This window comes from Delphinus delphis, chromosome 2 (genome assembly GCF_949987515.2).
Source record: "Delphinus delphis chromosome 2, mDelDel1.2, whole genome shotgun sequence".
NCBI classification, from domain to species: Eukaryota; Metazoa; Chordata; class Mammalia; order Artiodactyla; family Delphinidae; genus Delphinus; species Delphinus delphis.
In genome coordinates, this window is record NC_082684.1 from 56,381,934 (window position 1) to 56,454,022 (window position 72,089).

The following is a 72,089-nucleotide window of genomic DNA, read 5'->3' on the forward strand; positions in this document are numbered from 1 at the left end:
CATAGTTTATGTTCTTGTTGGTGAAAACATGAATGCTTTTCCCATAAGGCTGAGAGTAAGGTAAGGATTTGTACTTTCAACCTTTTTTCTTGAGATCCTAGAAAGTTCTGCAATGGAAAAAATGAAATAAAATGTATACGGTTTACAGAAGAAGGGATAAAACATTTTTATCCACAGTAAAGATAATGTTCTACATATAAAAGCCTAAAAACTATAAAAATTACTAGAATTAATTTGATAAGTTCACTTTTTATAATAACATTATCTAAAATTCAATTGTGTTTCTGTATCAACAAACAGCTATAAAATGAAACTAAAATGAAAATATCATTTACAAAAGAGCTGAAGAATATAAAACATGCATGGATGAATGTAACAAAACATATATAAGACCTCTACAATAATACCTAAAGAACTTTGGTGACAGAAGTCAAAGAAGACTTAAACAAATTGAGATTTATACAATGCTTATGGATTCAAAGACTCAATACTTTTATATCAATTATCCCAGAAATTATTATTAGAATTAACAAATTCTAACAAATTTCTGAAAAAAATTGTTTTTGGAAGTTGATAAAATTATTCTAAAATTCATGTAGAAATTCAGATGATCTAAAATAGCCAAAATAATTTTGAAGAAATAGTTTAAACATTTTGAGAAATCATACTTTATTTCATAATCAAGACATATTGTGGTACTGACATAGAAATAGATTATTAGATCAATTGAACCAAATTAAGTGTCCAGAAACAAATATGTATTTATAAGGCCTATGGATTTTTAAAAATGTACCAAATCCACTTAATGGCAAAAGAAAGCCTTCAAGAAATTGTTCTGGTACAATGAGCTATTCATATGTGAAGAAAATGAACCACTATCTCATACCATACACAATTTGAGATTGATACTTGACCTTAGTAAGAAAGCTAAAAGTACACATCTTCTACAAGAACACACAATATCTCTTTACAATCTTGGCATAGTCAAGATTTCTTAGAGAGGACCCAGTAAGCCTTGACAATAAAGATCTTTATTTAGAAAAAAAATGTTGGGCTTCCCTAGTGGCGCAGTGGTTGAGAATCGGCCTGCCAACGCAGGGGATGCAGGTTTGAGCCCTGGTCTGGGAAGATCCCACATGCCGCGGAGCAACTAGGCCCGTGAGCCACAACTACTGAGCCTGCGCGTCTGGAGCCTGTGCTCCGCAACAAGAGAGGCCGCGATAGTGAGAGGCCTGCACACCACGATGAAGAGAGGCCCCCGCTCGCCGCAACTAGAGAAAGCCCTTGCACAGAAATGAAGACCCAACACAGGCAAAAATAAATAAATAAAATACTGAATACATAACTACTTAAAAAAAAAAGATGTTAAGCAACAGACATAGGTATGAAAATTAACAGGAAGCCACAGAGTGGGAGAAAATAAATGTTATACATATGTGTTTGGCCAAAGACTTGTTTCCAGAATACATGAAGACTTCCCACAAATCAATAATGAGCAAATAAAATCAGCAAAATAATAAAGACTTCAAAAAGGAAGTTATACACTTACCCATAAGTTAATAAAGAAGCAATCAGCATCATCAGTTATGAAGGGAGTAGAAATTCAAATACAGCACTGTGGGTGAGGAGTTCAGCTCCTGTTCAAAAACCTATGTATGATTTTTCAGGCCTGACCATGGGCAACTATAGAGGCTTTACCTGGCAGGCCTCTTGCCTGAATTGGTGCACAGCCAGTGCATTGCAGTCTCTGAATAGAGTTTCAGTCAAGGACTCAGGCTCTCTCTGGCTGGCCATGCTCTTACTAAGATCTGCATTTCTAACCCAGGCACTTACTCCAAAGACTGTATGAATAGGATCATCAAAAGGATTGTGTCCTGTTTCAGACGATGTATTAGGCTTAATTCACTTAAAGACAATTGATTTTACTGCTATTTTCAGTAAAACCTTCATTTAGTCAACAGGTAATTATTAGATTCATCCTGTTGCCCTGCACTCTATAATGCTTATGACATCCTGAAAAAGACAATCATTAAAAAGGTTTATCAAATGTGCTGAGTTTCATGACAAAAAAAAAGCAAGTGGATTCATTTGCAAGAATATTTTCTTAAGCAAAATATAAATACATCCTGAACAATTCTCTGGTTTTGGATGAATAACTGAAATATCACAGAATAATTTCTAAAAATTGTACACTCTTTAGTGTTGTGTCATACTATAATAGTTTGTATTCCTTTTTAAAATAATAGATATCAAATGCAATATAATTATTAACTATTATTATAATTGTTACAACAATTATAGAAAATATTTAAAGAGCACTTATTATGTACCTGACATTGTTTAAGTACTTTATATGGATAAACTCTTTTATTTTTCAAAAATCATTCTGAGACAGGTGCTAATGCTGTCACCATTGTAGCAATTTTAGTGTCTATCTATAAGTTACCAGAGTATTCAAGCTTGCAAAATAAAGTTGACTCTTAATAAGTTGATAATAATTAAATTTGTACATTTTTAATAAATTCATGATTTTAGGAAGATATGAATAGATTTTGAAAAATGCTTATTTGACCAATTTTTCTAGGAATTTTGGTAATATTACATGTAATTAGACTGTGAAGTAACAAAGGCAAAAACTTCACTATGGTTGAAGTTGTAATTCTTTATTGAGATTTTTATTTTGTTAAAGAGAAAAATATGACTTAGGACCAAAATTTTTAGAGGAATTGTGCTTTTTTTTCAGCATATATCAGGAAAAGATGGAAACTCTAATTTGAAAAGATACATGCACCCCTATGTTCACAGCAGCACTATTTACAATAGCTAAGACATGGAAGCAACGTAAATGTCCATCAACAAAGGAATGGGCTCAGCCATAAAAAGATGTCATTTGCAGCAACATGGTTAGATCTAGAGATCATCATACTAGGTGAAGTAATTAGCCAGACAGAGAAAGACAAATACCATATGATATCACTTATATGTGGAATCTTAAAAAATGATGCAAATTAACATATTTATAAAACAGAAATAGACTCACAGACATAGAAAACAAACTTATGGTTACCAAAGGGGAAGGGAGGGGGAATAAATTAGGAGTTTGGGATTAACAGCTACACACTACTATGTATAAAATAGATAAACAACAAGGTCCTACTGTATAGGACAGGGAAATATATTCAATATCTTGTAATAACCTATAATGGAAGAGAATCTGAAAAAGAATAGATATATGCATGTATAACTGAATCACTTTGCTGTACACCTGAAACATTGTAAATCAACTATACTTCAATTAAAAAAAAAAGTAATTGTGCTTTTTATACCCTTGTTTACCTAGATGAGTCACTTTCTCTAAGCACAAATTATGACATCTTTTATCTTCTTTGTTCGCTCCACAATAGACTGACATACTTAGTTGTTAAATCTGGAAAAAAATCACTGAACTTAATCTACAGAGCTGTTTCTTCATCTTTGCAATTTCTTGTTCAGTACTGGGAGGCCTGCCCTAATTACAGCTGCCTGTAACTGGGTGGGTAAATCAGCTTATTTCTGGAGTTCCGTATTAGAACTGCTACTTCATCTAACCTAAGATTTAGTGTGAATAACATTGACTGTGTTGATCTCCTTCTACCATTCCTTTGTATTTAAAAAAATTTTTTCAGACCCTTATGTAAAAGAGATGTTATGCATTAGATACAATTGAAGAACCTAAGGTACACATTAGTTTTACACCATTATCTTCTTTGAAATCCATTTACCAAATAACTATTAAATTATTTATACTGTTGTATCTCTGATGCAGTTGAAGTTAATAAATTATTAAGATTATGTTAGTGTAGACCAATGTGCATTCCGATCATGTTACTTTACATCTAAGAATGATGTCATTTGATTTTATGATATGAAAAATTGAGGGGTAAATTAAGTACAAAATCTTAACTTTTATCTGAGGCCTTCACGTTTGAATGGATAATAAATTTACAGCCAAGTTCTGAAATTTAAGCATTTGAATTCAGGCATGAACACAAAAATGATGGGCAAGTCCCAATACCTTACAAATTACAATAACGATTTGAAGTTTCCATGAGTAGGCTGGGGAAATAAATTATGCACTGACTGACTTTCACAGGAAACCCTTATAAATTGGACACTGATTGAAGATACTTCTTCTCCTAAAATGGTTAAAAAGCTGCTTTTATAAAAATTCAATTAGCACTCTTACTTTATGATGCTAGTATATATGTCATTTATGAAATCTTCTTCGGGAATATTCTCATCTTAAGGTAGATCAAATTCACTCTTAATAAGATCTCAATTAAGATTTATTAGAAATTTCTTGTGATGAAGCAAATTAAGGATTTGTTGATATAAGCAAATGATTTGTATGTTGATTTACTTTGCACAGCACATAGTTGCTTTCAGCAGTATGGTTATTTAAAGAGCTAAATTGCTCTGCAGGGTGTAGATGGAGCCAGGCAATGAATGGCTCCAATCAAGCCACCCACATTCTGGCGGGATGTCTGTGACTGTGGCATCATAGATGCCATTACCCAAAATGTGCTGCTAATTGTAATTTCCATTCTGAATCCAGGAGAATTTAAATTGTTTTTGTCTGGTAAAGTCTTAGAGCAGTGTTAAATCTCTATAATTTAACTACATCAAGGAATCTCTTTATTCACATTAAAAGAGTATCACAAGACAGCTGACTATACTATATACATATGCACACACACAAACACAGACATCAAACATTGGGATTCAGACATATTTCTTGCTACAACTGGGAGACCTGAGACTTAGGTCCTTTTGTATGAAAACTGAGTATATACATCATTCTGCGGGAAGAATCCAGGAACAATAGGCTTAACCCAATGTGAACCTTTACTCATTATCGGAAGTAATAATTTGTCATAGATCATATTGTCTGTCACACCAGTTGTTTCCAGGGTCAGGGCCTAGGACAAGAGAGTGCTATAGGTAACTCATGAAGAACTGGGACACGTTGCCCTACTTTGGGAATCCTGTAATAAAACTGAAGCCAAAGGTAAAGAGGTACTGATTCCATCCCCTCACACTGCTCTTTAATGGTCTGTGAGCAGCAGTCTGAGTGGGAACTGTGCTACACAGAAGAGTGGGAAAGTGATCATGCAGAACGGAGAAAAGATTAGAGGACACAACGTGGCCTTGTCAAGTACAGCAGAGTCTGGCTACACTGAGGTACCCAGTGAAGAAGTGTCACTGGCTTTCTTTGCTGATATAGAATTACAACCACACATAGTAGGAAAAGTTGTCATGATAGCAATTATCAAGGCCTACTCATAGAGGACACATACACAAACGCTTGTAAAGCACCCTCTACTAAGTCCTGGAAATACTTTGAGAGGACTTCTACAGCAGCCAAGATCCTCACTCTGCAGGTGGAGGTTCAAGCTGATGGAAATTTCCCATTTCTTTCTATGTGAGATAAGGTCAAAGAGACTTTTTAATGTATATAAACACTATGTAGTTTATTAATAATTAATGGAAATGGAGACAAACCAGAAAATACGCAAACCTTATTTTTATTTCTTGTAACTAGGACTATGTCTATATATGACTTTATATATGTAAATTAATTATTTTTGAGGGGGTTAATAAAATTATGTTCCTGTTTATCCCTATTTATCTTCTCTTTTATTTCTTATTTTTTGGATGCATGCTCATTTCCAGTTACCTGAGGCTACCTGAAGTGAGATTAGCACACATGCAACACAACATGTGACAGTGCAAGCTTTGAAACGAGACAAACCTCTATTTGAATTCAAATTTCATCAATTTGAACTATTATCACCATATATAGAGTAATTATTACCAGTAATCATCATTCATGATTTCCCTATCTTAATTATATTATATATATATATTAAAATAAGTAACTCACATGTTGTTTGTGAGAATTAAATGAAATAATGTACATAGAGTACTTTTAACAATGACTGACATATATCAACTTCTTGATGAATATTAGTCTTACCCCTTATGCACCTTAGAATTTGCTGTGAACTAGTTTTCTGGCTTGTTGCAATTAGAGTCAACCAAAATCCACATATATATATTTCAAACCTATTTCACATTCTGGAGCTCATCTTGCCAGTTAAATGTTTAATAAAAGGAACTTTATGCTCAAATCTCAATGACTCAGCATTAAAATTTCCCTCATTCAATTCCCAATTTTAACTTCCATCTTATTGTCAATAAGTGAGTATTTGTTTCTTTTGATTCCTGTGTCTCATCCCACAATTGAGTTTTGGGGGTTTCTGCTTTGCCTCAGATGTTTTTGATTATTGTGATGATTGGTATCACCCATTCATTAACAATGCCCCTATATAAACTTTCACAAAATCCTGCAGCAATCCAAGTAAATTTAATATTATTTTCAACTCCATTTCACAGAAGAGAGAATTGATACACAGAAATGCTAAGTAACTTCTTTGAGGTCACCAGGCTGTATGTGGCAATATGGGATTGTTAACCTTGGCTCTCTGGCTTCAGCGCTTTTACTTTTAATCACTATGCTATGTCATTTCTCATAAAATACTTAGCATAGTCCCTATCACTTAAGGTACTCTAAATGAATGTAGCCACTCTTTTCCCCATTTCATGTTTACTAGTCAAGTTTCTTTGATGCTCTCCATAGTCTTTCTAGGGTTGCTAATCTACATTTGACCCGATGATTACCTTACCTGATTTGACTTCCAGTCTTCACTAGATGACAGACCCCTCACTACTGCTTTGGACTTTGGATTATCATCTCTTCCCAAATTATTATTTCTGGGTTATTTGGCTAGCTATTGGAGATTTGATTCTAGTTTGTTTCTTTTCCACGTAAACCAAGAACTAGTTGTGTCTTTTCAAGTCATCCGTAAGGCTGGTTTTACTCTTGGTGTAAAAGTGTTCTCTTAACCTATACAAAGCAGTTATTTCTTCTGTACTTAGGATCACAACCATTCTTTCTTTTCTAGGACCCAGCTACTGGGATTATTGTTGGAAGGCAGCCTTCAGCTGCTCCTACCTATAACGACTGCCTCAGTTCTAGACATCCTTGCCTCAAGATACACTGATTTCCAGGCCAGCACACATCTAATAACTGATCTGTGCAAGAATATGATGACCTAGCCATCTTAGCCTAATTTGGGACGATTATGAAAGGCTATTATACCTATAGAATTCCTAGTGAAATTGCTTGAGGCTATTATTGGGTCTGTATCTCAGCTGATGTCTCCTTCTGCACAATTCATCTTCCTTCCACAGGTGCCTATCCCATGGGTAGTCCTTAATAAACATCCTGCCTTCTAAGTTTCATCTTAGAGGCTGCTTAATGGGGCAACCCATTGTACAACATAATCAATTCATTATCTTATGTCTTTCCTGAGACTTTGAGCTCTCTATCTTTATAGGTTTCTTCTAGTAGTATTTACATACATTCAAGTCAATTTTATATTCCAACAACAACAATGATAAAAATCCCTCTCAACTTCATAACATAATAATCTCTCTTAATTTTGGCGAGACATAATATAATGCTTGAGTGGTTGTCCACATTAACTATCTGCATTATTTATTTTAATCTCACTGCCTTCTTAATGCATTGCCATATGTTTGCAAACATGTCATTTCACAAAAACTGCTTTTGTCAAGATTCACAATTCTTCTAAATCCTATATACACTTTTCCATTTACTATGTTTGAATTAGACTCTTAAGTAAAAATTTTCTCCCTCAAAAACCATGTATTTTTTAGCTTCAGGAATACCCCTCATTCAATTTCTACTCTAATTCTCTAGCTATCAATTTTCTGTCCTTTTTGGGGTTCCCCTTTAATGATTCTGATCACTATTTACAATGTGGAGTGTCCCCACACACCAAGCAATTCTCAGACACCAGCTGCTTACCCCACAATTCAAATCAATTCTGACACTATCTATCTGGAAATATCATCAGATCCCACAAGTTAAGGTCTCAGTCCTACAAGATTGCCCACCCCTTCTACTTCAGATGACAAACACAAGTCCAGATTGTCACTGTCACCTGTGCTACCTGACTGGATACAGACCAGAAGTTCCCATGATCTCCTCCTCAGTTTCCATTAATTTGCTACAGCAGCTCACAGAACTCAAAGAAACATTTTACTTACTAGATTGTTGGTTATAATAAAAGGAACAGTCAGATGCCAGAGATGCATAGGGAAAAGCATGTGGAAAAGGCATGAAACTGTCATGATCTCTTTAGGTATACTCCTCACCTTAAACCTCCCTCTACATGTTTACTAACCTGAAAGTTTTCCAAACCCTATCCTTTAGGGTCTTTGTGGAAGCATCATCACATAGGCATGATTGATTGATTATATCATTGGCTATTGATGACTGAACTCAATCTCCACTCCCTCTTTCCTCCCAAGAGGTCAGAGGTGGGACTGAAAGTTTCAACCCTCTAATCACGAGGTTGGCTCCCCTGGCAAATAGTCCACATCTTTAGGTTTCCTGGGGGCTTTCCAAAGGTTGCCTCATTAACATAACAAAAGACATTTTAAAGCTCTCATCACCTAGGAGATTCCAAAGGTTATCTATGCTTTTTACCAGAAACAGGGATGAAAAACAAATATATGTTTCTTACTATAAATCACAGTATCACACTCTTCTTCCCAACATTTATTGTTGTTACTCTTTCTTGTCCCATGCTGTGCTTGCCTTAATTCTCATTCTTTATATTATTTTTGAATCATCTATTTATCTAACTTCAAAAGACTATGTGGATACTATTGTTGACCTTAAACAAACAGACTGCCAGGTATTTCTCCAGCAAAGATGGGTTTGATGAAATAAAATTCGGGTTGGATTGGGAGTTTGGGACTAGCAGATGAAAACTATTATATATAGAATGGATTACCAAGGTCCTATTGTATAGCACAGGGAACTATATTCAATATCCTATAATAAACCATAGTGGAAAAAATATGAAAAAAATAATAAAAAATAAAATTCATATTTTATAGTAAGACAAGAAGAATTTAAGCATAAAATTTTTCTTTGCCCATTTGGGCTTCCTCCCTCCCCTTTAATGTGTATTGTGCATCTGCAGTAACCAGACTTCCTTAGGAGATAACCTTCCTTCTTAATCTTGTAAGAGACCAGGATAGCCCATGACCCATTACTTGCTCTGTATGTATAGGTATGGATCATGTAAATTGTCGGCAATATGTCATTGGACCTATAACCTTTTGTCTCAAAAACTTATATAACTGTGCTTTGACCTCTAATGGACGAAACAATCCTCAGAGCTTTCTGAAAGACTCTCTCAGTGTTATAATCCTCAGGTTGGCCTGAATAAAATTTTCCATTTCTTCCATAGACTGTTGATTAATTTTTTTCATTGGCAGATTTATTTGGGATCAGCAGAGAACTGCAGTTCAGGGTCTGCAACCATGGTTAGTCATGTACAAGTGCCCACACTGCAAGGGAAGGAGAACATTTTTATGGGGGGGAAGAGAAATTTGGGAGGGGTATAGTAAACAAAGAGTCCATGGCTTCATTGGCTGAATCCTTGCCAGGAAAGAAAAGGCATCTTGCTTCTTCCTGTTGAACTCTGCTATCTTTGCAGAGCATGAAAGCTTCCCCTTCTGACCTCCTGACTCTATGTAATTGAGGTTTTTGTTTTTTAAGTTTTTACATTATATTTCACAGGAAAAAATACTTGCTGAATTAAAACATAATAAACAAGCTTAAATCTTATGGGGAATTTTAAAAAAACAGAATTTGGGGAAATTATTTTCCAAAGATATAATGGCATAAAATTTTCTAGGAATGACAGAAGACAAGTCTTCCATATAATACTCACAGGTCAATATAGTATTTTGAAAATCCTAAATTACAAAAAAGAGAAAATAAATCTTAAAATCATAGAAGATAAAAAAGGAAATTGCAAAGCACTTCCAAAAGCTAAGATTTACACTGACAGTCTATTTCACATCATCCACATACATGCAAGAAGTCAGTGGTATAACATATTCAAATTGCCATGGGGTGGGGAGCAAACAACTGCCAATCTAAGCTATGCCTGAAGAATGGGGATGAAGAATCTCAGACAAGTAAAGTATTATTAGAATATGTCTTCTTTCTTGTGCCTGAAATATTCTGAACTATTGGATGTGTTGGTATATAATTTATATCAAATTTATAAAGTTATTAGCCATAATTTTTCAAATATTATTTTCAGTTTCTCCACCATGTCTTCTCTGGGGATTCCTATTACACATATATTAGACTGCTTCAAGTTTTCTGGCAGTCAATTGAAGCTCTATTAATCTTTTTAGTTTTTTTTTTTTTCCTTTTTGTGTTTCATTTTGAATAGCTTCTAGCTGTGTCTTATCTGCCATTAACATCATCTGGTGTATTTTTCATCACATTCATTATAGTTTTTATCTCCACAACTCAATTTGGTTCATATTTTATCTTCTATGTCTCTAATTATCTTTTTGAGTATATGAATTATAATAGTTATGTGAAATATTTCAAATCCTTGTCTGCTAATTGTAACATCTGTGTTAATTCTTGGACTGTTTTAATTGATTTTTCTGAGTTTTCTACTCATTATGGGTTATATTTTCCTACTTCTTTGGTAGTCTGGTAATTTTATATTGTATTGGAGACAGTTTTGGTTTTTTTACTTTGTTGCATGCTGGATATATTTATAATCCTATAAAATATTCTTGAGTTTGGGCTTCCCTGGTGGCGCAGTGGTTGAGAGTCCGCCTGCCGATGCAGGGGACACAGGTTCGTGCCCCGGTCCGGGAAAATCCCACATGCTGTGGAGCGGCTGGGCCCGTAAGCCATGGCCGCTGAGCCTGTGCGTCCGGAGCCTGTGCTCCACAACGGGAGAGGCCACAACAGTGAGAGGCCCGCGTACCACAAAAAAAAAAAAAAAAAAAAAAAAAAAAAAGTTAAAATTAAAATATTCTTGAGTTTGTTCTAGGGTGCATTTAATATATTGGGTTGGCCAAAAAGTTCATTTGTTAAGGAATACGTTGTTCAATAAATGTCTTGTTGAAAATGAAATATGTGCCTTTTATTTTTACTTAAAACTGAATGAACTTTTTGGCCAACTCAATACTTAGAAAAGAGGTAGATCCTTTCAAGCCTTGCTTTTAAGATTTGCTAGGCAGGACAAAATCAGTGTTTAGCTTAGAGTTTATTATTCTTTACACCTAAGGCAAGACTCTTCTGAGTACTATAACAAGTGCTCAGTAATTTATGAAATTTTCCAGTACAATCCTTTGGAAACAGGTATTATTCTCAGCCCTGTGTGAGTGCCAGATATTGTTACTTTTAATTCTTTCAGGTAGTTCTTTCCTCAATATTAAAACATTTTCTTGAGGCCATGTGCTGATCAATACCCTGTTGAATATTTGAGGGGGACGCTCTGCAGATCTCCACAGTTCTCTGTCTGTGAAGCTCTTTCCTCTTTGATACATCATCCACAAATTCTAGCTGTCTTTATCTCCTGGAATCTCAACTCCATTTTCTTAATTAGGAAGTAGGTTTTCTCTGCCCTCCCTCACTATTGCCACCTGGAAACTTAATGCAGTAAGCTTAGGCAATTATAAGATTCACCTTGTTTGTGTCTTGTCTCACAGGGATCACTGTTCTTCATTGCCTGATGTTCAGTATCTTAAAAACTGTTGTTTCAGATATTTTGTCTGATATTCAGTTATTTCAGGAAAGAGGTTACATTTGTCCCATATTATTTCAAATTGGCTGGCAGTGGAAGTCCTGGATAACATATAAGAGTTATATGTTGCTGGTTCTTCCTACATTGATTTACTAGGTGGTATTGTTTGAATAATTTCCATTAAGATCATATGCTATTTGTCCTACTGGGAAAGTCTGTCTAGAGTCAGAAAATGTCAGTAAACCAATACTTTATATAAATTGTTTGTATATGATATAATTATATTTGTGGTTAGAGGAATGGGATGTAAAAATCATCAGTAAGAAAAAAGTTATGCATAAAGCTTGATAATTTATCTTGTAAAATATTAAACTGAACTTCAAAATATTTGTTTATTGAGAAAAAAACTCACTATGTTTTCACATGTTTAGCTAGGGTCTTTGGCTGTGAAAATACATATCTATTTCTATGTATAGATATCATTGTATACATATTTCATTACATTTGTAATTCATTATATACATATACGTTTTCTTGTAGACAGAATGGACTGATTAAATTTTAATTAATATCGAAGAGTATCTGAGCTATTTAAACAAATTACTTTTCAGACTATTGTCCAAGATTCAGAAGGATTTAAACAATTTCTACTGTAAACAATTTTCCCTGTGGCTTTTTTAAAATTTAATGATAAATCAGATTTACTATAATAAATAAGATCACTGTATGCTTCATACTGAGAAATCTAAAATCTAAAAATTGAAAGGTGAATATTTCAGGGCTCTAAAATAAGTAAAAATCAGTAAAAACTATACTCCAGATTTATTATTTCTGAATCTCTTTCATGAGTATCTGTGTCTCCTGATGTTCCTGTGATATTGTTCTTGATGTCCAGGCCTAGACTCTTTCATTGAAAAGTATAATATCTGTTATAAAACCTATGTTGATTTTTATACATACTTTTAACACAGTATTGTTTAGGTTCTTATGTTTTCAATTAAAGATATTACCTTGCTAACTTTATCAAATTTATTTCTTGCATTCTTTATCAGAACAAGTACTAATAAATTATACATCTACTAATCTGTCACAGAAGATTTTATTCTCCTCATATTTTGATATGTACCAGATTTTAAATGCTACTTGATATCACATTCTATTATTATAAACAGATGTCTTATATTACATATTATATTATATTGAGTATGAAGGACACTCCTAGAAGTCATTCAAATGAAATTTTCTCTCTCTCTCTGGGCCATAGATGGTGATTTTCATTATTTAGAAGTCTCACTGTGTATCATTCTCTCCAATCCCTGACTTTCTTATTCCAGTTACATATGATTATACATCAGGAAAAACTATATTAAAAAGAGATAATCACTTACAGTAGTAAGTATGGCATTTATGTCACAAATTTTTTTTTTTTTTTTTTTTTTTTTTTTTGGTACGCGGGCCTCTCACTGTTGTGGCCTCTCTCGTTGCGGAGCACAGGCTCCGGACGCGCAGGCTCAGCGGCCATGGCTCACGGGCCCAGCCGCTCCGCAGCACGTGGGATCCTCCCGGACCAGGGCACGAACCTGTGTCCCCTGCATCGGCAGGCGGACTCTCAACCACTGCGCCACCAGGAAAGCCCCACAAATGTTTTTATGTAGGGGAAAAACTGATGATAAAATACTCTCTTGAAGAAATATTAACAAAGTTAAAATTGATAACGTTTATCTCTTTACTGTTTCCTTTCATATTTATCCTTAGACTTCCATGAAACAGTATTATATTGAGATTATAGGAAGTGGTGACATGCCAATGACAGGTGAGATAGGTATCTCATAGAAAACTAGTCTTTTGAACCATTGTAGTGTGTAAAAGGGCCTTTTGTGGAAATATTTGATGTCTTTACTATTGCTTTTGTTTTGGGAAAGTAAATCTGTTAAAAACTTAATCAGCCAAAATGAGATACCACTACAGACCATCAGATGGCCACTATAAAACAACAAAAAATAACAAGTGTTGGCAAGGATGTGGAGAAACTTTAATCCATGTGCATTGTTGTTGAGAATATAAGAAAGTATAGCCACTGTAGAAAATAGTGTGGTGCTTCTGAAAATAATTAGAATTACCATATGATTCAGCAGTTCCACTTCTTGTTATATGCCCCAAAGAATTGAAAGCAGAGACTCAAATAGATATTTATATACCATTGTTCATAGCAGCATTGTTCACCAAAGCCAAAAGATGGGAACAATTCACGAATCTATCAATAGACGAATGCATAAACAAACTGTGGTACATACACACAATGGAATAATGTTTAACTTTAAAAAATGAGTAAAATTCTGCTCCATTCTACAATATGAATGATTTTGAAGAAATTATGCTAAATGAAATAAGCTAGTCACAAAAGGACAAATATTGTACAATTGCACTCATATACGGTACCTAAAATAATCAAATTCATAGAGACAGAGGTAGAGTGGTGGTTACCAGGGGCTGGGGAGAGGGAAGAATGGGGAAGTATTTAATGGGTACAGAGCTTCAGTTTGGGTTAATGAAAGGGTTTTGGAGGCAGTGGTGATGATTGCACAACATTGTGAGGTACTTAGTGCAACTGGACTGTATAATTAAAAGTAGTCATATGGTAAATTTTGTATTATGTATATTCTACAACATTAAAAAAAAACTTTACAGGACTATCCACATTGTGTCACAGTTGTAATAATTAGGTATTATCATCTACAAATTCCAGGGATTATATAATATTTCCTTTAGAGTGTAAATTTCAAAACCTTATTAACAGGAACTATTTAAGGAGAGCACATGAGCCTTTAGCTGAGCAACATATGCATTGAAATGAGGTCTGTGTTACTGAATAGCCAGAGAAGAGTGACATAATAAATTACTTTTCACACCAAATAAAAAAGAAATCATTGACTGGCCTTTACCAAGATTCCTGTAACTAGGCTTCCATTACCAAAATGCTTATGGCAACTGGACATATAAGAATTTTTATATATATATATATATGTATATATATAATAAATATATAATATAAAAGTATATAAACATATAATTTTCTTCTAAAAATAGTGCGAATAATGATATACAAGTTTATTATATTAGGCTATTTCCATTTTTTAACTTGTTAAAAATGACTTGTTAGTCATATTGGAGTATACAGGGCCAGATAAAATGTCACAACTTTTCTTTGGAAACGTTTTGAGGTTGTGTGTTTCTAGAGCTGTTGATTTACAAACATTGCCAGGGTTGAACAGTTCTAGTATATCTTTGCTGAGGCACAGCAGAGCCAACTACTCTCTTTTAGTAGGAAAATATATGGACCTTTAATCCCTCTTTATCTAAGTAATAAAGAGGATCAGTTCAGCCAAGTGTAGAATTTTACACAAAGAAGAGTTAACACTGGGATATGTAGAAACATGGTACAAAATGGTTGCAAGGGGAGACGATGTTATCAAATGATGGGAATGTCATTTGGATATACTTTACAGATGAAATAACTTTCCTAGGACACTTAAGCATTTTAATTATATTTAGGCATATAGAGATGGTAAACAATTATTTACAGACTCTAGCAAACTCAAATAGGTTTAAGGACATTACAGGGAATCTAGATAGAAAATTATATTATGTAGCCATTTCCTGAAGAAAAAAATAGGTGAAAGCAGCACAGACAGTAATCAGCTGTCTTCTAGTACACAATATTCCTTTGTGAAGAACTGACTTCCATTCTTTACAACTCCATGAATTCTCTTTCAAAAATCGAAATCCGCTCAATTTGTTTCTCTGGCAGAAATCTTATATAGGTCCCTACTGCCTATAGAAGATTTCTACATTTCTTAGAATGGCAGATCAGGAAGTTCTTTAATGATTTGTGCTTAGGAAAATCTAGCCTCCTTCCCTCTCTTCTTGATCCTCTCTCCCCACCTCCTTTGCTTTTGTCTATATGATATCAAACTTGTTACCCTAAATATCATACTTTCTTCCAAAACTCTACATCATTTCACATATTTCTCCTCTACTAGGATGTGGTAGACATCTCTGCTTAGTAAGATATGAGAGGGTACTATTTCTGATCAATTACTACTATCTTAGGCATCTCGCAGACAAATTAGCTATTTCTAGTGTGTCTGGCTTGGGTGAGACCGTTAAAAAAGCATACATTTCATAAATAAATACACTTGGAAATTTTGATCAATTTAAGGACAAATTTGGGGAAGGTAACTGTAACTCCACCCCTTTTGTGTCACTTTTACGATGAAAGACTTAGTACATATAAACATTTATAATATTTATATCTGTTTAATGAATATTTATAATATTTAAGTGGCATTTAACTTTATTTTACAAGCATAAATTAGTCAAATAATTTATTCTGTTTTCAATTAAAAGCAATGAGCTATTCAGTGTTAAAAATATAGTTCTGTTGGTTTAACATTTCAACAGTACTCCTTTAAATAAAATATCCATCTTGGTCTATAATGAGTACTAAAAAGAACAAATTTGTTGAAGAAAAGAAAAAAAAAACCTAGCCAAATGGGGAAAATTAAAATATACAGTTGACCCTTGAACAATGTGGGAGCTAGGGTCACCGACCTTCCCTGAAGTCAAAGATTCAGGTATAACTTATAGTCAGTCCTCCATATCTGTGGTTCCACACCTGAATATTTAACCAACAGGGGAACATGTAGTACTATAGAAATGAAAAAAATCTGCATCTAAGTGGACCAGTGCAGTTCAAATCCATGCTGTTCAAGGGTAAACTGTAGTAATTTGATACATTTGAAAGTTGGAAATTTGTCACAAATTGTCTCAACCACACGAAAAATAAGATCGTTTTTGCTGACAAGATTTTCTGAATCTGCTTCAAAACAAACCTTGACACAAACATCAACTTAATCTTGTTAATGGTGTAAGAAAGTACTTAATAATGTATTCTCCTTAATTCAACATATAATTTTTGGTAACTGAGAAGTCAGTAGTAGCATGAAGGAACATCAAGGACCCTTAAGGTGGAGAAATTCCCAGGTTTTCTACAAACATATACATTAAAAAAGTATTCAGGGAGTGACTAGCTATGGTGATCTAGGATACTTCCTTGAAACTACAAATTTCAGATGTATTAGCATTTCAAATAAGTAATATATATGCCTTTTGTATTTATTTTTATCATCCTTTGCTTATTTTGACAAATCAAAGTTACTTTCTCTACATTCAGCATTTAATGACCATTTAATCAATGCATGTTCTCAAACAGTTGTGATATAATACAATTTTTCATTTTCAAAATATGCTAGACAATTCTATTGTAAGTAATCATACTTTAAGTCGCTATGGGATCGGAAAAGGAAGACTATTTTTTAATTATTTTTATTGTTAAGAAAAATATAATTTTTTTCTGAACTGCTGTGAACATTGTCACATATCAAGACTAAGTATGTGGTTATAACTTTTTCTGGAATACCTATTGTGTTCCACTTGTCTATTTTTCTACTCTTGTATAAAATCCATACTTTTTGTCATTATAATCTTCTAATACCTAGAAGTGTTTAAGTTTCATTGCCTTGACTAGTCTCAGACGTTTGCATTTCTCCACAACTGTTAAAATAGGCCTGCCACTTTCAATAGAAAAATCTGCTAAGGTTTTTACTTAGTGCAATGTCAATTTGAGGAGAACTGATGTCTTTCTATTATTGTCTTCCAATCCATGACCATTGTATAACCCTCCATTTACTTTGACATTCTTTAATTTCTCTCAGTAATGATGTGTTGCTTTTGGTGTTGAGGTCTTTCAAGTCATTTAGTAAACTTACTCTTGGTTACTTGAATTTTTAAATTTCATCAATATACATGCATATAAGAGTGTGCATCATAAATGTAACACTCTCTGAATTCTGACACTTCAGGCATACCCCTTGAATCTTTGTAACTATAACTAACCTTCATGAAACAAATCAGAATGGTACTAACAACTGGAAGGAAAGCCAGTGGGAAAATGTGTTGGCAGTAGATGGAGGAATTAGAGGACCTCATGGGATATACAGGACAGGTAGTGTAGCTCAGGACAGGTAGGGTAGCTCCATGGGGAGAAGACAGCTTCGAAAACACGTTAATGTGAAGTTAGTGCTGAGAAGAGCCAAGGTGCTTCCTACCTGGACCCTCACTCTGCTGTGTTCTGTACGACTCCACCACTATAACTGCAGTATTGACCAGAGGTTCCTAGGGCTTCAAAGACTGCAGAGCTCATAGGTGTGTCCTTAGCAGACTTCACAAGACTACAAGATAAATACTACTGTAACATTTAAGAGTATTTACAGATTTTTTTCTATAGAGATGAAATCATATATATTATTTAATCTGGCAGGTTTTGCTTAAAGCTATGGATGTAAGAGCTATTGACTTTTTTTAGTAATTATAAATGTTTTATTCACACTCATATTAAATTGTATCAATTTTGTTATTTAAAGTAATTTTATTATTTAAAGTATTAAAGTAATTATAAAAATGTTTCTTTCATTATAGAAACCTTTATTTACAACTATTTCTTCAAATAAGAAAACAGGATCTCAAAATACTATAACAAAATATTTGTGATTACTATATACACATGGAGTATAATTATAGATGAAAATCATCATATAGGCAACTGTGTAGAAGGATCAGTGGAAAAGTTAGAGGGAGCCAAGATCTATACACCATACATCTCTCAAAATACAGTGAAGCTACAGAAACTTGAGACAGCTGTATGTCTACTGACAGATGGCTGGTCAGATTTTAGTATAGTTTCTTAGAGTAGCTTAAAGAATTCTATTGAATTTATTAAGTAATAGCTTCCTTTAGAAGGCACAAATAAGTAATGCATAAATATCTAATTTATACACTTTAATTATAATGATACGTTATTAAATGTGCCAACATTTAAATTTTAGATTATACTGCAGTAACTCAAAATTACAAGATGATCAAAACCCAAAACTTTTTTTTTGGTCCCATTTGAGAGCTTTTAGTTCTCTAAAGCTCTCTTTTTTAGTTCTCTATAATCTTTACAATGGAGATGAGTTAGAGCAAGATAGTTATTTTGTTTTGTGGAACTTTAGAATGCTGCTGAACTTACAAGTGTTCCATGACATTGACAATGTGAACAATGTGTCATCCATACCATGAATAGTGTGCTTATGTATTTCCAGATAAAATTTAGGGATAGAAGATGTTGCAAAAAGAAAAAGTTGGGACTCTATGTCTAGATTATTTTACCATCACTAGAGTATTTTTGTACTATTGAAAATTATTAAGTTGGAGTCAAATTGTGACTTATTGAAAATCTTGCTTACACACACACACACCCCTTTTCATTGGCATTAAATTTATATGCCACTCTAATATAAATATTAAAGACAGAGGGAGACAGATTCATCTAGAAATTCTGATTGTTTCAGTCCCATTTTCCATAAGGAAGGATCATATGAAAGAAACAAAAATAATCAGGAATGTTCCTGACTCTACCCTTATTTATAACACTTTATTAGAGGGGTCCATATATCTAAGAACACAATGCATGATTTTACACCCTAAACAAGAGACTGGATCTTCAGATAGAATTTAACTGTTCCAAATGTCTATGCTTTATATGTTAATTATAGGATTTCCAACATCAAGTGATTATTTGGTTCAGTAGAACTGGCCCATTTAAATCTGCATTTGTAATGATTTAAATAACACTAACCTGCTTATATTTTGTAGCTGTTTTTATTTTCACATTCACTGGTAACTAGACATTTATCCTGGAGCTGGCTTTATTTCAAACCACTTTCCCTATGGTTTATTTGTCTCTCTCCCTTGAGACATTTCCTTAATGGAGATTTGAGAAGTTGATAAGAAAACTGCAGAGGCTATTGAATTTAATAGTCAGTCACCTGATGGGGTTTGATCATTATGACCTTCTCACCCCAATATTCCTCTCTCAAAAGGAGACAATCTGTGGTGCTTATCTTCGCTCCAGAGACACTCAGGAATTTATCTGATTCACTTTTTCTCACCTACACTGTATTGCTCTGATCTAAGTTCAAAGTTGTGTAAAATGATTTTTCCCTTCAGAAATACTAAGCTGTTCAACCACTTGTCCTTTACTTACTAAATAAATCAAATGACTTGGATTCTTCTGGTCTTGATATTGCCATGTTCTGTTACTTTACTTTAAAAATTACATATTAGGATATTTGCAGAATATTTGAAAATGACATTGGTGATTTCACTAGTATGTTGTCAAATAAATGGTACAATTATACATTTATATACAGTTTAGTTTGGTTAGGTATTAAAGAATCACATTTAATTCATCATTTACTGACTATTACCTAAGAATAGTTTTCAGAGGTATTTGAGTCAGCAAATTGTTAGATATGGAACAAATTTTAGTGAGAGAAAATGGAGGAATTTTTTATTTCTGAAACTCAGAAGCTATTGAACAATTATTAGTAATTCCAGAGGGTGACATATCAATTCTCTGAAGAATCACACAGGAATGAACAGAAAACTTGATCTGAAATCTTAAGTAGCATTCAGAGGAAGACCTTGAGAAAATATCCCTTGTAAAAACAGGCCATTACATTTTATTTTCACATCATTTATATTAGTGGAAATTTCCAAGACTGTAGTCTTTTTGATCTGACTTCTCTCACTTAGCATGTTTTTGAGGCTTATCCATGATGCTGCATAAATCAGTAATTCATTCATTTTTATTGCTGAATAGCATATAAGGATAAACATTTTGTTTATCACTAGTTGGTTGACTGAATTATTTCCTGATTTTATCTAGTATAAATAATGCTGGTATGAACAGTCATGTACATGTAGCTGTATGGATATAATTTTATATATTTGAAGGTATATATCTACAAGTAGAAAAGTTGGGTCATTTGATATTTATATGTATAATTTTTAAGGAATTGTCAAACTCTATTCTAAAGCAGATGTACTATTTTACACTCCCATCATCAATGTCTGAACATTCCAGTTCCTCCACATCTTTCCCAGAATGATATATTGTCAGTCTTTTATGTTGTCGACCTAATAACTGATGTTGAACACCTTTTTTTATAATAAGCACAAATCATATATTTTATAAGGGCTGGTATACATCTTATTTGGTTTTTGCAATTTTTAATGGATTATAAGAATTAGTATTTATTAAAGATAAGTCACTTTTCAGATGTATGGTTTGCAAATATTTTCTTTCAGCTTATGGGTTTCTTTTTTTGTTTTTTTTCTTTTTTTTTTGTTTTACTTTCTTAATGGTGCATCTTGAGGAGCATTCAAAAACTTTCGATATGCTTAACTTATTACTTTTTAAAATATATGCGTTATTCTTGCTGTCTTAAGAAATATTTGCCTAACTCAAAGTCACAAGTATTTCTCCTATATTTTCTCCTAAAGGTGTTATAATTTTAGCTCTCAAATTACTATAATAAATTTGTGAGCATAGAGTTGTTCATAATATTCCTTTACTGTTATTTTTAAATGTTATGGGATTATTAGTGATGGACACTCCCAACTTGAGATTAGTATTTTTTGTCTTTTCACATTTTTCTTGGTTATCCTGGCTCAATTTTTTACATAAATGTTATTGATATTGTCAAAAGAACCAGCTTTGTGCTTCAGTGATTTCTGGTTTCCATTTATTTCTGCTCTAAATTTGATTATTTCTTTCTATTTGCTTTAGGCTTAAATTTCCCTTGTTTCTCCTTCTCTAACTTGTTAAAATAGATTTGATTGTTGATTTTAGATCTGTCTTTTCTTATAATACATGCATTTGATGCTATAAGTTTCTCTCTAAACACTGCCTTCACAGCATCTCACAAATTTTGATAGATTGTATTTTCATTTTCTTCAAAGTATTTCTTAAATTCTTTTGAGATTTCTTCTTTGACGCTAGTGTTATTGGGAAGTGTGTTTTTTACTCTCCAAATATTTTGAGATTTTCTGTTATTGAAAACATTTTGTAATTGAATTCAATTTTATTTTGTATTCCATTGTAGTCTGAGAGCATAATCTATATAATTTCTATTTATTAAAATTTGTTTAGGTGTGTTTTACTGGCCCATAATATGATCTATCTTGGTAAATGTTCCATGTGAGCTTGAAAAGAAAATGTATTCAAGTGCTGTGGGATGAAGTAGTCTATAAATATCAGTTAGATCCAGTTCTCTTCAGTTATGGCCTTGATGATTTTATATCTGATGGCTCTATCAATTGCTTAAAAATGGGTGTTGAAGTCTCCAACTATAGTGGTGTATTTATGTATTTCTCCATGTAGTTCTATCACTGTTTGTCTCACTTATTTAGATGCTCTGTTTTTACATGCACACACATTGTAAATTTTGTCTTCCAGGAGAATTGATTCCTTTATCGTTATGTAGTGCTACACTTTATCCTAGATGATTTTCCTTGCTCTGAAGTCTGCTTTCTCTAAAATTAATATAGTCACTCAAGCTTTCTTTTGATTAGTATTAGCATATTAGCATATTATCTTTCTTCATCTCTTTACTATCTGTGCCTTTATATTTAAAGAGGGTTTCTTGCAGAAAGAATATAGTTGGGCTTGTTATTTTAACCACTCTTAAGAGTCTCTGTATTTTACTTGCTATATTTACACCATTTAAAGTGATTATATAGTTGAAGCAACGTTTACCCTGTTTATAACTGTTTTCTATTTGTTATACTTGTTCTTTGTTTCTTCTGTTTTTTACTATTCCCCACTTTTTCTAATTTCTGGGGTTTTAAATGAGAATTTTGTATTAGTCAATTTTCCCTAGTCCATTAGTATATGAATTATATACACCTATTTTAAATTACTGGTTACTCTGGAGTTTACAATATACACCTTACGTTCACTTTCAAATAACAGTATACAGCTTCAGTGACAGGGTAAGTAATTTTTAAAGGAGAATTTCTAATTCCATCCTCCCTCCTATTATAACATTGCTGTCATTCAAACCACTTTTCTGCATGTTACAAATACTCAAACATTGATAATATTATTAGTTTAAATAGGTACCTATCAGATCAATTACGAATAAGAAAATAAAACATTTTATTTTACCTTCATCTCTGACACTTTTTCTTTATGCAGATCTAAATTTTGATCCATATGATTTTCATTCACTGTGAAGAACTTTTAGTATTTCTTGCAAGCCCGGTCTACTGGCAACAATCTCCCTAGGTTTGTTTGCTTGAAAACATTTTTATTTGTCTTTGGATTTTCCTAAGAACTCCTTCTTAAATAAAGATTGTGTCTTGCAGATCTTTCAGTTATGATTCTCTGTTGTTACACTCGAGCCCTGTTGAAATGGATGATGGTAGGGTGTGTGGAGGGAAATTGTTCTATAATCTTACGATTATTTCTGTCTTTTGGTGGGCCTGTGTCCCTGAGCTGTGACTTTCACAAGTATCTTTTAGCTTTTTCTTCCCCCTTCCCTTCATAAGACAGGAAGGCTGGGGAGTGTGGGTGGGGGTGTGGTTGGAGTTACCTAATTGCTCGTCCCCTGATAATGCTCTCTAGTAACATATTTTCCCTTGGAGTGTTGATCTTGTTGTGGAGAATACTCTAGGAATATTTTGCTTATTTTCCTCTTCCTCTGCCCAGAATGTGAGGGCATTTTTATTGGATCTTAAACATGAGAACCTGGTAGGATTCCTTCAGGTAATATCCACAAAAATTTGGACAATTTCTCAAGGTAGTCCACACTCAGTCTCAGTCAATTCGTCAAAATGACCACATGTTTTCTTACCAGTTTATGATTCCAGAGGTAGTCAGGTAAGTTGATATAGACTGTTAATCACTGTATTTGCCTGCCTCTCCAGAGTCTTGATGGTAATTTTTCCACTGATCTCAAATTTCTGATGAGTCTAATAGAAGTCACTGCTTTTCATTTTGTTCAGCTATCTTCCTATAATGATGAAATGATAACTTCCAAGTATTATACAGGCTGGGCTAAAACTGGAAGTCCTACAATCACATTTTAATACCAAGAAAGTATTTTACAAGTTATAAAGACAAAAGCTGTAATTTATTCTGGGTAGTACATATCTAATGACACTAGAAATGGATGAGAAATTATCTTTATCAAGCAATACTTATTATCTTACAAACCAATTATTTCACAAAAGTTTCTCTAAATTAATTTCTTATTCATTTTTCTGCACTTTCCCCATAGTTTTCAGCATGAATATGGATTATATTGTCAAATAATTTAAGTGGAAAAAGCACTGTAAAAGGCAGTTTTGTAAAGAGTAATTTCAGGTATGCAAGGTAGATAATTGTTTAAGAGCAATCCTTTTTCCATACAAAGGATGTTATTACTTTATTTGTTAATTAATTGTAGTGCTTTTGAAATAGGGTTGAATTCTCAAGCGTCAGAACTGATATTCCTGAGTATATTCAGAATGCAATGGCACAGTTTTCCAGCAATGTAAATGATGTGCACTGCCTACTGCTGAAGAGGTGTGTGTGGTTCTCTTCTACCTTTATTCAACGTGAAACCTCTGGGATGCTTCCAAGGGTGTTACTGGCATGGAAAAGTACTGAGCATTGGTCATCTGCTAGATTTAATAAGTTATTTGAACTCATTCTTTGAAATGGGTGCTTTCTGCAGTTTTTAAAATGGCGTCTACAATGGTCACATCAAGAATAAAGTTAACTGGGAAGTGTAACAGTGAAAACCTGACATGAGTTGAAGAATGATATAAGATAGTGATAAGATTCTAATGAAAATAACATGACCATTAACGTGAAGAATTTGTTCAATGTTCTTTCTTCATAACTTTTCATCAGGGATAAAGTGATCTCTTTATTAGTGAAAGGCATGACTTATTTGTCAGTACAATTTCACTTATGGATGTAAGTTTTTAAAATTAATACTTTACATTTTAATAAATATATCAAGTGCAATATGGTTTCTCAAGGGCTCTAAATGTCATCATTCTTGAAAACCAACCTTTTTAATTATTTTCTCTTCATAATCTATTATACCCATGGTATTTTGCGCTGCTAATTTGCATAGTATTCTATTACTTCCACATCATTGCTAATATATAGGGCCCAAATCAGGGTATCTGAGAGCTGGAAAGTAACCTATTATTTTAATGAGTGCATTTCCTATGAAAATAAGTGTTTCAGCTCATATTAATTCTAATATTTAACAAATGTTTTAGCAGTTTTCATTGGTTATTTGTAGAAAAATGTTAAATTGATTAGGTTATTGTTAGATTATGTTTATAGAATATTCAGGACTGCAAATTAATGACTGCAAATTTGACTTTTCTGGGAAATCATTTATTTAACCTATTTTTTTAAAAAGTATGCTGATTGCCTTATATGTATTGGGTTTAATATTTTGTTTTATCCTTGTTTTATTGTTTATTGTTTTATTTTTAAAAATAAAAATATTCTATTTTCCCTGGCGTTAATGCTATTACTTCTCATAAATAATTATTATAGTTCTGAGTAATATTATCATCTCAAACATGATATGGTATTTGATAGGGATGGGAGGTCACATAGTGAACAGTATATAAATGACTAAATATTCAATTTTTGGTTATCAAAAACTACAAATATGTATAATCCCAAACAAAAGAAGTCAATCAAGTCAACACAGTCTATCACTTATTACAGTTCTAACTATCATTGTTTGAGGAAAGAAAAATAATATAATGAAATGCGCTCAATACGTGGTCTCTATTCCTAACCATTTGAAACATACTCTTTGAATGTTAATTCCCTTATTTCTAAATTAATGATGATGATGTTTGGATGGTTTAGGTTTCATATCCAATTAAGGATATGAAAACTCCTTTATAAATATTAATATCAACTTAAAACTAGTATTTTTGCTCATAGTATTTTTTAAGCTATCAGCAGCTTGAATTCAAATAAGGAAAAACACATTGATAGTGTTATTAATAACACTTGACATATCTCTAATTTTTTTATTTCCCACGTATCTCAAGATATTATGCATATGCTATTTCATTTTTCTGTGGTAATGTTAAAGCTAAATGGAAATTTTCTTTAAAATTGTGGTTTTAAGAAAGTTTATGATTAAGTTATAGTGGCAACTTTCTACCAAATAATTAGAAAAGGAGCACATTTTATGTGCCTATAACATATTATAATAAACACTAGAGACTAAATAATGAATAAACTCTGTTCCTTGCCCGCATTCTTCTCTATTGATAGTGGTTTCTGTTACAGGGGCCATACTAGAGATTTTTTTTTTTTTTTTTTTTTCCGGTACGCAGGCCTCTCACTGCTGTGGCCTCTCACTGCTGTGGCCTCTCCCGTTGCAGAGCACAGGCTCCGGACGCGCAGGTTCAGCGGCCATGGCTCACGGGCCCAGCCCCTCCGCGGCATGTGGCATCCTCCCGGACCGGGGCACGAACCCGCATCCCCTGCATCGGCAGGCGGACTCGCAACCACTGCGCCACCAGGGAAGCCCATACTAGAGATTTTTGACTAGCTCAATTTTCAGAGATTACCTCTCTCCAAGGAGAATCCTATATGCTTCCTTCTCATGAAGTTTCTGGCTTAAAAACTGGTATTAACATTCAGTTTCCTTTCATTCTATCTTTATATCTATCTGCCTATCATTAATTTTTAAATATTTTCATTTTCCTCTTATCAATAATTATGTACTGATTTGAGGTATGTGCTCTAGGAATTACAAATAGTAATTGTAACATTATTATGTCAAAGAGATTACAGTTTTGGTTGAGAGATGAAAATGTGTAAGTAATAAAGAAATATGCTAAGACCAAGGAGCAGTTTATTTCCATGATTTTGTGAGTATCATCTAATCTGACATAAAAGAAATGAAAATAAATATGAGGTCCTAGAGATGTGAGAACATATTTTGAGTAGTGCAATAAAAGGTGGCTTTGAGACGCTGAAGTTTAGAGAGACACAGGAGATAGACACATTTTTTACGCTAATACAGACGTTGAATTTTCAGTAAACATTTGTTCATTGCATAGAACTATTGTGTTCTTCAACGATATCTACAAGAAAATCCACTTCTCCTGCGTGTCTCTCCTTTACTCTCACACTACTCACACTCACAACACATCTGACACCAGATGTGTGAGAATTTTTCCCCACACCAACAAGTGGTTATCTGTGACACCAGCTGGGTGTCGTACAATTTAAATAAATTCTGACACTATCTACCTGGAGATAACATCAGATCCCACAGGTTAAGGGCTTGATCCTAAGAGACCACTGACCCCCCCCCACTTCAGATGCCAACCACAAGTAGTAGGTCCCCAGATTACCCACAACTTCTGTCCAGTTGGGCTATAAACCTGAGGTTCCCATGATTTTCTCCCCCTTGAATTTGATTATTTGCTAGAACAGCTCACAGAATTCAGGGAAAGACTTATGGTTACCAATTTATTATGTAATAAATGATATGAAAAAAGATACAGATGAACAGTCAGATGAAGAGATATATAGAGGGAGGCCTGGGAGCTCCTATACTGAGTATAGGAGATTCTGTTCCCATGGATATGGGGTGCATCTCCTGCCTGGTAGGCAAGATGTGTTCACCAAAATGGAAGCTCTCCAAATCCTATAATTTTGGGATTTTTATAGAGGCTTCATCATGAAGGCATGAATTGATCGTTAATACTACTGCCAGCTCCTCTCCCCTCTCTAGAGAATTGGGAGTGGAGCTGAAAATTCTAAGCCTCTAATCATGGCTTGCCCTTTCTGGTGACCAGACCTCATCCAGGAGCCCACCCAGAGTCACCTCATGAAAACAAAAGGCACAGCTATCACCCAGGAAATTCTAAAAGATATAGGAGCTCTGTGTCATTTACTTGGGATGAAAAATCATATATTAGAACAAAGGATGCTCCTAGTGCTTCACTTAGGAAATTACAAGAGTTTTAGGAGCTCTGTGCCAGGAACCAGGGGCAGAGATCAATGTATATATTTTCTATTCTCTTACAATATCTAATGTCAATTTTACATAAAAGTAAAGCTATTTAGAGATGAGATCATGTATAAATACTCCACTTTAATATTAGCTTAACCTCAGGCAGAAGGGGAAAGGAAGAAAGAATAATTATGTGGTACAGCAGAAAAAAAGAATAAAATACAGTTCTAAAAATGTATAATGCTACTATGTGAATGTCATTCTCTCTGAAATGTGATGTTCTCATTTATCATTGCCTTTTCTATTTCACATGGTTTTGAGAGAATCAGAAGAGATAATATATTCTGGATTGGGAAACATTTTTTAATTTATTATTTTACTTTCCCCCAGTACTATACTGTACTGGCAAAGATACTGAAAGACTTTCATTCAAAGTAGAAAATTACTTTGAAAATAAGGCATCTTGCTGTCATTCCTCATATCCTATTGTCATCTATAATGACTAAGAGCTGAAGGATATGGAATTATGCTTCTACCAAAAAGAAAAAAAAATCAATAGTAAGAGTCTTCCTTTTGGAACTGAGAGGACTCTAAGGATATGTGGAGCATAAGAGCTTGTCAATTCATTTTATTTTTTTAGAATGATGTATGTTGAATGAAATGTCACTGTGTAGGAAACGACCATTGTATAAGTAGTACAATTTCCTTCACCTTTTATTTTTTAGAAAATAATTGAAGTCACTTTTCTCTGTGACCAATCCTTCTTTTAGAGTGAGGATTAAAATGTAATTCCATTGTTCACCTGCATGAAAGCAGTTGTCATGCACATTTATAGCAAGTGCCAGAAAGGAAATGGAATATTTCAATACCACAGAGTTTCATACTCTGAAGACAGCCATCAGCCATTACATTATGTGAGCAAATCTACTTTCCTTTAAAAATCTATTGGAAATGATGTTATATTACTTTATTTTATCACTATATTGGCAATGTAATTGTATTTGCCTTAACTTAGTTTGTATGATGAATTCTGAATCGATATATTTCTAAATTACAATGCAAAAGGTAATATAATACTTGAAGAAAATTCAAATTAATCAGTCAATCATTATAATACATAAAGCTAAGTACAAGTTAATGTATAAAAATATGTTTTATATTTGCCTTTTGAAAAATGTTTACTAAATCACATCACTCTATGAAATATATATAAAGATATATAGGCGTGAATCAGGATACCTAGAAATTTTTTACATCAAGCACAAGTCAAGGAGTATTATAAAAGACAGTTAAAATGAATGCTTCAGGGTTTTTTTTTTTTTTCAATTTTACCTAAAGGCAGGAAAAGATATTGTTAATTGTGTTCATTAAATGAGAAAAATATCATGCTAGAAATTTTATGTGCATTTAGTCAGAACATCCCTGTGATGCAGACATTATTAATCCATTGTGTGTGTGAAAGTGTGTGTATCTTGCTCAAAATCAATACTTAGCTACTATTCAAAGCCAAATAGTCAAATCTGATATGCCACTGACGTTCACTCAGAAAAACTATTTATGGATTTGACATTATAGAGTATATATTTCCTTTTAATGATCATTTTCAGTATGTGTGTGATTTTTTTTTATTCTTTGATGTCTTTAGAATGTAATTTATTTTTTATTTTTTAACATATTTATTGGAGTAAATTTGCTTTACAAGTCTGTGTTAGTTTCTGCTGTATAACAAAGTGAATCAGCTATACATATACATATATCCCCATATCCCCTCCCTCTTGTGTCTCCTCCCCACTCTCCCTATCCCACCCCTCTAGGTGGTCACAAAGTATCGAGCTGATCTCCCTGTGCTATGCAGCTGCTTCCCACTAGCTAGCTATTTTACGTTTGGTAGTGTATATATGTCCATGCCACCCTCTCACTTTGTCCCAGCTTACCCATCCCCCTCCCCGTGTCCTCAGGTAGATTATCTACCTCTCTGTCTTTCTTCCTGTCCTGTCCCTAGGTTCTTCTGAAATATTATTTTATTTTTGTTTTTAGATTCCATATATATGTGTTAGCATATGGTATTTGTTTTTCTCTTTCTGACTTACTTCACTCTGTATGACAGCCTCTGGGTCCATCCACCTCACTACAAATAACTCAATTTCATTTCTTTTTATGGCTGACTAGTATTCCATTGAATATATGTGCCACATCTTCTTTATCCATTCATCTGTCGATCGACACTTAGGTTGCTTCCATGCCCTGGCTATTGTAAATAGAGCTGCAATGAACATTGTAGTACATGACTCTTTTTGAATTATGGTTTTCTCAGGGTATATGCACAGTAGTGAGATTGCTGCATCATATGTTAGTTCTATTTTTAGTTTTTTAAGGAACGTCCATACTGTTTTCCATAGTGGCTGTATCAATTTACATTCACAACAACAGTGCAAGAGGGCTCCCTTTTCTCCACACCCTATCTAGCATTTATTGTTTGTAGATATTTTGATGATGGCCATTCTGACTGGTGTGAGGTGATACCTCATTGTAGTTTTGATTTGCATTTCTCTAATGATTAGAGATGTCAAGCACCCTTTCATGTGTTTGTTGGCAATCTGTGTATCTTCTTTGGAGAAATGTCAACTTAGGTCTTCTGCCCATTTTGGGATTGGGTTGCTTGTTTTTTTGATATTGAGCTGCATGAGCTGCTTATACATTTTGGAGATTAATCCATTGTCAGTTGCTTCATTTGCAAATATTTTCTCCCATTCTGAGGGTTGTCTTTCACCTTCTTTATGGTTTCCTTTGCTGTGCAAAAGCTTTTAAGTTTCATTAAGTCCCATTTGTTTATTTTTGTTTTTATTTCCATTTCTGTAGGCGGTGGGTCAAGAAGGATCTTGCTGTGATTTATGTCATAGAGTGTTCTGCCCATATTTTCCTCTAAGAGATTTATAGTGTCTGGCCTTACATTTAGGTCTTTAATCCATTTTGAGTTTACTTTTGTGTATGGTGTTAGGGAGTGTTCTAATATCATTCTTTTACATGTAGCTGTCCAGTTTTCCTAGAACCACTTATTGAAGAGGCTGTCTTTTCTCCATTGTATATTCTTGCTTCCTTTATCAAAGAGAAGGTGACAATATGTGCCTGGGTTTATCTCTTGGCTTTCTATCCTGTTCCATTGATCTATATTTCTGTTTTTGTGCTAGTACCATATTGTATTGATTACTCTAGTTTTGTAGTATAGTCTGAAGTCTGGAAGCCTGATTCCTCCAGCTCCGTTTTTCTTTCACAAGATTGCTTTGGCTATTCGAGGTCTTTTGTGTTTCCATCCAAATTGTGAAATGTTTTTTTCTACTTCTGTGAAAAATGCCATTGGTAGTTTGATAGGGATTGAATTGTATCTGTGGATTGCTTTGGGTAGAATATGCATTTTCACAATGTTGATTCTTCCAATCCAAGAACCTGGTATATCTCTCCATCTGTTTATATCATCTTTAATTTCTTTCATCAGTGTCTTATAGTTTTCTACATACAGGTCTTTTGTCTCCTTAGGTAGGTTTATTCCTAGGTATTTTATTCTTTTTGTTGAAGTGGTAAATGGGAGTGTTTCCTTAATTTTTCTTTCAGATTTTTCATCATTAGTGTATAGGAATGCAAGAGATTTCTGTGCATTAATTTTGTATCCTGCTACTTTACCAAATTCATTGATACAAACAAAGTAGAGAACATGGTGGGGTGGTGTCTCTGAGGATTCATCAGCATCATTGGGAGCATTGATGAATGAATATTAAGAGACAGTTGCCACCAAAGGACTGAATTATCTACATGTTTGCCCAGCTTTATTATTCTCCTAATTAAGCTTTATGGTGAGGATGACTATCTAATTAATCTAATATAACTGGAGAGATGAGTTCTTACCTTTACATTTAGTAAGATCATTATTATTTTGTTTATTGATATAAACTTTTGAGAGTAAAATATACAAGTTTAACAAAAGACAAGGAAGACAGTTCCTTTTTTATTGAATTGTAGTTGATTTATAATATATTAGTCTCAGGTGCACAACACAGTGATTCAATATTTTTATATACTCCCTTTAAAGTTATTACAAAACAATGGCTATATTTCCCTGTGCTGTACAATGTATCCTTGTTGCTTATCTATTTTATACAAAGTAGTTTGTATCTCTTAATCCCATACCCCTATCTTGTCCTTCCTCACTTCTATATATGTAAGTCTGTTTTATTATATACATTCACTTGTTTTACTTTTTAGATTGCACATATAGTGATAACATACAGTATTTGTCTTTCTCTGTTTGACTTATTTCATGAAGCTTATTATTATTATGTCCATCCCTGTTGTTGCAAAGTGAAGATTTCATTATTATTATAGCTAGGTAATATTCCATTGTGTGTGTGTCTCTCTGTGTGTATGTATATATATATATATGTATATATATATATATATATATATATATATGACATATATATATGACATGTCTCTGTATATATATATATATATATACCTGCGTGCATATATATACTACTCATATATATATATATATATATATACTACTCATAAAAGAATGATATTTTGCCATTTGCAACAACATGGATGGACCTAGAGATTATCATACTAAATAAGTTAGAGGAAGACAAATAGCATATGAAAACACATATGTGGAATCTAAAAAAAACAAATGAACAAACAAAAATGATACAAATGAACTTATTTACAAAACAGAAAGAGACTCACAGGCATAGAAAACAAATTTATGGTTACCAAAGTGGAAAGGTGGGGGAGGAATAAATTAGGAGCTTGGGGATTAATAGAAACACACTACTATATATAAAATAAACAACAAAGATCTATTGTATAGCACAGGGAACTATATTCAATATTTTGTAATAAGTGGTAATGGAAAAGAATCTGAAAAATAATATATATATATTTATAAAAGAATATATAGGGCTTCCCTGGTGGCGCAGTGGCTGAGAGTCCGCTTGCCGATGCAGGGGACATGGGTTGGTGCCCTGGTCCAGGGGATCCCACATGCCGTGGGGCGGCTGTGCCCATGAGCCATGGCCACTGAGCCTGCGCGTCCGGAGCCTGTTGCTCCGCAGCGGGAGAGGCCACAACAGTGAGAGGCCCGCGTACCGCAAAAAAAACAAACAAAACAAAACAAAACAAAAAAAACAGTAAAGAATATATATAAGAAGACATATATATATACATATATGTACATAAGTACATATATATATATGTACTTTGCTGTGCACCTGAAACTAACAGAACATTGTAAATCAACTACACTTCAATAAAAGAGAACCATAAATTCAGAAAACTGCACTTGCATAGAATGTCTCAAAAGACCAGTGCAAAATTAAGTAGTAAATGCAGCAAATTCCCAATAAGATACATTTGAAAGTTTATTCAAATTTATTTTAAAGTTTCAGCTTTGAGAATTTTTCCACAATTAACTTCTAATTTTACTTTTCTTTCAATTAGAAGCACAAAGTAAACTTTTAATTTTATAATTGTTTCAATAAGAATAATGTTGCTAGATAAAATACAGAACTCTTGTGTAAATTTGAATTTCAGATAAAAAGTGAATTTTTTTAGTATAAGTATATACCATGCAATGTTTGAGGCATGCTCAGCGTGGAAAAGTATTCATTGTTTATCTGAATTTCAAATTTATCTGAACCTCTCATATTTCTATTTGCTAAATTTAGCAACTGTAAATCAGAGGTGCTGAAACAAAGAAACAATTTAATACCTATTCAAAATTTTTAAATAATTGGAAAATACATGCAAATGAACTTTCATTTTTTTTCTAAGTCTTTAGTATCTATACTACCGACGTCTATACGCTACATAAAACTGTTCAAAAACCTTTGGGGTGCTGTATAGACTATTTGGTAAATGGTGCCAAGGCAAATTTTTATATCTATGGAAAAATACATCTACTACTCTTCATCATATGAAAAAAATTAATATTTTAAAGGCTAAACTGTGGAAAGTCACATTTTACTTATTAGAATAACTTAGAGAAAGCTCTATTCATCTTAGGGTTGGAAAATATTTTTAACCAATTCATAACAAAAGGAAATAAAGAGTTGGTGATTTTGAGAGCATTAATATTAAAAGTATCATATTACTTTTACAACACCATAATAAGAACAATTGGGCAAGCCGTGAGTGGATATTTGCAAGAAAAATAAATTATTATATTTATATGCAAAATATATAAGCATCTCCGCCATTTCACCTGGTAAAAGGACAAACAAGGCAAGCAAATAATTGCCAAATGTCATGAAGAAGAATTTCACAGGAAAGGAATCACATGTGGCTCGTAAACCCATGAAAAAGATGCTCAATCTTGTAAATAATCTAAAAAACTCATTAAATTTCAACATTTTATACCCAATAGCCTGATAAAAAGTAAAAAGTTTGGCAATGCCAAATCTTGGCAAAAATAATGCAGACTCTTCTCATAAGAGCATAAATTGGTACCACCATTTGTAAATCATTTTAATAGTAGCTTTTAAATAAATGATACATTTTATTTGATTCAGCGATTTTATTTCTCCCTATGCATCCTGAAATAATTATTTACATATGTGTAAAAGAGATGTAGAAGAATGTTTACTGCAGCATTGTCTTACGATAACAATAAAAACTATTGACACAAATTTTTAAATTAAGCAGTATAATGGAAAAATGAATTATGGTACTACAGAAACAATATAGCCATGAAAATGAATATATTAGACAAGTCAATGTATAAATCATGAAAACATACTGATAAAAAGAAATTGTAAAATATATCATAGTATTTATATAAGGTATATTTTACAGATACTTACATGATTGGTAATAATATAAAACCATGTAAGGAATGACGGATACCATATTCAAGAGCGTGTTTACTTATCTCTGGGAGATGAGGGAGGAGTAAGGAGGTTATTTAAACTTATCTGTATTTTTTATTGATTGTATTCAAATGCTAAGTTTTAAGAAGCAACTGAAAGTAGCTGTTAATGCTCTGGAATTAGATGATTGCATTCAAATTCTAGCTTGCCATTTGCTAGCTGTATGACCTTAGATGTTATTTAATTTCCCTGTGATATTTCCTCATTTATTAAGGGGGTTGGTAATAGTGTATTCCTTATAAGGTTGTTATGAATACTACACGAGTTAATATTTAAAAATTGCATAACAACCATATGTTGGTGTTTGAGAAGGTAAAATTAATGAGATGGGTGTTGTGTATTTGGTTGTTAACTAAATAGTTCTTATAAAAATAATTTAGGTGATTATTATAATGGCAGTTTTAAAGCAGTTATGTGGCCAAGAACAATTTAACGAACAAAAGAAAAAAACAAGTGTCCATTTCTTAAAAGAATCTTGGCTATAAAAAAGAAGAGTGGTAACTCTACGGCCATGTGGCCATGAGAGGAGTTCTGCTTCTATACAAAACCAGACCAAGGTGAAAGGTTGAGTGGACAATTCTGGAGAGAAAGAGTGAGACTAAGGCCAGCTACTAAAATTTGGGAGCTGGTTTAATCTTGAGCCTAATTAAAATCTTATTTTTGGTGAGGCCTAGGGGTACTTCTTAGGAAAGAGCCAAGGGAAAAAATAAACAGAAAATTTTAAATTTTATTAATTCAGGAAAAGAAAGTGACAGAGTTCCTAACCACACGCCTCTGTTTCTTGGGCAATAGGATGTGTGATTGATTTCTGAAAACCGCAAAGGAGATGCTTGAGGACAGTCGTTAAAATCTAAAGGGAGAAGTAATAGTGATGAATTAGGGTCAATAGATAGTGGCATCTCAAAATCACTGTTTTATATTTTCCATCAGAATTATAGAACATAGCATTGAGCAGTAAATAGTAAAGACCAACTGATGAAACTATGTATTTGCTTTATTGAGAAGCATATAGAGTGAAGATTGGAGTGGGGGCTCTGGTATTGAAACTCCAGAGTTCCCATTAAGACTCTATTCTTTGCCAAGGCATTTAAAGTGTCTGGATTTCTGTTACAACATCAGTAGAATGGGCACAATAATAAAGCTTACATCACAGAGTTGTGTTAAAGTACCTAGAAGAAGTAACTAAAACATAGCTAACGTATGATAAATGCTATCTATCATAATTACTTCTATTATTATTACTATTGGGTACTATGATCAAATTCTGAATCTATGCCTCAGATTATTCTTTATGAACGAAGATTGTTTTAGTTTAGGTTTAATAAAGTATGCACAGATATAAAGAATAAACTACCTCAATATAGAAGTCTGTATGCATAAATCATACTGATTTCAGGATAGCAGTTTCCTTGGAGAATGGAAGAGATTAAATGGACTAGAGGAAGTTCAAATGTATCTGTATCACTTTATATTTCTAACCTTTTTTTTAAAGTCTGAAAATACATTTTTAGGTATAAAAAATTTCTAATAATAGTCACCTTTTTCAGCATTTTCCATTTGTCAGCACTGTGCTAAATTCTTTGCATTATGCATTCATTGTTCTTTATATCTTACGCCTAGTTTATATATATTGTTTCTGCTCAATACTTAATAGGAACATTTAAAAATCAAGTAATGAAAGAAAATAAGAGGAAAGTGAGAATATTCTTTTTCAGAATAGTTTTTGAGCAAAAGCTGCAAGACACTGCCCTTTGGGACACTTTGAACGAACTGCCTGGCAACATTTTTGTATAGTGAAAGCACATTGTGGCAGAATGCCGGGATGTTGCTTGATCCAGAGGTTGTAATCATAGCCAAGGAATAAATTGAGAACTGGTTAAGGCTTGATAAACCTAGAGAGTTGGAGAGTATTTGTTTTACAGTTTCACAGAGAAGATGCTGATTGATCCTTTAGAAAGTACAGTTCTCCAAATCAGACTACCTTAGGGAAATACCAACCTGAACTAGGAAGAAAAAGTAGTTGTTTTTGACAAAAATTATAATAATAAGTTCTCTTGAATGAGAACTAGTTTTATTACTATTAATTAGTACTGATGCAACATGCAATGGTTATGGCCACTAAAGTCTCTTTTGGAAATAGAGCAAAATATATGTGTAGCAAAACAGATCTTTGTTAAATGAATTTGCATTCATGTTGCACCTAATTTTAATGCTATATATCATTTTTACCATCTTGTTTTGATTACCAATTTCCTTAGTATGACATTTACAAAATTTTATTAACTAGAAAAATAACAATAACTGAAATCTATTGAGTCCATGAAATGGACTAGAAGCTCTGCTAGTACTTTATACACTTTAACACTATTCAACACAAGTTTTCATGCCTCCCCCTCCACATTTCACAAATTAGAAAATGCAGGCTTAGCTAGCAAGTCACTGTTAAATAAAAGAAAAAGATGTCAGTTCCAGAACTGTCTATATCAAATTCAATGTTTTTTTCACTACTTTTCAGTGGCAGTCACTTTTCATTTCATAGAAAAGCACAAACTAACAGAGCTAAAATATATGACATTGGATTCTAAAGCATACTATTTGTGTACAATTTCCTGTTATTCTCACATATGCTGCACAACATCACTTTCTCTAAGAATCCCACATCAAAAAGTGTTTTGTAGTTTTGCCAAATAATTTTATGTATGATTTTATCATTTGTTTCTCAAACAACCCTGAGACATGGCTTGTACAATTATTGTAATTTTGTGAAGAAATTCAAAAGTGTACTCAGCTTGCCCAAAGTCACAGAGCTAGTATATGTTTAGAATTTGAACCCACAACTTTTGATTTCCACAGCAAGTAAATTTCCACAACTGTCAGTTGTTTTTCTAACATCAAAGAAATGTAATGTGCTTGGAATTTGACAAATACATTGATATCTTATCATTAGATTGATCATCTTATACCTGTGCTAATACTATACCTTCTCTTTCTACCTCTCAGATATCAAAAGGCTATTTTATTTATTTATTATTTTGGAAATTTTTAACTTTTCTAAAAAAAAGTTGTGACTCAAGATATACAGTGCACAGCCTTTGTTAAAATCTGATGAAAACTCGACAAAAGATTTAGTCTCAACACCATTTTCCCAAAGAAATACAATAAGAAGACTGTGGAGATTCATAGGAGAAGTCATATTACACGGAACATAATTTTTTAGTAGAAACAGTTAAACTACTGGGAACTACTTCTTCCTTTTTATTTCTACCTACCACCCACCATAGCCTCCTTACCCCTTCTTTAGCAAGCAGAAGAAAAAAAAAAACATAAAAGAGCTTCACTAAAGGCATGCAGAACTTGGCCCTGGGTATGGATACTGACGTGGCCAATTGGCTGGCTCTATCCCTCTCAGCTGAACTCCAGGAGCCACTGGGTTTGGAAGATTTACCCACCAGATAGAATCTATACCAACCTGAGCCCTGGAAACAAGAAGACCCCACTGCAGACTCAGCGACAGCCTTTTAACTGGCTCCAACTCATCTAGACTGCAGTTCTAGAGGTAATCCCATCACCCTGGGGATCTGAGAGGAGAAGGCCTTTTACCTGCTAAAACCACTGTGTAAAGACTAGAAGAGATGTTTGCTACTTCAAATGCACAGACACCATAAGGCTACATGGATCACAAAGAATAAGGTAAATATGATACCGTGAAACTAATAAAGCTTGAGTAACCTACACTTAAAGAAATTATGATTGGCCTGGCAAAAATTCAAAATAATTATCTTAAAGAAACTGAACAAAATGCAAGAGAACACAGATAGACAACTAAACAGAATCAGGAAACAATGCATGAACAAAATGAGAAATTTAATAAAGAAATAGAAACCATAAAAGGCCAAACAAAAATCCTGGAGCTAAAGAATTAAATGGCAGAACTGAAAAATTCAATAAATTCAACAGACTTGATCATGCAAAAAATATAATCAACCAACTTGAAGACAGATCACTTGAAGTTAGCCATTTAGGGATACTAAAATCAAAAAGAATAAAAAAGAGTGAAGAAAACCTACATGAATCATGGGACACTATCAAGAGAATGAATAATGCAGTTTGGTAGTTTTGTAACATTCTGCATTCCATCTTAAAATCCTCAAACTTCTAAATGATTTTTTTAAATTACATATTTCAGGGTTGTATCTTTGTGCTGTGAAGTTTTATGGGTTTTTTGACAATGCTTAATGCTTTGTATTTACCACTATAATGTCATACAGAACAGTTTTGCTGTTCTAAAAACCCCTTCTATTCAATTCCCTTTCAATACCACTCTCACTCAAACTCTTGGCAAATGTAAGTCTTTTTACCATTGCTATAGATTTACTTCTTATAAAATGCTGCATAATTGGAAGCATATAGTATGTAGCTTTTTAAGACTGGCTTCATTAACTTACTAATATACATTTTAAGATTCATCAATTTCTTTTGTTGCTTGCTTTTTTAAAAAAATCTTTTGCTAAATATCCCACTGAATAGATACACCACAGTTTGTGTACATATTCACCTATTGAACAGCTGATTCCAGCTTTGGTGATTATGAATAAAGTTGCTATATACCTTTTCATGCATGTTTTCCATGGCTGTAAGTTTTACAATTAATTGTGTAAATATCTAGGAGTGTGATTGTAGATCATATGGTAAGATGATTATATATTCTTAGTACTGCTGTAACGATTAGCACAAACTTGGAATCTTAAAACATCAAAAACTTATTTTCTCACAATACTGGAGACCAGAAGTCTAGAGTCAATATGTCAGCAGGATAGGGTTCCTTCCGAAGTCTCTGAGAATCTGTTCAGTTCCACTCTCCTAACTTTTGGTGGCTGCTGGCACATCTTGATATGCATCGGCATGTGGATACATCACTCCAATCTCTGCCTCTGTCTTCATATAGCTTTTCCCTTTAAGTATCTCTGTGTCTTTTCCTCTTGTGTCTCCCATAAGGGCACTCACAATTGGATGTAGGGTCCATCCTAAATCCAGGATGATCTCATCTTGAGATCCTTAGTTTAATACATCTGCAAAGGACTAATTTCCAAACAAGGTATATTCTCAGGTACAAAAGGTTAGGACTTAGAGATATTTCTTCTCATATTCCTGCACCATATGTTAAAGAAGTTATTATTCTCAAATATCTTTGTGTCCATCCCATGTGCAGAATACACTCACTCCAACCAAACATCCCCCAAATTCTCAAAATATTATTACAGGGCTTCCCTGGTGGCACAGTGGTTGAGAGTCCGCCTGCCAATGCAGGGGACACGGGTTCGTGCCCTGGTCCGGGAAGATCCCACATGCCGCTGAACAGCTGGGCCCGTGAGCCATGGCCGCTGAGCCTGCACGTCCGGAGCCTGCGCTCTGCAACGGGAGAGGCCACAATAGTGAGAGGCCCGCGCACCGCAAAAAAAAAAAAAAAATTACAGCATCAACTCTAAATCTAAAATCTTATATAAATCCTAAATCTCAGCTGTTAAATTATCTTAAATCATATAAATCAGGTATGAGTGAGACTTGGAGTATGATGAATCCTGGGGCAAAAATCCTCTTTGTCTGTGGAGCTGACGAGCTAATAAAATGGTTACCTGCTTCCAGATACAATGGTGAGACAGGCATGACATGGTAATTCTTCATATTCCAAAAGGGAGAAAGTGGGCATGTTATTCCTAGTGTAGGGGGGAGACATAAAACAAAGATAAAAGCAAAATACTTGTGGGAAAGGAAAAAGGAATAAGGAGTGACTTAAGAAAGTAAAATAGTAACAACAAAAACAGAACAGTCAACCAGATGAAATTGGGACAAGATTGAGCTTATTATGGTAAATAATTGTATCATACTATTAAATAAAACATAAAATGATCTAGTCATAGGCCAGAGTCAATAAAATTAAATATACCTGACTGTATTTCTTACAGTAATAAGATATTTAGAATGATTATATAGATGAAAACCTAACTTCAATGTATGTAGGAGCACAAGCGGATCTGGAGGCATGCAACTTAATTGAAGCTTGTATGTCACCTTCAATGTCTACTTACTTAAAGATGTCAGTTTTAACTAACAAATGTCATAGAATATTTTTATGCTAAATCCACCCACAAAGAAATGTTGAACAGGTGTCTGAGTGCTGCACACATTGCTATGTCTTTTTAGGTGAACATCTTTTTCTTCATGATTAGAGAATTAAACAGTCTCATTATTATGGATTAAGAGTAGGATTGACGTAGAGGCTGGCTGGTTAAAATGGAGGAAAATCTCAGAATAAATTAGGGCTGTCATTTGTTTTTTGTACATTGGAAGAGTGGGAAAAAAAGCCCAGGTGTCCATTTAATAAGAATAACATTTTACCCATCAACTAAGAATGGTTGTCTTCTGTAATTAGTAGAATACAAGCATGAACATGTGATATTCAAATTATCCTAAAACTGAGAGCTAAATTGTGTGATTATTCTTAAGAATATCATACAAAAAGAAGCACTTGTTTTCTGTATTCCTTTTTATCCTTGAATCCTTTTTGTACTTATCATTGTTTTTCCCTTTTACAAGCTGTATCAAAATCATTAGAAAACAAGCAGCCTTTTCTTTAACAAAAGATGAAGAATCACTGACAATCAATACAATTGGTCAATATTTTGTTTTTTGTATAACTTTACAAATGAAATGTACTTTAATTTTTCATAATATAACATATATATGTGATACCTTGGCATTGCTAATATGTTTTTGTACATAGGTACCTGAAAATGTACATTTTAGAATGTAAAATCAGGAACAAATACATGGAAATATGGTTTTTTTTATATGTTATGTTTAAAACTTTCTCAAAGTACATTAAATTAAAGTTTGAAGTTGATATTAACATTCCTTCCTGTAAACTTCAATAAGGGTAGAGAAACAAAATATCCTGGTTTAAAAAGTCAAAACAAATCAGTAACAAAACAAGGAAATTGCTAATAATATTTCTGCATATGAATGGTTTTTACAAAGAAAACATTGACATAGCCAGATTAAAATTTCCTTGATTTAGACTGAGTAGAAAGGAAAGCAAATTATTTTGATAGATGCTCTGATGATTTCTTCTCCTTAATAAGTTCCTTTGATTCTAATGCTTCTTGTTTGATTTTACTCCTCTCCCTGCTCCTTGTACATGGAGAAAACAGTGGCTTTCCGTAACTCTGTGATATCAGAGGAGAGAGGCATCCACATATCAATGTCTGGTCCACTGGTTCCTTCTAGTATCCACTGTGGAGGGGCTGGTTTGAGTTGCTCCCTGGATAGGAAGAGCTGAGATAAGACTGCTCCTTTCTTGGATGAGATACTAATTGCTCCTGAAGCCCTTGGCTGCTTTAACTCATGATCTGGTCATTCTTTTGTCTTGCTTAAGGCCCATTAGGCCTCTATAAAAACCTCTGAGACATTTTAGGTCTCCTTCCCCCCAAGCTCGCTAAGCCTCTTTTACATTCTCTCCACAGGCTCTGGCCCAGGATTTCTATGCCACATCCTCTGCTGTGGTATCAACTCACTGACTACTAGGATTGGTGGTGGCGATTTAAGGACATTTAGATCTTACTGACAGGCTTTCAATTAGGCTGACCTCTGTTAATCATCAAGGAAATGTAACAAATCATGTGTGCTGATGTACTTCAAGCAAGGTTAGTGAAGTTTGGGACTATTAAATAATCCCTGTCTCTGCTTATTCACTCTATACTATCGTCTTTACTTGCTGAGACCACCCCCTGTCAGTGCAAGACCTCCCCAGTTGAAAGGTTTCTTCCCAGTCTCAAAAGGAAAGCAGGGCAGTAAGAGCCTTTCTTGGTATTTCTCTTCACTCATCAACATACCAAACACCTCCTCAAATTCATCAGCATAGGGAGTGTTCAATCTTAATCTTGATGCTTTCCTCTCCTACCTCAGACTCTTATTTTCTTGTTTTTCTTCCTTCCACAGGTCAGCAAAATTCTTAATATATCTTGAGTCTTTGAATTTCTTCCTACACTACGAAATAGTTTGTAATCCGGTTGGTTGTCCAGGTCTCACTCTTGGTTTGTTACTACATGTTAAAGGATAAATTTACTTTTCTCTTATAAATAATTTACCAGGCTTTCCAGACTATTATACTACTGCAAAATTAAGAATCCAAATTTTATGTCTTTCTTTATCTATTTCTGATATAAGATTTCTAATTTTTAACCATCTCTCCCCCACCCCTTGGAAGAGCACACTCCATTGCTTAGACAGAAACTCTGGCCAAATAGAATTCTATGAACAAAAAAACAGCAAAAAGACAGAAATGTATTCAGATATTTCATGTCTTATAAGAAACAAAAATGAAGTGGAAGGACAGCCCTATCACACATGCAAAGAAAATACAAAAAAAAATTAAGGATCTAAACCCCACTCTATCACTAATATTCTTCTAAGGCTATTTATTTTTCATATGAGGAGAGTTATCATGACCTTCTTTTCTGAGCATCCTCAACCATTGTCCTTTTGATGTCTTTCCAAGTATTTATTCATCCTGTATACATTACTCTGTGTGTACTGAAATTCTCCAAACGCACTATAAAATTATTAACCACAATCATAAATAATGCAACCCAGCTTTGTATAAGTATGTGACACAAAACAATTGCATTTTTACATATTATTGCATAGTGAGTTCAAATGGCATAGATTCAATTATTTTTTCTAATACTACCTATTTGACTTTGAGGCACAAAAAGTAACCTCTTGGGTCCTCAGGTTCTTTATAATATTAAAACAATAATTATACTGTTATATTTTTTATGTAGTTAAGAATTCTATGAAGTGATGCATGCAAAGGACATTTTATTGAAACTGAAGATGCTTTAATAGCCTGTTGAATGTTACTGAATTTGATTTTCTTTTCTTTCACTGTTAGTAACTGTCACTGGGAGGGAATACTATATAGGACAGTCCAGCTAAATTTAATTTTGTTATCTTAGACTTATCATTCCTTCTTATCTATATATTTTATGATATATTGATAGATTTGACGCAGATATGCTAGAATAATCTCTCATTTACTTTCACTGGCAAATATTATCAGCACTTATACATGTAATAAATGACATGGCTGAGTATGAACTGAGGAGAGAATTCTATGTCTAGAGACCTACTTATAATTTGACAATAATACATTGTTTCTGGTGGCACTACTGATTGGTTTTCTTGACCATATTTAACTGATATTTTTTTTTTTTGCAGTACGCGGGCCTCTCACTGTTGTGGCCTCTCCCGTTGTGGAGCACAGGCTCCGGACGCGCAGGCTCAGTGGCCATGGCTCATGGGCCCAGCCCCTCCGCAGCATGTGGGATCTTCCCGGACCGGGGCACAAATCCGTGTCCCCTGCATCGGCAGGTGGACTCTCAACCACTGCACCACCAGGGAAGCCCCAAACTGATTTTTTTGTTTGTTTGCTTAGATATTTTCACTTAAAACAAAAGGTATAGAAAAGTGAGCAATATGGAAGAAGAAAAAGAAAGAAAAAACTTTTGTGTTTTTTTAACCCTGTGACTATGGAGAAGCTGGAAGAGGAAATATTATTAATCTGTAATAATTTCACATAAACCATTTTAGGGGGGTGCAATTATTCAATAATTTGTGAGGATTAAGATACTAATTTCTTTTTATCTGTGGGGGGCATAAGGGGAGGTTACTGGTTTTAACTCCAACATGTAAAGACCTAGATGTCATAATTTTCATCCTAACAATGAGAAAAAGAGGGAAACACTAAAAATCAATGACTTTTCTTAGACCCATTCAAGAACTGAGATTGTAAATCACTACCCAAACTCTAGAGACACAGATGAATGCAGAGAATCAAAGCTGCAATATGTTTAGCAAAATTAATACAAAAATTATTATACACTACAAACAAGATCTATCCCATTAATGCAATTAATTTCAATGTTTAAAGTGCAATAAATGTAACCCAGTATGTCAATAAGCTAAAGAATAAAACTCATATGAACATATTAATTGAGGTTGAAAAAACATTTGACAAAATACAATCCTTATTCCTGTTAAACACTCTCTGCAAAATAGGAATAGAAGTTAATTTCCTTAATTTGATAAAGGGCATCTACTAAAATTTTACAGCTACCATTACAGTTTGAGTTGACAGACTGGAGAAGTTTTCCTAAATTCAGAAAAAAATGCAAGGATGTTTTCTCTCATCATTACTAATCAACATCATACTGCAATTCCTTGAAACTATACGAACTGGAAAAAGAGAAATAATTGTTTCGGTTTATTTTGTTTTGCAAATGACATGAGCATCTATGTAGAAAACTCCCAAAGAATCTACCCAAAAAATACTGGAAAATAAGTCAGTATAGCAAGTCACAGCATGCAAAACCAATATACAAAAGTCATTTCCTTTCAAATATACCAGTATTAAACAACAGAATTTTTAAAAATACTATATAAAATTACCAATAAAATACTGAGATATAAATATAAAAAATAGTACATATAGGATAGATCTACAAAATGCAGATTAAAGTAATAAGGAATTCTAAACAGATTGAGAAATATCCCATGTTCATGCACTGGAGGACTCAATATTATAAGATGTCAATCTTCTAGAAATTGATTAATAGATTGAATCCTATATCAACTAAAATCCTAGTGACCTATTTTGTAGAACTCTACAAAATGTTCTAAAATGTACAAAGAAGGACAAAAGACCTAGAATAGCTTAATATTGAAAAATAACATAGTTGAAGGACTCACAATGCCAGATTTCAAGATTTACTTTAAAGTTACAGTACACAGACTAAGTTGTATTAGCAAAATAACAGATACCTAGATCAATGGAACAGAATAGAAAGTCAAGAAATAAGACTAATGATAGACAAATTATATCACACATTTGTCAAAATTCATAGAACATTACAGCACCAAGAGTAAACCATAGTATATGCAAATTAAAAAAAATATTTAGGGCATTGAAGTATCACAGGACAGAATGCAGATTTAACAAATGAATTTTTTTTACAAATATATGAAATGACCTCACTGAAAGGAGAGAAAAAGATGCTAATCTAAGTAACTTTGAAAATAAATTTAGTCTGTAAAACTAAAGGAAAAATAAACTGCACATAAGCACTGTTCGGTAGTTGATAAAATTGCTTTCCATGAGGGTATGGGTTAACAATCCTGAAAACACTATTCATGTACTCTGGAATTGAAACATTAAGTAAAAGAATCAGAATTTATCACTGTTGGAGTCTGGGGTTACAGACAAACAAGGGACTAAGCCATGTATGATACATGTGTTAAGAGATTAGAGGTCAAGACATCATTATGAACCCATGTTTAGTTTAATATCAATACAGGTGGATACACAAATTATTACGTAGATAGATAGATAATATGTACATTCATGGGTCAGTATATACACATATATATTTTTTATCTGTCAGTTAAGAGGGCCTAGAATCTATGGCCCCAGTAATAATGAGCACATCTATTTTCTAGATATTGATTTCTAATACCTTTCTTCAATTAAAGGAGCCAAGGCTGTTTGGAGAAATAGCTGATTCTCAGAATGGAGTAATAAATATGCATGATGAACCTGGGACACCTTAGAGTACCAGAAAATAAGAGCAAGGTTAAAAACAGAAAACACACACACACACAGAGATACACATATACACACAATGATAGGGATATATAAAAGGGACCCAGGATCCAACTACAGAATTCCCATCAACCAAAGCTGGAAAAATCTGATTTTTAAAAGTATTATTGAATCATAACCTAAAATATAAATTGATACCTATAAGTCCACACTTACATAATAAATAAATGATTGACAAATATTTTGTGCAAAGTAATTCTAAATTTATGTAGTTACTTCACCCTCATGATGGTGACGGTTAACTCCCCATTCCTTAAGTGTAGGTTATGCAGAGTGACTTCCTTCCTAAGAGTACAGTGTGGAAAGGGGGAAAAAAGTAACTTTACTCTGTTGAAACTTAACCAATATTAGTCAGGTGACCAAGGTTAGCATCAACAATGACTGCATGTTGATAATATGTACCCTTGATATATTGTGAAGATGACACTTTTTCTCTGAGATATCCCTCTCACAAACCCCAGTCTAACCATGAAAAAACAGAAAAAAAAAATGAGAGAGGCATCCTACAAAATATCTGACCAGCATTCCTCAAGACTGCCAGGATCATCAAAAACGAGGAAAATCTAAGAAAATGTCACAGCCAACAGGAGCACAAGGAGCCAAAACAACGAAATGTAACATGGTATCCTGGATGGGATTCTAGAACAGAAAAAAAGAACATTGGGCTAAAAACTAAGGAAATCTACTTAAAGTATGGACTTTAGTTAACAACAGTATATTAATATTGGTTCATCTATTGTGACAAATATATGTACTATACTAAAATAAAATGTTAATGGGGAAACTGGGTATGGGTATATGAGAACTCTCTGCCTTCATAACATTTTTTATAAAACTATTCTAAAATAAAATATTCATTTAAAAATTAAATAACAAAGCCAAACCAAAAAAACATCCCACACTTTAGCTTCTCCTTTCAGACAGAGATACTGGACACATATGACTCTCCTTCCTGAAACCTTATTGAGACTAAAATGTAAAAATAGATAAGAATCAACCTATAACAGGGAATTTCTTCAAATGATAAGTTAGATGGAGCATATTTATTGGCTGAAATTCATAGAAAGTTACTGTTTAATGTAAGCTATGATGACGTGCAGGAGAAATTGCAATGCAGTCCTTGCACTGACACCCTAACGTGGTCTTGGCTCTGATTCATCAAGTACAAAATTGTACAAGCGTAAAAGTTAGGAATGAAAACAGAGCTCATCTCCAATCCCTTTCTTCCACTCATTCGTTATACAGAATCGAGACAATGAGAATTGACATTTAGGAAAACTAGCAATGCATTTTTCTTTAGTGCAATTGATTAAAGAATCTGGAGAAAGCTGAAGATCTAGTGTAGATTTTGTCTCCTAGAGAAAAACCTTCCTCATTCCAGCACTTAGAAAGTTGACTTCCTTACAGAAGCCTCTCAACTAAAGCATCATAATTGAAGACTCTCAACTAAATGCAACATACCGCATTCTATCATTCCTTGAGCTCCTTGTCAAATTCTGACCTATAGTAGTGATTAATCACTATTATAAATCTCTGTCTTTATCCTCTGACTTTAAAGGAGCAAATGATAGGATTGCAATTTGTGGCCTTCTTGTGGTTGAATGTGGCCCGTCACTGGTTCTAGACAATTAGCACCACTTCCAGATTGCAGCATTTAACTGTTGACAGAGGAGTCATTACTGCTATCTTTCTTTCTGCCATGATGACCAATAAAAATCCAAATAGTAACTGCTGTGGCAGCACTAGTCCCAAAGTGAGGACAATTTAAAACAAACCTTAGACAGAAACTCCAGATGGAAATTTAACACGTGCAAGGAATAAATCTTTGTGTCAAGCCACTAAAATTAATGCTTGTCACTACAGCATAATTTAGCTTACTTCTCTTGATGCACCACCTATGGAAAAATATATCAAGAAACAATCCTACTAATCGGACAGCACAGGAAACCCAGCCAATTATCCATTTCCTCTCTTTTAAATATAAATATCGATGATAATAATTAGGCTTGTGTAAGAAAAACATATCAAAAGGAAGATAATTTCAAAAATAAAGAACATAAGTGATTTAATAAGCGTTGTAGGAAATGAAGAAAAAGAGAACAATACAAATAAAAACCCCTAACAAATATGCTAAAAATATCTGAGAGGAATTACATCCTTAAAATAAAAAAAATTATGCCATGTAGAGTATAAAGGATATGAAAGAGCCTTTTGAGATTAAAACCATGATGAAAAAATATTGGAAAACAAACACCAACAAAATATATTGGAAACCCTGAAAATATGTTCAGATAATTGTACAGCCTTTATAGCAAACATGGCAAAGAAATTAAAATTACAGAAAGGTTACGAGACAAAGAGGTTCAATCTAAATTTGATCATTATAATAATATGGAGAAATCTCGGGAGTCTACTTTTACAATAAAATTGAATTTCAAATCTAAGTGTTTCACTCTCTTCAACGTTAATAATTCATATGTTGCCCAACACTATTTTTGTCATGGGGAGTTTTTTCTATTTTTCTTTTCTTTCTTTTCCTTCCTCCCTCCCTCCTTCCTTCCCATGCTTCCCTCTCCTCCTCGCCCCCTTTTCCTTGTGCATTATGATAATATGGAGAAATCTCTGAAGGAGTCTTATTTTTACATTAAAATTGCATTTCATATCTGTTTCACTCTGCAACTTTAATAATTCATATGTTGCCCAGAACTATTTTTTGTCAAGGGAGTTTTTGTTATTTTTCTTTTCTTTTCTTTTTTCTTTCCTTCCTTCCTCCCTCCCTCTCTCCCTCATGTCCTTCCTTCCTTCCACCTTTCCTTCCTTCCTTTCCTCCTTTCTTTCTTTCCTCCTTCCTTCCTCCCTCTCTCCTTCCTTCCCTTTCCTTCTAACCCCCTCCTCTCCCCTCCCCTTCCCTCCCCTTTTCTTTCTTTCTTCCTACCTCCCTCCCTCTCTCTCTTTTTCTTCCTCACTCCCTCCCTTCCTTCCTTTCTTTCTTTTTTCATAGTATCTATGCACTGAGTTTGGAAAACATGTTCCTCATGTTTACAAAGCATGGGCAAACGTGTCCTCCATGGAATCAAACACAGAAACCCCAAGATTTTTTTTTCTCTTTAACTAGTTTGGAAATAATGCCAAATTAAAAAAAAAAAAAGTAAAGGTAAATGTAAAGGAAGAAAACACAGATAAATATCTTATTCTCTTTTAATTATCAATTACAACTAAATAAAACTTGACTAATAAAATTTATCAAATATAATTGAGGCGGAAAATTCAAAACAAAGGCTGTTTTCTAGTCAGGAATATATGTACCTGAGCAATGAGCCCAAAACAATCACATCTTTATTACCTTTATCTACCGAAATTAATTAAACCCTTTAAGCTTAAATGAGTAGTTGTAATTTAAAAATGTATTTTCCACATGTGAATTATCTCTGAGAATATTATGTCTTATGTAAATTTCACTTCTAGAAATCAGGAAAATGGGGACATAATTGTAACAACAGTGGCCATAATATAGATGCTGTAATATATGCATTTTAATATTGAAAGACATATTTACCTGCCATTTGTAGCCATGTTATCTTTCCATCTTCCTGTCTCTTTAATACTAGTCTTGGCAGGTACTAGAAGGCTCATTGAGATTTCCTGTGGTTTATGACCCAAGTTGACAACTGTGACTTCTTTTTTGTGGCGTTCTGATGGTTATGTCATATAAGAATCACCTTATATCATTTGAGAAGGTGCTGACACAGAGCTCCGGTTTGATGGATGACCTGAGCTGCCACTATTCTTGTCAGAGGTAAGCAGCAAGTTTTAGAGTAAATTATTGGAGGAAGATACAGTGACGGGGAGAAAAATAAAGTAATGTGTGTTGCATGTAGACTGACAAAATGATTTGCTTACAATGCCAAGCTGGCATAGCTGAGAACAGCAGTGAGGGAAAAAATGTCTCGTCAACATTTAAATAGCTGATCATAGAACCAACTTGACAGGCCATTTGTAAGTGGAAATTATAGAGCAGAACTGTAAGCTATGGGGGTCATTCTGCCCTCACTTGCACTTTTCACATTTCAGGTTTACATAAAGCACAAAATAAAAGAAATGCAATTGTTTTATGTTTTGATACCAGTGATTCTCAAACTGTGTTCCCCAGTAGCAGCATTAATGTGAGAACTTGTTAGAAGTGCAACTTTTCAGACCCCACTCCAGATGTACTGATTCAGAAACTCTAGGGTGGGTTTAGCCATCTATGTTTTAACAATCCCCCCAGACGATTCTGATGCAAGCTCAAATTTAAGACCACCACCTTCTCAAATCAACATGTGCTGTCTTGATTTCCAAACATGTAATATCCTGTGCACACATCTTTGATTTTCTTGCAAGATTTGTATAATTAATTTATAAGAAGAGAAAATAACACCAGCAAGATTAAATTAATTCAACTCTATTACATGTAAATACACAAACACACATATGTGATATGCAATGCTGCTAATAACTTGTAGCAATATAGTTATTACTTTAGAAATATGGTCACAGAGTCACAGATTTGAAACCTTGAAAACACACACCAAGTTTAGAGTAGATTAACTCTCCATAATCAAGATCATAATCCCATTCCTCCATGTCAAATGTCTTACATGTTTATCCAGTTTGCAATTTAGCATTCCTGGTAACAGAAAGTTCACTACATTGTAAGGCAGTTCAGTTGTTTGCCAGTGCTCCTGTGGCAGGGGAAAAAGATAGCTACATTACAGAACATAAGCAGAGCTTTCAAAGGCTTCTGAGAACTACGGAAGGAATGGGAACCAGATTAAAAAAATCCAGAGAAACAAAAACATTCTTAGGTGAGCAGAAAATTACCAGCATACTTTTCCCCTTAGTACATTTGCTGATTCTGGGTGAAGATTCTGGGCCTCTGACAGAGAAAAGAAAGACCAATAGAGCTTTTAGTGATTCTTTTGAAAAACCAGGAAAATGCAAGTGCCTGAAATGTATGGTCAGTTTTTTCACAGAATAGTGCTAAATTCTGAGCAATATACAGAATGGGGAACAAGGCTAAAAGCTTCTACAAAGCCAGGTAAATTTTTCTGCAGGCTTTCAGTGTCCAGTAAACAATCCTAAGGATTTGTAGAGGGGAGCAAAATAGGAAGGGAACTTTCCTCAAGTAATACTGGATTTCCAGTATCACTGAGTTTTCTTCAGGAAAACAGAAAATAATCTAGGCATATTAAGCAGAAGGAGGTTCCATATCATGAATTAGAGGCTTAAAAAACAGTTGAAAGAGCTGGAGGAATAAAGTTTAGAGACACATTTGCTAGTATTCAGGAATTCAGAAGGTATGGAATTGCTGAAAGTTGCGTTCAATGATCCCAGCTGCGTATAGCACAAAAATGTGTAGTTCACAGGAAGATAAAACCCTACTTTTTCCATGTGTGGAAGCCCATTTGCCTGACTAGCACTGCTGGAGCTATAATGGTCTCTTCTTTACCCACTACATTCCACATGTTCTTCTTGATGGTAAGTCCTAAACTGTAAATATTCTGGCAAAAAATTTAGTTTCTAATCTTCCAACTGCTGTGACACTGGGGAGGGCCTAGAAAGAAATAATAATTGTGGTGAAATATCAACAGACTCTCTGGTACTATTCACCTCTTAGACTGGTTTCGTTCTTATCCATCCTCCTACACCACAGCATCTTATGTCTGCCTAATAAGATCTAAATATCCCTTTTACAAATGAAGACACACCTTTTCCCCAAAGAGGAATGACACAGTTTCACTCATCAATATAGCGCCTCACAATTCCTGTAACTTGAATCCATTTTGGGATGATGTAATTCTTCTTTAGTGCAGCCATAATCTCACTTGAATATTGTGTACTCTAATAACCAACCATTCCTAATACCTTTTACAAAAAATAGTAGAGACAGAGGACAGGGTAAAAGGGTTAATGAACACAAATATGTATATAACAAAGCATATTTGCTATATTCCTCATTTCTATAATTGTTCATAAGGTATTTATATCTCCTACTATTTATAACTTCTACTATCCATTCCATATTCCCTTTCTCCTCAACCAGAAGTATCTGGATGTGTTTCTAACTTGGCAGGACTATCCAAGTTCATTCTTGAATAGTATAAGTGAGCCCTTAATAGCTCTGCTTGTATTTGTTTTGGCTTGCTAATAATTTTTATCACTGCACAGGAAAGTAGCTCCTGAGAATTAATGTTTGGCCAGTGAATTTTTGGAAATTTCTCCATTATTCTGGTCCTTGGTAGCACCTGTGCTCCAGGAAGCTGAGAGGCTTGTGAAGTACCAAGAGGCCAGTGGTCTCCCCATCATGAAATTCAGCTGCTTCAGTTCCAAAATATCTAGCTGCTGGGGGTTGAGGACGGATCAATTGCCTAGTGGGGCTCAGAAAGCACCATCCTCCCCATCCCCATATATCATCCTGCTCTCCCCTCACAGTACCTAAGTAAGGGTACTGTAAGTATTAAAAAAATCCAATTATTTGGAACCTTGCATGTTTGAAAATATTGTTCATATGTAACTGTTGAAGAACCTGAAAAGATCATAACCATTCCACATTCAGTCTCGACTGCCCAACACGCAGTCGGCATGACTCCTCATAGATCTTTAGTATGTGGTACTGGTGTTAGACCCAAAGCCAAATGGGGCTGTGGCAGTCCACAGAGATATGGAGAAGTTTCCATTTCTGTAGCCAGGACCATGGGTGGGCAAGCCAGACATTTGGCTGTAAGCCTGACTTCTCAAAATGTCCCTCCACAGTCTTGGTCTCTACACTGAGGTTTCACAAGTCTACCTGGACTCCAAAGCTCCCAGGAAGCTTTTGTGAATGTATGTCAAATTATTGTTGTTGGGGAGGAGTACATGCAACAGAGTCTTATTCAGCCATTGTGATGACATCACCAGATTCATACCTATATTTCTTAATATGTATCCTTACAAACTGATAATAAAAGAAATTCTTAGATACAAAAATATGTTGTTACAATTTTATAATAAACTTAAGTAGCATATTGCATCATAGTAACATTTTAAATAATTTGTGGTAGTAACTTTGGAGGTCTGAATTATTGAGTGACTTAATAAATCAATTTATTAATAATACCAAATAATTGTGTGAAAGACCAAATTCAAGACAATTTTGGATTACAATCTCTAAAGTCTACTACAAAGCATAGAGTAATATATTAAAAATCTTGTTAGGTGAAATAAACATTTTTAAATGTCTCATATTAAAAACATTTACAAATTAGAATGAAGGTAAACATGAAAACAAAGTGAGGGAGCTCAGAAATCAGGTTATTTAAAAGTAATTCATGAGCTAGATGCATTAAATGAAGATGAGTACACTCAACTATTAAAAGAAATGGTATACAAAGGAGATAGTAGATTTAATATTCTTCTAGAAATAATACTTAAGTCTAAATCTGGGAGTTAGGTAAAGGCAGACTTTGGTTCAAGTTAAACTATGAACCTAACCGCTGGACACTGGACTTGTATCATAATATGTTCTTGATTACCAGAGATTTTTCTAGCAGTAGATAGAGGACTCTCTTCCATTTGCAGGATAGTGAGTATACCTATATTGGGTCATGAATTAATAGGTATTTTGTATTATGATGCCTTCTAAATTAAATATTCTACCATTATATGATTTTTCTTGATAAATACCTCAGTGTATTATTATAAATCAGGGGTTACATCATTTATATAATTCTTTTCCAGATGTAATTCTGATTAGGTTTGACCAAGAAAAGAGTATTCTTGAATTTTTCATGAAACAACATAACCTAAAAATAATTTACTTCAAATAAACTTGCCATTATTGAACTATGATAGAAGGATCATTTGTATCATAGAACGTGTTTCATTCTTCTAACCAAAATATAAGCAATATTGTGAATCAGTGAGGTTATAATTTTTATTGTTCTTTTTTGCTTTATTTTCTTTCTGTAAAAATGAACTAGAAACTAAAGAGTACTTCTAAGTAAAAAATGCTTATGAAAAAGAAACTGCGCCTTATCGAATGCATCAGCAGCTTGTATTTCACCTCTTTAGAACTAAAATAACCTTAAAATGTGTGTTTACTTTCTAATGAGTAGATGACAAATACTGAAACTTTAATAGCATTGTAGGTGGTAACCTTTTAATTTCTAAAAGTAAAGCAGATAACAAAATGTCTAATAATTTACCACTTTATGTCAATTGCATTGTAATAAATAGAAATTATCCTGAACTCTCAGCCCAAATTCTAGTTTTCAACTTTCTTTTTCTCAGATAAAATTTGGTTCTGAGACAAAATAAATACAAGAGTAATTAGGTTACTTTTTATATTGCTAGTGTATCATGTAATTGAACGATGGTTCAGAATATTGAAGACATTGAGTTTGGAACCTACTACAGTGTTGTCATTTATTTAATGATAGCATTCTCTCTCCTCTCTGTCTCCCCTTGTGACTGAAATTAACTTTATGGGATGAAATTGCCTTTCAATAATGACTGATTTTGTTTCCACTGTAAAAAATTTAGTACTCTCATCCTCTACCTTTTTAACTATATGAAAGCATTAAAAATATAAAAAAATAATTTTCTACATATTCTGTGAACTGACCAATTTAAATAAGAGATGTAGCATTTTATCCCATCATTTAGTATACATGTAACCAATAAAGCAATTCATTAGTCTCTGTATTTAAAAGATATTTTATTGCTCCCTCATGCATTTCTTCTCTCTTGTCAAACTATCGCCATATAAATGATACTTGTGTTCATTTCGGAGAGCTCAGATGACCCTATATTTCATTTCTATTGATGCCAGTTTCTGGATTTCTTGTTGAAGAATACAAATACATATATACAATACACAAAAAAACTTTAAGAAATGAACACATTTTCTAATTGTTGTAAGGATACAATTATATTACATTATAATTACATGAAAGCTTTACTAAAAGATATATTGATCAAGAATGCAAAGAGTTTGTAGTATTTTAAAATTTATAATGATTTGATTTCCATAATATTTTCATCTCTGATTAAATTTTGTTGTTTTCCAGTGAATTTTACATGTTCTTTTCAAAGGTCTTCTCTCCATGTTATGTGTCAGTAGGGCAATGACTTGATTCAAGTAGCAGTTTTTCTATTATTCTTTAGTGCATGAATATGAGATCTACATTTTTCTCTTAGCCCAATCCATTGATGCATATGTAATCCAACATATTGAGAGAAAAATTGCATATGCCTAACAATTAATTTAATTTTGCTTATATTCCTAAATTTTCTATAAAAGCTATTATAGACACTTGTATTATAATTTCTGCCTTATTTTATATGCATTTACCCACAATGCAAAGATAAATTAAATTAAAAATTGAAATATATACCAAATTCTAAATGGGATACGTATATATTAACTCATCAACTCATAAGGATATCTCATTTAAACATATTAGAGACTTCCGTGGCTGTCCAGTGGTTAAGACTCTGCGCTTCCAATGCAGGGGGCACGGGTTAGATCCCTGGTCGGGGAACTAAGATCCCCCCCACACACAAAAAACATATTAAATGTAGATAGACCAATTCTTTCTCATGACTCTACGTGTTTATAGGCTCTAAATGTGTTAATTTCTACTTTAGCATTGATTGTTAAATTTTATAGTTTTATGCAACCAGGCACTTAACTAGGAAGCTCTTGGGGAAAAAATGCTGGCTAGAAAAGGATGGAATAGGAATAATTTCTTGCCACTAATTTTCATTTTTACACTTGAAAGATAGGATACTGTGAATTCTAAAATATTAGTTACCTCTAATTTCTCTTATAGAAAGGATATGAAATAAATGAATATAACTGAACCCACTCAAAAAAATAACTAAGCCTATTTTGATATGGAATGTGAGAAGCTGTGAAGTATTAGAAAAAGTGATGCCGACAGCACTCATAATCTGTCTTGGAGAATTACCTTTTCTTTGAAAGACAGGAAGAATGCCCATTCTCTCCATATTTAGAGGGAGATTATTTTACTTCTCTTCTTATCATCCTTCTATGTGAAAGCACATAATAAAAATTAATGTATAATTGAAAGTGGCTCTCCTCCCTCACAACTAAGAATCAGGTTGATTAAATGAATAAGACTTTGAAGTAAAACATGAAAACTCTCTGTAAAACTTGAAATGTTTTAATTTTGCATTCAGAATTTCAAAACCTCTAATAGCGGATTCCATGCTATTTAAAACTTGTCAGCACTGTAGTTATTCTGATGAAATTACAATAAATGTCAGTGAAGAAGAATTTTAATAAGTAAAATAGTTTCTGAGTTAAGCATATTTTCATCCCCTCCAGAATTTTACCACCTGCTCAAGCAGCACATTATTCTGTCTCAGAATAAAGAATATTCATATTTCTTCAAATGTGACAATTAATATTAGTTGAATATTAGAGTTGTTTAAAGCAGCAGTCCCCAACCTTTTTGCAGCCAGGGGCTGGTTTCATGGAAGACGATTTTTCCACTGACGGGGGTGGGCGGGGGCCAGGGGAGGCGGGGAGGGAGGGGAGAGGGATAGCTCAGGCGGTAATGCGAGCAATGGGGAGCTGCAGATGAAGCTCCCCTTGCTCTTCTCGCCGCTCACCTCCTGCTGTGCAGCCCGGTTCCTAATAAGCCTCAGACGGGTACCAGTCTGAGGCCTGGGGATTGGGGACCCCTGGTTTAAAGCATCAGGTTAGCATTTACCTAAGATCAACAAACCTTGACTTAGCCAAGATAGTCAAGATAGCATAAAGGAGTTGTTCAGGTGCTCTGGGAATATGCTGACCATATTAATATTGGATAATTGGTATCTCTGATTTTAACATTAGATAACTTTTCTTAATAACTCCTTGTTTAATCTCTCACTGAATCTATACAAGGGAAACACATGTAATTGCCTAAATTCATTAGCCCTTAGAATAAATATTTTAATGAGGAAAAAAGTCATCAATTATCAGCAAGTATTTAGAATATTTAGTATACTAGACATAGAGGGTTGGCACTTCCTTATTTCCTTTTTGCATTCATTTGTCACTAATGTTTAAGACAAAGGTTTTTTCATTTGTTACCTATTGCTGCATAAGAAATTACCCCACAATTGAGCAGCTTAAACATTTATTATCTCACCATTTCTGAGGGTCAGGTATTTGGGAGTTGACTTAGCTGGGTGGTTCTATCTCATAGGTGATTGCAATCTAGATGTCAGCTGGGACTGCAGTCAACTCAGGGCTTGACAAAGCTAAAGAACCTTTGTCCAAGGGGGTTTTCACATATGGCTATTAAGAGGAAACCTCACTTCCTTAGTGACTCTTAGCATATGGTAGGAGTTCCATGTCATATGGGCCTCTGCATAAGGCTGTTGAGTGTCCTCATGATATCTCCACAGTGAGTGATTCCTTAGAACACAAGGTAGCATAAGGGTTTTGATTATCTGGTCTCAGAATCGCACATCATTTTTGCAATACTCTATGGATTACACAGGTTGACCCTATTTGATTTGGGAGAGGATTATAGAGGAATATGAATACCAGGAGATGAGCTTCATTAAGATCCATATTGGAGACTATGTTTAATAATTAGCTTTATTAAAGTAATATAAATAAATGAATAAAAATTATTGCTATTTTATGCACATGCACTTTTCAGAAGCTCCCCCATTAGAAGTTGCTGAGATAGGCTCTGAAAGAATTTCAAAATATCCTTTCAAAATTATTTCTCATTTTTCCTAATTAAACGGGTTCATCAAGTCCAGAGAGTTATCTCACACACTTTACCCATTTTCTTCTTTACGGTCAATGTTTCACCCACTGTTTCACATATGCACCACTTTTCTGGTATATGAGTAATTTCCATCTTTCCAGGCCTCATTAATGTCTCACCTAATTGATTATGATACCACCAAAAACTCTAATGTACTCTAATAATTCTAACCATACTGTGGTATGGTTAGACACGTATTGTGTTTTTCCATTATTAGCAAATGGTTTATATTTGAAGGTGCTTTTTCTTAAGAAGAAAATAATTTTCTTGAATGGACAACATATTATACTCTTTCCTAAAATTCCTCATTACATCACTCAGGACAATCTGAGCACAAAATAATATTTATGAATTTGAATCAAAGGTAACTGTTGATAGCATCTCAGACAATGCTCTGTGCCAAAAGTATTCCAACTTATCTGCCCCTTGAGGGAAAGAGAGACACTCCAAATGAGTGATTACTGTGCTGCTATGGCTCTTCAGCCAACGTCATTCTATTTGCTGTCATTAATTCATAATGATTTTCCTGAAAAATAATAAGTTCCTGTTGATCACAATAAGTTAGAAGTTCTAGTATATATTTTATAAAGCTACTCTCTAGACAGTTTTACTTTCTTGTTAAAAGATTTCTTTTAAATTTGAACTGCTATTTTAAAAAAATCTTCATCCTGGGGATTTTGTCATAACTCAATTAGAACTGACAGCACATTTCAAATTCCACTTTTACTTGAACAAATTATTGTACCAAACTTCCTTCAGGCTGTACTTTGATTATTAATTAGCACACACATCATGTAGCTAAAGGAAGATAGGCATTTTATGGCAAGAGTTTTTGCCTAATTAAGCATAACAGCTTATTCATTTCCGGTGACTTTGAGGTTAACTTTTTTTTTTTTTTTTTTTTTTTGCGTTACGTGGTCCTCTCACTGTTGTGGCCTCTCCCGTTGCGGAGCACAGGCTCCGGATGCGCAGGCTCAGTGGCCATGGCTCACGGGCCCAGCCACTCCGCGGCATGTGGGATCTTCCTGGACCGGGGCACGAACACGTGTCCCTTGCATCGGCAGGCGGACTCTCAACCACTGCGCCACCAGGGAAGCCCTGAGGTTAACTTTAAAAAATCATTTTTAACTCCTTCTTTATTATTCTTAGTTGTAGAGGACATAAAACATCTGTGGATTTCAGCTGTGCCTAGTGGTATTATTACCAGTCTATACTCCAGTAATGGTTTTGTTCTAGAAAGGCAGCTTCCCTTTATTTGGTTATTGTTGCCAAGTATATCAAAGTTTACACTGCTCTATAATAGGTAGATTTTTTGAATTACAAAAAAAAATTAATATGAGCCTTCTTAGCCATCTTTTGGAGAAGATAGGTTTCATGAATTAAATATACACTGTAGGAACTTAGGAAGATTCTACTAACTTTATCAGTAATGAATGTATTCTACTCTTCCAGTTTGAGCTCCGAAGTATTTTACAGATGGTTTTCAGTCTCACTTATCCTATAATGTTCTCCTCTCCTGCCTGACTTTCTGCTTGCTATGACAATTCAAGGAGACACCTGAATCCTGACTCCTATTCAAAAAATCAGTCATGCTTGTTCCTGTTTTGAGCCTGGAGTATTTCACAACCACCAATTGTGCTGTGCCCCCTGACTTGGAGACAGCTAAGCAGAAGTCTCAAGAAATGCTTCACTGATGACCACTGCTACCTCTGTCACCTGTAGCACACACTGTTTCTCATCCAATGAGGCTGCAGCAGTCTCCTCTAGTCACAAACAATTACTGTAAATGATCACCACCTCTATAGTTTGTCAAAGTGTAAAAGAAAGAAAAAAATTCTCCTTACCAGTCATAGAGTGGTATGATTAGGTGAGAATGTTCATATAACACTTGGCCTGACATTTCAACCTACTTCTATTTAAGTTTAAACTCCCACAGGAAGGCATGGACTATGTTAGATCCTAGTGTCGACCATGTCGTAGATGTAGATTCATACTCACAACTGTTAGTCTGTTTCTGCAAGATCAAGTCCATGGGTTTCATTTGTTTTTATATCGTGATTTTTCTATCAGGGGACTCATTACTGAGCAGTATGGTTCATACTCACATGCTTAAAGAAATAAACATTTCAGGAGAAAGGTAATAATGTCTTTGTTCTTGCCCTCTAGGAAAGCATCTTGGTTCTCTATAAGTAATTTTCTCCACTGCTCCTCAGTAATCATTAAGTGAATATATTTTTCATGCAGAGGAAAAATAAGTCCCTCCTCAGGAGACAAACTAATACATGTCTGAGAATATGTGTATGGATATGCACTTGCATTAGTTTGTTTGTATGTATGTATGTATGTATATAAATATAGTTTGGGGTTTGGGTTTTTTTGTTTTGTTTTGTATTTGCTTCATCCTTCATCGAAAATTCTAGGTACATACTGGAAACATATATTAAAATATAACTGTAAATAGGGATAACTTGAGCAAGCAGATAAAAGCAAGAGTTTTATTTTTCCCTATTGTGTATTGATAGCACTCTTGGATACAAGCACTCTACTTATAGACAGAAATAAAAATAATAACAAAGAAAACTTACATAACTGTATGTTTTAAGAGGTGAAAGTAATGTTTTATGGACTCTCCTGGAGCTTGAAATACGATCACTTTGAATCATGTTCTTTGTAAAATGGTAGGTCAAGCACCTATAAGAACAAATTTTCCTGTAGTTTACCTCCACTGCTATAACTTTACCTTCCCATGCCTTTATTATGCATTTATTAATGACAGAAACCTGTTACTTTTGCTATTATAGATTTCAGATCATTTTACTTCAGGGGGTTGCTCACTGATGCTATTTCAATTTGCAGTCTAGTGGTGGATTTAATGGACCACTTAAAATACAGCAGATTTTCATCTCATCTATAAGTTTATCTCCCATATAGCAAAGTCTGTTGTTGGCTCCCAGGTATCATAAGCAAAACACAACTAGCTTATCTCAATATTTCAAACAATCTATGTAAAATACACTAATCACATCTCTCAGTCATCAGACTGCCACATAGTTATATGTTTATGAACCAATTACATTTAAACTAATAAATTTAATAATTACTGCATATCTCACTATCTACAACAGTTGATCAGTACTGGTAGATATTTAGAAGTTTAACGCTTAATGGGTTAATATAATTAAGATATAAAGTTGAAAACCAATGAAACAGTGATAAGATGAATTACAAGAAAGGTATTATAAATTATTTACCAATTACACCAAGTGAGTGACAGATTAAGTGAGAAAACTGATGAATCTTATAACAGACAGGCTTTAAACAGAAAGGTCACTTCATAGTTTGTCTAGATAATTCTGTCATTGTAATGGCTCAAATAAATCATCATTTATCAATCTTTTCAATATTTAATTGCCTGAACATTATGAGTATAGAAAAGCATAATGCTAATGAAACAGTATCTGAGTTGATTTATTTGTAAAAATAAAAATGGGCACATGGAATATGTCTACTCTCTTATCCTGCTTTCTTGAGGACTTCCACCTAAGAATCATGTCACCTAACAGGAATAAGGAAGCAATTACAATTCATGTTTACAATCATGCTGGTCACTTTGACAATGGCCAATGAAGTCTCCAAGGATTAATTTCACTTTAGAGCCAAAATCTAATCTAAAACTAGTACTATTTGTTTATTTTCATAGGTTTTTATGATGTCGTTTTCTTTCCAATAATTTATTTTAATGAGATATAAATATGGTAAGATGCACAGATAAGTCTATAGATCAATGAGTTTTGAAAAATGCATACAGCCATGTAACACACACCCTTTCAAGATTGTTCTTTACGCCCCTTCCAGTCAATCCTCTACACCTTCTGCTTCCAGATATTATTTCTGTCATCATAGATGTGTATTGCCTACTCTAGAGCTTCATAATAATGGAATCAGATGGTCTGTTCTTTCTTGTGTTCCATTTTATTTCTCACCAAAATGGTTTTCAGTGATATCTCTGCATTTTTATTGTTGCATGTATCAATAGTTTGTTCCTTTTTATTGCTGAGTAGTATTATATTTTATTAATATGCCACAGTTTATCCATTCTTCTGTTGATGGATACCTATTGTTGGTTATTTCCAGATTTTCCCTCTTACAAATAAAGCTACTAAGAAAATTCTTATTTAAGGTGTTTAGTGTTCTTGTTTTTATTTCTTTTGGATAAATAACTAGAAGTGAAATGCATGGGTCATAGTTTCAAGAAACTGTCAAGCTGTTTTGTAAAGTAGTTTATGGTTCCATTAGCAATTTATGAGTCTCAGTTGGTCTACAACTTTATCATCACCTAGCATTTTCAGTTTTTTTGAATTACTAGTCTAGTGTGAGTGCATGTTATATTATTGTGCTTTTAATTTTTCCTTCCTGGTAAATAATGATGTTGATTATTTTTATGTGTTTTTTTGACACTTGAGCATCTTCCTTTATGAACTGCTGAAGACTGTCTTGCATAGTTTTGCTCAATATGTTATAGCAGAAAGAGGGAGAAGGCTAAAAACAGGAAAATATTTCTGTGCCTATATAGTCATGTCCCAATCTTTGTTCTATACCTTTGAACTACAACTATGTTCTTGGCTTATCTAACCTTTGTAGTTACAAAAAAATAAAATATTCTCTGTAAGTTCCTCCTCTTTTTTTATGCGTGTGTGTTTTCCCAATGTATCATTGGATGGGAACTATTACTTAGATTTCAATAATTTAACTATATTTTTCTATTAAATTAATATTCCAAATAGACACATTTATCATTTTCTTTCTATAATACTTGTACAGTGATAGTTTATGTCATCATGATTTAAATTATAAATTCTCTGATTCCAATACTATGAATTTCATGATTATACATCTGAATTACACTATCTTTGATTAATAAAAAACTTAAGTAATATTGATATCACTGTATTAATTACATAATATTTAATGTTGCATTCAAAGCAGCAAGATTAATGCATTACACATATACTGTTAGTCATTCTTGAAAGCTGACATTTGATGTTTTAATCATTCATCACTTCTAAAATGCTTTCTTGTAGTACCTCAAAATGTCAGGTGAAGAGAATACTCAAGAAGCACTTTCTTTATACAGCTGAGATTTCTGTTCGTGCAAATAATGCTGGCAACCATATCTGTAGCTATGTGGAAACAACTGTTGGGAGAATATGATGCCAAGAAACAGCGATGGGAAATTGAGCTATGGAGGCTTTTAATGTTCTGTGTTGTTATCTCTTGGTCCAGATGCATTCAGTCCTTGATGTGAGACAATGGCTTTCTGTTCTGCCTACATTTTCCCATACGTTTTCTGCTAAATTTATGTATCTGACAATCACATATAGAATATTTGCTATGGACTGGGCATGATAAAAGCATTTTTCAAGCATTGACCCAAGACCAACTTATGCGGTAGATACTATTATTTCTCCGGTATTATAGATAAGAAAACTAAACCTCAGAGAATTTAAGAAATCTGCCTTTTTCAGTTATCTATTGCTGCATAACAGACCACCCAAAACTTAAAAAGAAAACTGTTTATTTGCGTATGATTCCGTGGGTCCGCACTTTAGTCTGGGCTCAACCGGGTGGTTCTTTTATCAGTTTCACCTGGGGTCACTCATGCAACTTCAAATACCTGGCATCTCTACTGGGACCACACGGTCTCAGATGGTTATATATATATAACTGTCAGTTGATTCTGGCTGTGAACTGCAGCTCCTTTGTTCTCCTCTGCAGGACACTCATCCCTAGGGAGCTAGATCTAGTTTTTTTTTTTTTTAAAGATGGATTGTCTCATGGAAGTGTTCCAACATGATGAGAATATGAACCACAAGTCTTCTTAAGACTTAGGCTCTGCAACTTGAGCAATACCACACACTCTATATTCTGTCGTTCAAAGCAAATCAAAATGCAAATAGAGATATAAGGGATGGGAAAATAGATTACACCTCATTACAGAAGGTATGGTAAACCTACATTGTAAGGAAGTGTGCATTTAAGGAGAGGGGCATTATTGTGGCCATTTTTGCAAACAACAAAGTCACATAGATAATGAGTTGTTGCAGCCATGTAGTCCCTGGTTGTACTACACTATGATGCTTTTCATATAAAACAAAATCCTAACTTAATAGGCCACATATCCACCTTCATAAAAAGAATGTAAAAATTTTTCACCTTTCTTTATATCTCAGGGCATAATATAAAGATTAAGTTGTAGTGTATAATTACTAAATTATAAAATAAAAATTATACACACTCATACGTATATACACACAGAGTGATTTACTATTTTATTCATTCCCTATATTGAGCTTTTAAGGCTAACGTGCATTTACATTAAATTATTGTATTATAAGAATTTTTTGTTGCATTCTTTCAAGTACTATGACGAAGAGCGTTTCTTTACAGAAATCACTGAAAAAACTAAAGGTATGACATAGATGAAAGGAAAAGCTATCTTATGGCTAGATCTTCAGGGATTCAGAGATCACACTGCATTACAATCTAAAGTTTTATTTGTTTAACAGAAGTAAGTATAAAGTCAACTTCTGGAAATGTTTTTTTATAATATATCCAGGCAGCAAATGCAGTAAGTAGTCTTTACAATGACTTTCTTAAACATTTTATTGCTTCAATTTCTTGAGCCAGACTTCATGTTTTTGAATTCCAGTTCCACTGTTTACTAAATGGGTGAATTTGAGCCATTACTTAGCTTCATGAACCCAAATAGCCCTCATCTATAATTGACACAGAACTTTCGCAACTTTTAAATAGACATTTTCCTTAAAGTTTCTTTTTAAGATAATCTAAGAAGAACACTTAGAAGACAGGTTAGCATAAATGCTCATCATTGTTGGCCATTTGTTTAGCTATTTTTGAAGATGCCAAGCAATTTCTAGGCTAGTGATAATACTCTTTAGTGAAGCTTCTTATGACTAATAAAAAGCTCTATATTTAATGTTAAGATTAAAATGTTTATAGAGATGCTGGACTTACGTTTAAAAAACCTTTCAGGCACATTGTAGTGGTCAAATTATGTTTCTAGTACATTCACATTTTTCAAGTTGTCAACATTATAAGTTGATTGTGATCAATAAAACAAATAACAGAAATACAATAGAGAAATCAATGAAAGCAAAAGTTGTTTCTTTGAAAATATCAACAAAGTTGACAAATTATCTAGAATGATCAATAAAATGAAAGAGAAAATACAGTTTTACAAAATTGAGTATAAAATGGGGAGGAGAATCACTAAAAATTATAAAAATATAAAAAAGCCTAAGGAAATATATAAAAACTTTATGCCAATAAAACAGTCAACTCAGAGGACAGGCAAAAATTTCCAGAAAGAAGTAAAATACCAAACTGAATTAAAGAGAAATAGAAAGGCACCTATCTTTCATAAACTCTTCCAGAAAATAAAAGAGGAACACTTTGTAACTGATTTTATGAGGCCAATATTACCCTGATACCAATACCAGGTAAAGTCATGTTAAGATAACTAAGGACTAATACCCATCATGATAGAAGATGCAAAATCCTTAACAAGCCAAATTTAGCAACATATAAAAATGATTATATACCACAACCAATTGGGATTCATCCCAGGAAATTGAGGCTGGTTTAATATCCCAGTATATATGCATACTATTACCAGGTATATCTAGTATGACCTATCATATTATGTTTTGTTACGTTACGTTCTAATATAATAATAAAAAAAACTAGACCTGGACTTTAATCTCTGGGAATTTATATTTTATTAGAAAGAGAAAGACAAATGAAGAAAAGATCTTTTCAGATAGTGATAAGAACTTAGAAGTTAATATAACTGTTCTAGGGTTTGAAGGGAGAGAAGGTCTTAGATATTATGATCAGAGAAATCCTCTCTGATAATAGTTTTTCATTATCTCACACAATTCCTAGTATACATTATGTAGGCCATACGTCTTTGCTAAATATTAGAATTCACAAATAACTTAAAATATTTTATACTCAAGTAATTTATAAGGAGATAAGTAGATACCCAATTAATGTAAATGAGACTATGAAATTTGAAAAGCAGTATTTCAATTAACAATAACTAATATAAACAACTTAATAGATTAAGAGTTCATCTCAAGACAGACAATGTTCTGAGTAAATTATAGGCATTATCCCTCTCATTCATTTCTCACAAACCTCTATTATCCTTTCCAGCAGATGCAGAAGCAGGACTTAGAGAAAGCACTTGACTAAGGTCCTACTCTCCAGAAGGGGTGTATGTGGGTGTGTAACCCAATTCCATCTCACTTTAACATCTGTACACTTTTCAATAAGTATTCTGTATTCTGATTAAAAACATGAATAAGGGGCTTCCCTGGTGGCACAGTGGTTGAGAGTCCGCCTGCCGATGCAGGGGACACGGGTTCGTGCCCCGGTCTGGGAAGATCCCACACGCCGCGGAGCAGCTAGGCCTGTGAGCCATGGCCACTGAGCCTGCGTGTCCAGAGCCTGTGCTCCGCAACGGGAGAGGCCACAGCAGTGAGAGCCCCGCGTACAAAAAAAAAAAACAAACAAAAACACATGAATAATAGAGCAAAAGAGAATAACATTTCTAAGGTGAAGGACAATACATACTGGATGATGCAACAAAAGCATGCCAAAATAACACAGTAAATTTAAAAACTTAAAGCTGTAATTTAGTAACTGTTTCTGGTATAGTTTAGTAAACAAACAAACGAAAAAAACAATTAATTTCAAAATATCAGAGTACGATTTGATTTCCAACACTGTTTATAAACTGTATAGCCTTCTTATCTTTTTGTCTCTGTAAATACAGCATGATAACTAATATTATAGAAAAAGCTTTAAGGCCCAAGTGTGAAATATATAATTTTTTATACTTTTTAAATGAATTGACAGGTGAACTTGATGGCACAAATGTCACTTGTGCTTAAGAATCAGAACCTATTACCATTCTCAAAGTGGATTTTACTGTATGCTGGACTTAATATTTTTTCACTTTGTGATTTCACAGAAAATAGCCTTGTGTCTTAAATATATATCTATATCTCTATATTTCTCTATATGGCCAAATCCCTATCTATCCATCTGTCTATCTATCTATCTACCTACCTATCTACCTATATATCTATATACAATTCTCAGAGTTGAAGAACAGTCATGAAGTATAAAATGTAAACAGATGATGCAGAGGAAAAGACAGAATTGTATGACAGAGCCTAATCGTGAAATCTAATTCTAAATTCAAAGTCTGATGACTTTATTAATTGGACTACAGTTTCCTCCAGTGCAAAATAAATACATACAAAACTAAATCTCTAAGTCATTACAGTAGAAAGTTTATTCAGTTATTTTTGAAAACTCCAATTATTTAAATAGTTTAATTTTAAAGATTCTACTGAAAATGTGGCTCTCTGCATTTTTGTGTGCTTACATGTCTGCATTTAATACGAAGTTTTTATTCTTGATATTCTAGATATTGTGGATTGTCTTTCTCAATTTCCATTTCTCCTTTCCTTCTTAGAGAAGTTGGAAAGCTACAACTTTATTTCTCATATTCTCTTGCAGCTTTGGGTCTGGATATAAGAAAAATCCACAAATTAGTAACATGTGCATAAGGTTTGGAAGATAAAAATGAAGGAGAGGCCAATATCCTGAATATGTTTGTCTTTTCTGGTGGCAAACAGGGTTGTATACATTTGAAGATTTCCATAGCCACCATTCAGGTCTCTTCATCCAGCTTCCAGTGTGTTAAGAGACAACTGTGGTATCCCTAAGTGGCAGCTTCTTGATACTGGGTTTTTCATTCCTTGAACTTCAATTTCAGGGGTGTATGCTTGATGTCATGGCTCGAGTTCTCAGTGGTAGTAAGAGAATTCTGTGGTAACTGGAAGTTATTTCTTATTGGTATCCAAGAACCTGCTCCTTCAGTGCTTATGATTTGTGACAGAACCTGTTTAAAACCACCTGTGTAGAATGGTTTCTGTTTCCTGTACTTGACTTGGCTGATACCATAAGTGGATGCAAAAACAGATGCTCAAGGATGAGAATCTGGTTTTTGTTTTGTTCTGTTTTGTTTTACCTGGCCTGCTTGTATATGAGTTGACCTGGCAGTTACAATTGGAGAATGACAGTTGTACAGTCCATGAAAAGCAGTGGCAGAAAAAGTGCTAAGGAAGACATGGCTTCAATAGAGTCACTTGAATAGAGTTACTGCTACAATAGAGTATTATGGTGAAGATGAGGAATGCAAGCACTGGAGGTGGGCGAGCTGCCTCTGACACTAGAAAGCTTTAAGAAAGACAATCGCACGCTCTTGGTTTTCAATTCACAATTTAAGGTAGATTTTTTTCTGTATTTAGCAGTGTCAGGGTAATAAAAACACAAATCAGATGCACAGTTTTATCCAGTTATGGAATTTATAAATTTGTTGGTCTCTTATGTGAAGGCTGGAACATTGATTGGGAAAGAATGGAGTTGGAGAATTGGAATGGGGTCATTTATGTGAATTTATCTGGCTATGAATTGTGTCTATCCCTAATCCCTGAGTCTCTCCTGGCTCATGGCTGTGCATGTTTTGGTGGAGATCTTTTAGTCATTCATCTGAGCTCATTGCTTTGGAATGGAATACCAATTATTCTCACTGCACCACTCCTACTAACTCATAGCCTCTAGCCAAATAAGGTGGTTCTGAAAGTATTTTGTCCCAGGGGATAAATAAAAGTAGGATCAAGATAAATATACTAGATGTCAAATATTACATTATTTCACCATTTATACTGGCAAAAACCTGATAAATTTAGGTGGAGCTGCATTCTAAGTGTGCCAGAAAGGAAAGGAAATAATACATTAGATTAGGGTAACTTAATCAATATTGCTATACTTACATAAGATTCTAACTGTAATGTGCCGTTGTGAGCAGCCAGGAGTAGCAGTTCAAGCAGTTTGTTTAGTTGTTTGACTAAATCCAGTCTTACAGGTAGCTCACACTAAATGAATATGAGACACCAGACATTTATGGGCATAATTTACAGGTGTAACTGGTCACTGGCTCCAAAACAATGTTAACTTCTGTAGATCTGTAATACCACTGGGTTCTACCAGAGGTAAGGCCTATAGTCAGGTGATAGAGCTTTGGACTGAGTCATTTTCAGAGTGGATTCTGTTGTTAGGAGAAGCTAAGGATTTGCCCTGAAACCTGCCCCTCCATATCAAAAGAGAATAACAGAGGCAGTGCTGGGTTCCTGGGGGAACTGCAGAGATTCAGGGTGATTATTCTTAGCACAATTCCACTTAACATGTCTGTTTGGCCTTTGCAGATGAAACATGGCAGGAATGGGAGATAACCACATAAAATCTGATGATGACTCCAATTGTTCCAGGTGTAGTCTCTTTATAGGAGCAATTAACTTTGCCCCTGGCACCTATCAAACTACCAAAAGATTTTGCTTTCTACCAATAAGTAGAAAACAGCAGCAATTGGCTGTCAACTTGCAATGATAGCACTAAAACTCTATTATCTCTTTTCTCTTTATAATTCTCTCTCATAATTTAGTTTGAGGAATCTAGGTTAACCCAACATATCAAAAGACATTATGTTGGTCCACCACATTAATGTCTACATATTGACAGGACAGACATAGTTGATATCCTCTAACATTTGGCAAGAAAACTGCTTGTTAGAGGGAGATAAAACCTATCAAATTTCAGTTTTCCAGCAGTTATGATTGTTGGTGTTTCCTGGCCTGAATCTAATCAGAATTCTCCTTTAAAGTAAAAGGCAAGGATGATGTCCATTGTACTCCCTAGGACTAAGAAAGTGGTACATGGCTCATTTGTCCTCTTTTGACTTGAGAGGTATATGACAAATTGAATGTGCTGTATTTTGCAAATTAAATTTTAAGGGTACAAGGTTTTGAATTTGGGGTCCAGCCCTTATGAAGGCTCTAAGAGCTGGCCTAAGTTATAGTGAATGCATCTTTGCCCCATATGTCCTGGCAGAACTAAGAACACTCAGAATTTCTATAGCATATGAGGAGGTGCATTCAGTCTACTGCAAGTTCTCAGAGAGAATTAGAGAGTGGACTCTTAGGGTTTGAATTAGACAGTGGACTCTTAGGATTTGGAGAAAATCCCCTTTGGGCTCTAGGGAAGATTAAACACCACTGGCCTACAAGTGAGCATGCACAAATGAATGGGCTTTATCTAATCCACCAAGTCATAAATGTGTGAGCAGTATTCCTGTACCATCAGGTGAAAATGTCATATAGGAGAATTGCCTCAAGTCTGTCTCAAAAGTACAAGTAAGTTGCCCAAGCTAGTGGATCATGCTCCCAGAGCACCTACTCCTGGTACACTGCCACTCACCCTCAACTCACCACCATGGTCTCATAGGGAGTTTGCTATGATATGTTAACTGTGGAAGGTGACATTTTAGTCTGCTTTACAGTTGGTTCTGCATGATAAGTTGTCACCAGCTGGAGGTGGAGCACTACAGAATTAAAATCTTGTTTATGAAAATAACTGAACTTAGAATACGAGGAGAAACACTGGGCTGATTAGCACAGGTTTTACTGCTTTTACTCTCTATCCCAGCCACCATTAGCATCTGGCCTTTTAGAATGTTAGAGTGACCTTCTGAAGAATGCAGAGTCCAAGTACCAACTGGAGGCAGGTGTGGCATTTTTATACATCTTTTAATCCACTCATAAACCATTTTTATTCCTGTCCATAAGACACTGGACATCAAAAGTTTAAGAGTTTTCTTGGATGTTTGTTTTTTATAGCTTTATTGTGGTATAATTTTTTTTAATTGGGGTATAGTTGTTTTACAATGTTGTGTTAGTTTCTACTGTACAGCGAAGTGGAATTCCCTGTGCTATACAGCAGGTTTTCATTAGTTATCTATTTTATACATATCAGTGTATATATGTCAATTCCAATCTCCCAATTCATCTCATACCCCCTTTTCACCCCTTGTGGCCATACATTTGTTCTCTACATCTATGTCTCTATTTCTGCCTTGCAAACGACAAATTCTTAGAAAGGTATAACCTTCCAAGACTGAACCAAGAAGAAGTAGAAAATATGAACAGACCAATCACAAGTAATGAAATTGAAACTGTGATTAAAAATCTTCCAATAAACAAAAGTCCAGGACCAGATGGCTTCACAAGTGAATTCTATCAAACATTTAGAGAAGAGCTAACACCCATCCTTCTCAAACTCTTCCAAAACATTGCAGAGGGAGGAACACTCCCAAACTCATTCTATGAGGCCACCATCACCCTGATACCCAAATGAGACAAACATACTACAAAAAAAGAATACTATAGACCAATATCACTGATGACTATAGATGCAAAAATCCTCAACAAAATACTAGCAAACAGAATCCAACAACACATTAAAAGGATCATACACCATGATCAAGTGGGATTTATCCCAGGGATGCAAGGATTCTTCAATATATGCAAATCAATCAATGTGATACACCATATTAACAAATTGAAGAAGAAAAACCATATGATCATCTCAATAGATGCAGAAAAAGCTTTTGACAAAATTCAACACCCATTTATCATAAAAACTCTCCAGAAAGTGAGCATAGAGGGAACCTACCTCAACATAATAAAGGCCATATACGACAAACCCACAGCCAACATCATTCTCAATGGTTAAAAACTGAAAGCATTTCCTCTAAGATCAGGAACAAGACATTGATGTCCACTCTTGCCACTACTACTGTGGTATAACTGATGTACAAAGAATCGCACACATTTAATGTGTACAATTTGATGAATCTGGACATATGCAAATACCCATGATACCATCACCATAATCAAAGTAATGGTCATATCCAGCATTGTCCAAAGTTTCCTTATGTCTCTTTTGTGGGTGTGTGGTAAGGACTCTTAACATGAGATCTACCTTCTTAACAAATT